The sequence below is a fragment of the Rhea pennata genome, chromosome 8, assembly GCF_028389875.1.
Source record: "Rhea pennata isolate bPtePen1 chromosome 8, bPtePen1.pri, whole genome shotgun sequence".
Taxonomy (NCBI): Eukaryota; Metazoa; Chordata; class Aves; order Rheiformes; family Rheidae; genus Rhea; species Rhea pennata.
Genome location: NC_084670.1, coordinates 18,616,200 through 18,688,288, shown reverse-complemented (window position 1 = coordinate 18,688,288; position 72,089 = coordinate 18,616,200). Strand labels below are relative to the sequence as shown.

The window sequence follows — 72,089 nt, the reverse complement described above, 5'->3', positions numbered from 1 at the left end:
CTTACTCCTACAAGGTGCTGGGTGCACCCTCCTTTCTCTCTATCTTTAATTAAAAAGTCTAGATCGAGATCCTTACTAAGTGTAAAAGAAGCACGCAGCATCTGGCAGTAATGGGCTCCCTAACTGGGTGGGGCTTTTCTAGCATTTTGAAGGGAAATACTTGATTGTTCTAATCTACTAAAGCAGTGGCCAGTGAGGTGCTGAGCAATCTTGCTGCTCTGTGCTCCCGCCCTCCTTGGAAGGCATCAGTGTGGTGGCTCCGAGGCTTTACTAGCCCTATGTATTTTTTTGTAGAAGTATTCTAGTTCCTATTTCACTTACACCCTGTGTTTTTTGAGATAGAAGATTGTACATATGTTGCTGCACTGAATCTGTTCACCTGCAGCTTTCCCCACCCCCAGCTTTTGAGCATGATTTCCTTTTATGCACTGCTCTTTCACAACTTGGCAAGTTTCCCAAGACAATCCATACTAGAAAGGAGAACATGGCTGCTGAGCAGCATAGACAGGAGAAATGCTTTATGTAACAAATTCATTTAAATACTACGAAATGTTGAGACATGTGAGACAACTGAAAGCAAAATGCAGCCCTAAATCTCTGGCATCAGTTCTTCTGTTTGTCCTGTCCATCATCAGCATCTAATAGCCACTGACTATCTCCATGCACATCATCATCTTTTTCAAGAAACTGCCTGCGGCAGAATATACAAACAGCTTGGCAAGCGGTTTTAGGAGAAGGCTTTTATTTATTTATTTATTTATTTTTCTAATGTCTCCTGATCCTCATGAGCATTTCCCTACTAATATGCCTGTGGCATCATTAGGTGTTTAATGAGAGTGAAGTTGCCTGAATATTGCTGTTTTTATAGCTCATTTTGTTTTGACAAGTCTTTGGTTTTGTGGCTGTTTACAGCATGTAGACTTTTTCTTCCTGTATATGATTTTGAGAATTTGTAGAAATATTTATCACAGAGATACTATTGTAAAACCTGAAATAATGAATTGAAAACATTCATTATCTGTTACAATAGAATATGTTTAGCACGACAGTGGTTTAATGATGTCAATTCATTATTTTAATTTATTTCCTCTCTACAACTGGAACACTAGAAGTAGTCCTATAGTGGCCACACCTCAGATGGCAGTTCTGTGCTATTCTGCAGAAGAATAATCCTGTTCTTCTGGCTTCCTTTAGAAGCTCACGGAAAGGCCAGCGTGGCCTCCAGTGAGCCTTGGATCACAGTCTTGCTCCTTCTCTTCCTTACTTCCAGAGTCTTGATCATTACATGTCATGTTTAGATGATAGTAACACCAATATTGTACCTGCAAAAACCAAGGCTGCTAAATTTGTAAGTCCTGAATAGATACATACAATCCAATCCATTTTCTCTACATTTTGGCTTGCGCTACATCCAATTCTTTACTGATTTAGTTAAATGGATGCAGGTTTTGTGTACAGATAAGCCCATAATTCTTACTTAAGAATATGCCATTTCATTTACTATGTCGTATGGATGATCAGTGTTGAGTAATGCATTTATTTAACAGCTGTGTCTATGCAAGGAAAATGGTGATATTTTTAACACACTAGATGCCCATTAAGATTTCATTTTTATAGTATTTTCCAAGTGGTTTTATTTAGTTTAGGACGCCAGTGTATATCGTCTTATTGCCACTGCAGCAGAATAGATTCAGTCTGTTCTTTTCCCACCTAAGAGCCTTCAAAACAACTCACTGCTATCCATACTTAGTTTGCTTGGCTTGACTGTGATGAGGGGAGTTTACTGGGGTGAAGGACAGAGACATCAGAGGTCCTTGCTCCTTCCGTGTGAGGTGTACTGTGCATCACAGTAACGGGCAACAAGCTGCACCTCTTTGCTGTCCCTTTACTCGTCTCACTAGATCTCAGCTCTACTGAGAACCTTTTTCCTTGGAATTCCCTGTTGTTGGTTAAATGCTATCAGCTGCAGAAGCCTACGCTTCGGTTCCCAGTACTGTCACAGTCAGGGATCTGCACGCCCTGGTAGTGGGAGACGTTAACAAAACCGTAATTGTATACATAGCTACTGTTTCAAATGTTCCTATCCTGGCTTCCAACATCTCTATTTTTATGTCCTTGTTTATATTTAATAGCAGTTACAGTGGTTAACTGGCTCTACTTTGGAAACCTTGACGTTTCTCTTGCCAGTACTGAAGCTGTGAAGATCTGAAACAAAGACATGCGTTTTTACTCTGTTTCTTCTGATAGGTTTTGTCATTTGGCAACTGTTGTTCTATTAGACTTTACAGAATTTGGACAGGATTCTAATCTCCTACAAAGTGACACACATACTTATTAGAATGCAGGAGCAGGTTTGGGGCCTTTTTAGTGATACACCATGCTGGGTGCCATGCATGAGAAATTAGAGTGTGTCTGTTATTATGTGACCAAACAACTGCAGTAACTTCTAGAGCTTTTAAATACTAGTAAAATTAAAATCAAAATAATATTCCCATAAAGCAGAATAAAAAGGAATGCTGATAGTCCAGGCTCTCTTTCTACCAGTCTGCCTGGCTTCAGAAGAGAATAATCAAATCTGGACCAAGCCAGCCCTCTTACACAGATAGTTGCACAGAAGTAAAATAAAAAATAATGAGAAAATTTAGATTCTTTCTACAGGCTCTTCTGTGATAGTTTGCACTTACATTAGTCTCTCTTCACACCCTACTCAGTGTAAATTTTGATCAAAAAAGCCAAGTTATCATTTACAACTTAAAGGAAACATAGGACTTGTGAGATTTTTTTTCATTCACTGCCTCAAAGGCATATTTTTGAAAATTGTATAACCTTTCAGAGAAAGGGTCCCATGTCTAGGATGGCACTGCAATTGGGTGTCAGCTGACACTGGTACATACTGCATTTTATAGTAGGTTAGTTTTCCTCTTTGCTGCACAGATCATCGCTCACATGACTTATTTCCAAATAAGCAATAGGAAACTCTCCACGCCATTTCATTTGCCTGCTCCTACTGGAAAATGGGATTTGTTTAGCAAGGGAGCTGGAAATATAATATCCTCATTTCGCTTAGAAGATAAAAACTACCAAATCTGAAGAGGCCAGCTAGCTAGCTATGTCTTTCTGTTCAATAAAGGTGTTCGTGTGCTACTATTAGGGCTATGCTGTCTGGCCATCATACACCCTCTGGGGCCCCCTGGGAGTGCCCCAGCTAGGATGCTGGGGGGAAATTCCTCGGAAATATTCTCTATCCCCCCACCCCCAACACACACACACTGGAGTCTGGACCATCTCCGTTCTTCAGTGCCTTTGCCTCATACCTATCCCACAAAGCCATATGGCTTGGCCCTTTTGCTACACTCAGGACCTGTACATGTGCTGTATCTGCCCAGACCTGTTCGGCACCATCTGGTCATGCAGCTCTCCTTGTTACAGGGACACATCCTTGGTGCCTGAGAGGCATACTGTGGAGGCTATCCATTGCTATCCAAGGGAGGGTGAAGGAGAGACAAGAGATATGGCCTTGACCCAAACTTCATGCTGCCATTCTTATCCCTCCTTTACTCAGTGTGCTCGTACACGTCCTCAGACATGTCAGATGCTGCCTGTATGCAAACATAGGCATATCCTATATGCCCTGTGAGTATCCGAGTGGGAGCCCAGCTAGCAAGCTGGGCTGGCTTCACTGTTTTCCTCTCTCCAGAGCCACGTGGAACTTTCTGCTCCTGCTCTTGCCCTTCCTATGCTTGGGACTGCCCTCCAGGTCAGTGCTGGACTGAGAAGAGTCTTTGGAAACACCTGGTGTTCCTGCAGCCCCTCAGTTGGAAATTATGCTTGTGCTGTCCTGCCAGGTACTTGTGATGTGGGTGTAGAGTCAAATATAATTTCAGTGAGGGCAGCCCATAGCAAAGCAGGCATGTGTGGCAGAGCAGTACTGAGACATGCCTGGTCCTGTTCTTGGGCATGGGATTTATCTCACTTTGCACAGTATCATGATGCTGGCTCCCTTCCCTTGGGGCAGCTGCCTTACCTTGCTCCTTGTCTGTGACTTTGCAGAGCTTGCTGCTGTCTTCCCTGGCCTTCCCCAGCCTCATGAGTAGCAGCTTGTCGCAACATGTTTCTCCAGCAAGATCAGAAGGGTGGGGATTGATGAGGCTTTGTAGGTAAAGGTAGGGGTGTGTAGGTTGTGGGCTATATGTGGTGCAAATGAGTTGTCACTTGAGTACTACAAAGGTCTTGCTTGGTATTCTGTTAGTGCTATGGGATAGATGTGCCTCCTTTGCTGTGCTGTGCAGAGCACAGCCTCGTTTGCACCTCATTAGCTGTGCCTGAGACACACAGAGACACGCTAGGAACTTGCTGGGACTCAGACAAGTGCTCACGACCAACCCAGCACAGCAATATGGGGATACCTTTGTGCAGCTACCATGATTCCTGTCTTGACTGCATTATAGGGTTCTCTCTGTTTCCCTCCAGCTCTACTTTAGAGTGATCCTACAGAACCTAGGAGGAACGTAGAAGGGCCAATATGAACTTTTAGCAGAGGGCTAAAAACAGTGGCTCCATGTCCTGCAGGGTCACCACCATTTCCAGCTCTACCCTCTTGCTAGCATCATATATTGCCCCCATGGTGCTATTGGATATCATGGTCTTCTATTGATGGGTCCAACGCAGCAAAAGCAGCATGTTCTCTCAGATAGTGTTTTCAGTTGCTCTGCTCTCAGTGTGCTGGAGAGTTGATCAATCAACACAAACTTCAGCAGTTGGACATATTGCTATTTTTCCATGGCCTATTACTTTTGAAGCTCCTGATAGAAAGAGCTATCACTGTTCCTCACAAACTTTTTGCTAGCCAGAGCTGCCCCCCTGCACTGTCTGCCAGCAGAGCAGGAGTGCTGTAGGCCTTGTGCAACCCCTCTGCTTCCTGGTCCCGTAATTCAAATTCTGTCAGCTCCTGTTGGCCACTATCAAAGAATAAAATGAACTTTCAATATGTGCTTGTTTCTCTATAAGGCACTAGATAAATGATAAGACATTGATGATGGAAGTGATTGTATAGCGCTCATGTTTAGTGAGCACTGTCTTAAATTAATCCCGGCACTGTTTTCCCCAGTATATTCCATTGTAACAGTCCTTGTGAAAAGCTGTGTGTACTTCTACAAATGCAATGACACCCTCCTCCTCCTGAAAGCATAACTGATAAAATATACTCACGTGATAAAGATGTTGTCATTGCTTATTCATAAATGGGATACTTTTAAGAGTACACTCAGTCTTACATTGATTGGGTTAAATGACTTGCTGATTAAGATGTCTACATGAAATATTAAACCACCATTACCTCATTCACTCCTGTTGTATTTCAAAATTAGGATTCTTTTTTTTGAGTAAAGTAAAAACAGTTTCACTGTTTTATTTTAAAGCAGAATATAAACATTGTAACTCAAAGCCCAAGGTATGGCAATTCACGCATAATTTCTTACAAATAAATTTTTGATATGCTCAGGACTGAATTAGGGAAACAAATCTGACATATTACTAGATGGATTTGAAGACTGTCTGTAAGTATTCAGACATTGGTTCTTTTGATGAAATTTCCAAATGGAACTACTCTTCTATTTCTGCTTTTACAGATACTCCATTTTTACTCAATGAATTGTCTGCATGGCCTAACTAAAAATACATTTCTAAAGCCTTACTTGAGTTCATTTCCACACTGACCTATGAACACTGTTGGAAACCAAGGTCTTCTGGAGCAATGTGAAACTGGGACAAAATTTAAAAGGAAACATGACAATTCCTTTAAGTTTCTTCATTCTTTCTTTTGTCTAAGAAACCTCCACACAGCATGCATTCCAGTATACTGAAATAACTATTTTACAACTATTTTAAATGTGCAGATTTGTATTACTAGGAAAATAAGTGCTAGAATTTTCTTTCTTTGAGGCTGATTAAAAGCTCATTAAAATCGATGGCAGTCTTTGCAGCTATTTCACTGAACTTGTAGTGAGACATTTAATGTTGCTATAAGTTTCACACTAAAAGTAGAAGTAATATAATAAAAGATTTCCCTGTAAATCCCAAAGACAATATTTTTGAATGGGATAATGGCAAGTGAACTGCAGCACAAAGAATTCACCTGACTGTATAGACAGGATTTGATCTAGAAATACTGGATGAACAAGAGAGAAGCAAAAGTTTTAATATAGCTTTGATCATTGTACTAAAGATACACTTTTGGCAGATGAGCGGTAAAGGATGTGGACAAGCTGAGGAGCTACAGATATTTCCCCTTTATTTGCACAGAGAGGGACTGGCAGGAAGGTTGGAAAGAAAACATTACTGGGTGATAAAACTCCCTTTGTGATAACCCTAAGTTTAATCCACTCTATTCATTTTTGACATTATTTTTATTCTGCAGGAGAAAACTTCACATTCCAGTAACAAAACTGAAATATGAAATACATTTACCTACCATGCCATATACTGATTCTGTGCAATCACAAATTCTGATAATTTTTCAGAATTGCACATTAACAGTGTCTTAAACAATCTCAGCTTTATATATCTTTCTTTCTCCTTTCCAGGATTCAATTACAAAGGTGTCTGTTTTCATGCCCTGAAGATATATATGCTTATGTATACAGTAGAATATATTCTTAAAAAGCTTTTGTAGTTTTTCTAAGCTTTATCTCTTATGTTAGAAAACTCAGCTATATTTATAATTAATTGTCTTGATCAAAACCAAACTCCTTACAATTAAAAAACAAACAGAAGGTATGGCATATCAAACAGACTTTCTGCCGTTGTGATCTTAACTAAATACAAAAAAAGCTCTTTAGTTCTTCCATATTAATAGTAATAAAGTACTTTTTTGCTTTCTTTACTTGTCTTTACTTGTCTTTAAGTATCATTTTTGTGTCTTCTCATACACAAACCTCTGGAGCTTTATAAGTAGACAATAATAAAGATCTACTTAACTGTTTGTGTCTAGGGTATGGATAAAAGGGTGTATGTCCATCTAACTTAGGGAAAGAAATCACAAGTGCTGATACAGGAACTACAAGGCAGAACAGTAAGAAATTGTGGGGAAAAGAAAGTGGTTTGAATTCCTGTCTGGTATGTAGCTATACTACTACTCTGGAATTGATGATGACGACTAAGAGATACTGTTCATTTTTCAAATGATGCTAAAACACATGGCACTTGCCTCTAAAGGCAAAACTTTCTGGAGAAAACAGCTTCATTTGGACCTTGGTCCTGACTTCAGTCTGGCCAGATGACTTTGAAGTACAGAAAAGGTGGGAGTTGGCTGCCAAAATCTTTTTGCTTTTAGTGAGGTGTTTGAATAGTGTTTAGCAGAGAGAGGGGGCTTTGCCCATATTGTGCTAGCTGTGTCTCTCACTGGTACATATAGGGCGCACTGCGTACATGTGGAAGTCACAAGTACAAATTTGGAGGTAGAGTGTGCCTAAAAGGATTATTGTCACTAATTCCCCACATTAAAATTGCTAATACATGTTTCTAGCCACAGGTGTGACCCTAATGCTAGTCACAGAGGTGGGTGCCAGAAAAAGTGGTGTATAACACAACTAGGGGGGAGACCAAAACCCTGCAGGCCTTGTGCAGTCTCCTTCTATCAGTTAGCATCTTGCTAGCCCACTGCCCTTCAGGCACCGGACTGTCTTGGCGAAGGTCAGGCTTGAGACCAACAGTGGTAGGAGCTGGACTCTTTTACAGCCTGTTCTTTGCAGGGATCCATTAAGGTTACCAGTGTGACATCTGAAACAAGGAACTTGAAAATAGTATCTCTGTCTTCTCTCTGTGTCTGATTTCAGCACTGTAGTGTGAACTGAAAATCATCAGACTGGTTTCAGTGGACCTATGACAATTTATAGCTATTACATCTAGGTCCTTTCTATCACCTAGAATCATAGAATCAGTAAGGTTGGAAGGGACCTCTGGAGATCATCTAGTCCAACCTCCCTGCTCAGCAGGGTCACCTAGAGCATGTCAGACAGGGTTGCATCCAGGTGGGCCTTGAATATCTCCAGAGAAGGAGACTCCACAACCTCTCTGGGCAACCTGGTCCAGTGCTCCGTCACTCCCACAGGGAAGAAATTCCCCCTCACGGTCAGGTGGAACTTCCTGTGCTTCAGTTTCTGCCCATTGCCTCTTGTCCTGTCACATGGGACAACTGAAAAGAGTTTGGCCCCGTCCCCTTGACACCCTCCCTTCAGGTAATTGTACACATTGATCAGATCCCCCCTCAGTCTTCTCTTCCCCAGGCTAAAGAGGCCCAGCTCTCGCAGCCTTTCCTCACAGTGCAGGTGCTCCAGCCCTCTGATCATCCTTGTAGCCCTACACTGGACTCTCTCCAGTAGCTCCAGGTCTCTCTTGTACTGGGGAGCCCAGAACTGGACGCAGTACTCGAGATGAGGCCTCACCAGGGCTGCGTAGAGGGGCCGGATCACCTCCCTTGACCTGCTGGCAACAGTCTTCCTAATGCACCCCAGGAGACCATTGGCCTTCTTGGCCACAAGGGCACTTTGCTGGCTTGTGGTCACCAGCCCTCCCAGGTCCTTCTCTGCAGAGCTGCTCTCCAGAAAGTCAGCCGCCCCAGCTTGTACTGGTGCCTAGGGTTATTTTTCCCTAAGTGCCAGCTTATTGCTGCAGCTTTTTTCCTCTCCCGCTAAGTTACAATTTGCAAACAGACTTGGGAAAAAAATTGTTATGGTTTTGTTGCTCTTAGCATGTTTTCATATATTAATACTTCCTGTGCATGATGCAAATGGCAACCCTCTGAGGTAATACATTGTTGTTTTTAAGAAGGTCAGTGCGACAATGTATAGTGCTATTTTCCTACACTAATCTGCTTTCTTGTGATCTTTGAATTCTGCAAGACTTGAGCTCAGTAACTCAGACATGAGAAGAGAGAAATGACTGAACCTTCTGAAGGGAACAAAGAGAGAGAGGATTAGCTATCACCTTTTTAATGTAGGATGGATTAGAATGAGGCAAAATAGAAGAAAATAAGCATAAAGACCAAGGTTAATTAATTATTATTGACAATTTATCTGGGATTTGTTAATAATGTTTATTATGGTGGTACCTAAGGAGCAACTACAAATAGAGCCTCCTGTGCCAGGCAGACCATGCTGCCCCAGCAGCTGCTCCTCTTTGATCAACGGCCTATGACAATAACACTCCTTAGTGGTGAGACTGAAAACGCGACACAGCAGTGGGAGGCTGGATACATATTTAGTGTGCTTGTGACAAAAGCTGTTTTGTAATGGCTAGAGTAGGTTTAGCCAATGGAGCAGATTTAAGCAACAGATACTATGTTTTCATACTAGCACTTATGGACAAAATCCTAGAAACAGGAAAATAAAGTAGCAGTTGTCTTTATTACTTAATATGGGAAATCTTTTATTTCTAGATTGAAGAGTAAAAAAACTTGTAACAGCAGAACAGTCCTAAAAGCAATTCACAGTAGCAAGCAGTGGTATTTCCCTAATCAGAATTTCTAAATATCCTCTAAATATCCTCCCATTTTGTAATATTTTAGGGCTAACCTTACAATGGTATTACTTTTAAGACAGTCATAGGTTTTAATGGCATGTAATTTTTACCTGTACATTCTTACTGCCCTTTTAGTGTTTTACCAGCTATTCTAAAAGATGTAAGTTTAATTGGTATGGGCAAAGATGACTAAAAATATGTTGATTTAAAGCAGAGACTAAAATTATATTATGAAAATACACTTCTTGTTTTGTCTGAAAAATAGAAAAGACTAGACAAGCCTCTTTAATTAACGTTGACAAGTGTATTTCAAAAGAGCTTGTGAAACAAGCAAGCTAGCAAAACAGGAATCAACAGCTCAAATCAAAAAGTGTTAACAAAAGTCACTTTCTCCTCTTTTGATTTTTATAACATTGAAATAAACTGATCTAACTCATTCTGATGTTAGTCCTTCTAAAATTTCAGTAGAAGTACTTTAATTACTGTTAGTGGAACCAGCCAGTATATAACATTCCTGAGTTTGTTGATACTAGTGAAGTAAGTACTATATCCTTGTAAGAAGAATAAGAAACTGGAGACACCACTGTAGGATAAAAAGAAAATCTTTGTGGCAAACTGAGCAATAACACACAGATAATCTTTCAGACCATGTTTGTGGGGCCTTGTTTTTGTAGTTGTGAGGGTTTAAGGACAAAGATAAGCCAAACTTTGCAGGTAGGCACTTTATTAAAGGCACTTTATTGAGGTAAGGCACTTTATTAAAACAGCCATTATAGCTGAAAAAAAGCATTAGATCTTGCATGCACAAAAGCTTATCTACTTTTTCTAGTTATACTAGTGGATTCAATAAAAGTGCTACTTTTCCCTGTTTCCCACTTTTGTCTAAAGAAATTCAGACATCAAGTATCATTTCATAACATTTTGGAAATGTTACGGAAGACAAAATTTTCTACTGTCACCAAAGGCTAGCGTATAAAGTTGAGATCAAAGTAGTAAATGGAGAGGGAAAAATGGATGGGGTTAATGCAATGTATCCATTGTATGAGTGCATCACCATTTTGAAAATCATACAGGTTTAAATTATTCTTCATCTTCAAAGTATATAATATAATCTTTTCTCTCTTTTTTTTTGTTTTGGTTACTGTATTTGAGATGAACAGAATATTTTGTTATTGAAAGGAATACATTAACTGAAAATGAAATTTTCAAAGAATGATGCATATAGTGACTATATTTCCATGGTGAAGCTTTTACATAGAGTTAATGAAGTGCTTGAGGTCCCAGGGAATAAAAGGTGCTATATAAATGTAAGAAATTATCATTAAAAAGTTTCTCCCTCTAGGCATTAGGGATTTTGCTGTGTCTGTTACAAGGAGGCATCTGCAATCTTCTTTCATGCAAAATGCTTCAGCTTAGACCTGCCCCATCTCTCCCCCTGCAGATTCATCTATATGAAGAAACAAGTTTCTAAATTGGTTTCAGTTGATCATGTTTTGCTGCTAACATTAATGACCTTGCTTTAGTTCAAGCTTTTTATAAGCATTTGGAAGACCAAGAGGAACACGGTAGCAACCTTCTCTGAAGAGGTTTTCAAATGCTATTTTAACTGTTATTAGGCCTTCTCTGTACTGTGGAGGATACAGGATCACAGCTACAATTCATGGAGACACAAACCAGCAGTGTAATACTCAATTTAATCTTCAAGTATCAGACTGTATGGTCCTTTACAAGCACATATTCTTTCACTAAGCCAGATCACTACATTGGAGGTTGGTTCTGAAATTCTGTATGTATACATGCAATCTCACTTTTGTGTCATTGAAAGCTGTACTCAGATTTTCTGTTCTTAATATTTGTGTGCATTTCTGAACTCTTCTTAATCCATCAGGCAACCTTTAAGATAAGCTACCGCCTTTTACATAGTCGACACATAAATGGCAGAGTCACTGTTGACAGAAATCAGAGCTAAAGTTCTGATGTGACTGGCCATCACCTTAATCATGTGGATTTTGCTTTCTCCACTATGGGTGGATCATAGGCATTTTGATCCACCACTGTTGCTTATGGAATTGGGCCTTATAGCTCAAGTAGTAAGTTAGGGTGTTAAATAAAATGCTAGCTTAACCCTATTGATAAAATCTTGAGATTTGGCAGCATTAGAACTAAAATTCAGATACCCTTACGCTAATGACTTTACTTGTTCACAAATGAATGTGAAATATAATAAAACGTATTATCTTTTCTTCTGTAGGCTAATACTTTTATAGAATTTTGTATTTTTCTACAACTATTAATTACAGAATTGAAGCAGGAGCTGGTGTTAGTTAAAAATTATCTGCTAGGGGACAAGCATAATGAAGTTAATATGATGACCTTAAAATAATTGAGTACAATAAAATATATTATATTTAGCAATAAGGATAGAGGTAGTATTAATATTTGCTTTTTCATGTTTTTATTGTTTGTATTTCAGTTAGCATGGAGCACATAGTACCAAGTCTTAGAAATCTGAGGGCTGCATGAGATAATAATGTTTCTTGTGTTTAAGAACAGTGGAAAACTGTCCATACATGTTCTGAAAACAAGCTTAATTCTCAGAAGAATAACATTAGCACTCATTAGGGGACTGAATCCTTCAGGGTACTCTTGATGAAATTCATAGCCTTTTGCCTGTGGGCTAACAGTTTGAATTCAGTCTAACTCAGCAGAGATTAAAAATTGTCATATTTAATGGCCTTTTAATAATCTCTAATGAGATGAGTTTGGTGAATCTGAGTCCCATATAATAAACTATTCACTGCTTTCTCCTAAACTGGCAAGCTCAAGAGATACCGAAAAATTTAACGTATTCCAGGGAAAGATTCTGCAGTTACCATTAAAAAATAAAAAAATAATAAATAAAAGAAGCTAAGCAAAAGCCTCTATTCACACTAGTTACATGAGAACTAACCAAAAGCATTACTTTTAAACACAGAATTTTATATAAAGTCTGTAAATTAGCAAAGTAGCTGAGCATGCAACATATGTTGCCACACATGGACCTATACAAATTTAACGTAACAAAGACCCCCAAAGGAGTAGCTACACCTGTTTGTAAGATTACACCAACACATTAAATGTTTAAATATGTCTGGGATTGATTTTTATCAGAAAAAAATAGCATCAGAAGGGATATCTGGATAGTAACTGCATTTATAGAAAAAAATGCTGGAAAAATTTTGATCACCTAGTCTGCTTTCATTAGTTCACAGCAGAATGAAATGCTTTTAATCATTTCTTACAATACTTATTTAGCTTAATCTTAAAAAACTACATTAATGCAATTTTCAGAACACTTTAGACAATGTATGTCAGTTTTATTTATCCGTACCACAGTAAAACTTGTCCCGATGTCTAAAACCAAAATTCATTCAGTGCAATTTGAAATCATTACTTTTTGTCCTTTCCTCAGTGAATTTACTGAACAATGTATTTTTTCCCCAGTCTTCTCTTCTCTAGACTAAGATACCTCAATCATTCATATTTTCAATTTTTGGTCATGTTTTTCAAAATTCTGAATATTTGTTACCCTTCTCTGAACTCCCTTCTATTGGACCTTTTGAAAGACATTTTGAAATGCAGAGGCAGAACTGGACACAATATTATAGCTCAGGCTTTACCAATGTTGAATATGAGCAGAACTTCTTTCTATGTCCTAGATACGACAGTTATGTTTACACATCTCTCTATACTGCAGCTTTTTTCACAGCAGTGTGACATTGTTGACTCAGTTCAGTTTGTGATCTACTCTGATCCCCAACCAGTTTTCTGGAGACATACTGTTTATTCATTTGTTCCCAGTCTTGTATTTGTGCAACTCTTATTTTCCTACTTAAATGCAGAAGTTGGCACTTTAAGTTATTAAATTGCATCCTCTTTCTGCAACCAATTTGTCAAGAGCATTTTGAATTCTATTATTGACTTGCAGTATGCTTACATCTCTGCCAATTTAGTATTGTCTGCAAATCCAGTAAGTGTAAACTGTACTTCATCATTCACATAATTAGAGACTTGGTATCAGACAGAACATATCCACGTCCAAGGAACCATATTTTCTATACTCTGCTGGTTTTCACAGTGAAGCATTGCTGATTACTTTTTTGGTAGTTTTGCACCAGTGCAGTGTAATTTAATTACTATCATTCTTGCTCAATTGGTAAAGTTCTCTGACACAGTGTCAAGAGTCTTACTTTAGTCAAGCTGTAAGAGATCTGCTCTTCCCATTCCAGGTCTTGTTATACTGTCATAGAATAGAAATAGTTTGGTTTGATACGATTTTCTTTGCAAATACATGTTGACTGTAACTTAACACTTCATTAGCTACCGTGTACTTAAAGATGTGTAATTACTTGCTTCAGTACTTTTCTAGGACTAGAGGTTGGTGTGACAGGAACTCTACCTTCTCAGGACCTCTACCTGTTCAGGAACTCTACCTATTCCACCCTTTTGAATTTTATGTTCTGTGTTCTTTCTTTTCTTCTCTTCTGAAATGTCATTCTTCATGAGCTCTCAGTGATGATGGTTTATGCCTCTAAAGTTGCCTTAGACTTCTCGCTGTAACATGAACTCATTTGGGCCTAGTCAGCTTGAAGAAAAAATCTAACTTAGCAGAGTAGTCTCTAATTTATCCTTTTTTTCCCCCCTGTCATCTCCCAAATTCCTGCCCTTTTGTGTCAGTTAGCCATCAGAAACATTAATCTGAAGCAAAACTGGCATTATATGCTTCTATTTGCTTGATGGTATCTCATACCTCTCCCTCCCTGTTGAAAAGCAGACCAGCATTCCCTTGATTTTTTTCTCTTCCCTCGTGTTGTTTGCTCTCATGTGTCTTGTTGCTCTCTAACATTGCCCTGTCCTGTCTTTTGCCAATCTTAGCTTGTTATAGGAGTCAGCCTTTTGCACTGGCACTGCAAATTCTTTTGTGTAGCTCCTTCAGCATTTGACCTAGTTTTCTGCTTTCTGTGGGAAAGGTACTGATAAGCAACTGACACTCTGACTTCCCATTTCCGAGCCTGATGTGGAGCTTGGCGCAGGTGAGAGGAGGCCTAGCTGGGGCGGGAGCTGGCCGCATGTGGTAATTTGCCTTTTGAAGAAGGGTCTTTCTGCAAAATTGCTTCCTCAAAGCCCTGCCGGGAGTGACGGTCTCGGGCCAGGCTCCGGGGCCGCGTCTCCTCGCCCGCCCTGCGAGCGCCGCGGGCGCCGTTAACGGTCGCGCACCTGGCCGGGCGGGCAGCACGCGCCTCTCCCCCAAAGGGCGCGAGTCCCCGTGGGAGGGGGCTGCGGAGCGCCGGCGCGGGAAGCCGCGCGCATGCGCGCTCCCCCCGCCCCGGCGGGACGCGTGTGCGGTTGTGCATGTGTATATGGGCGAGTGTGTGTACCGCGCGCGGAGCGGGAAGCTTGCGGGATGACGTCACGACGCCGCGTGCAGGACGTAACCCCGGAGTGACGCAGACCTTGGCGAGCCCGTGAGTTTCCCGTTATGTTTTTTTTTTTTTAATCACCCCCCCCCCCCCGCCCGCGCTGTCACGGGGGAGGGGGCGCGCCGCGGCGCGCGGGGCGGGCGCGCGGGGCGGGCGCGCGGGGAGGGCTGGGGCGGGCGCGCGGGGGCGAGCCGGCCGCCCTGGCGGCGGTTGGCGGGCGGGCCGCCGTCCCCGCCATCCTGCCGCATCGGGGAACATGGCGGCCGCCCCCGGCCTGGTGCGGCACTGCGACTCGGCCGCGGCCGCCCGCCTCGCCCGCGGTGAGTGGCCGGCGCGGCGGGCGGGCGGGCGAGCAGGCGGGCGGGCGCGGGAGCCGCTGCCCTCGGCCTCCTCTCGGTCCGCGCCCGTCGGCGGCGCGGCCCCGCGCCCTCCCCGCGAGCCGGCGAGCGGCCTGCCCGTGCCCCGGCCGGGCCGGACACAAAGGGCTGCGCCGAGGAGGTCCGTGCGGTCACATGAAGCGGCGCAGCCAGTGAGCGCGGAGCTGGGGGGGAGCGGGCCGCCGCCATTGCCAGGCGCCGAGGAGCTGGGCAGCCCGGCGTCGCCTCGGCGGGCCCAGCGGCGCGGGAGAGCCGCCCGGGCCGCGGCCGGGGCCGGGCCGCCCGCAGCGCGGCGCCGCGGGAGCCAGGTAATGCCCCGCGCGTCCCCCCGGGCCGGCCGCGCCGCCGCTCGCAGCGGCCGCCGCGGGCCGGGGCCGGAGGATGCCGTCGCTCGGGGGTAGCCGGGTCACCCTGGGGGGTCCCGCAGGCGCCACTGCCCTCCCGTCGCCCGCGTCGGCGTGCCGGGGCGGCGTACCGGGTGCTGCCGGGCGGGCTTGCCTCCTGCTTCTCTCTCTTCCCTGCCGCCCGTTCCCGCTGTGGTGCGGGTCGCCACACATGCTGCCGCCGCCTGGGAAGGGGGGGTGACGCCCGACGCCCTCCCTCCCTCCCTTCCTTTCATTTCCTTGCTTCTCGGCCTGAGGCAGGGTGGTCTCTAAAATGTGCGTCGTTGTTACAGAGGGCTGGCAAGTACCCGGCCCACTGTGCGACTGACTGACCCGTGTGCTCTGCGCAGGGGACGCTGCCACTGCGTGCGCTGTGCGGGACTCCCGAGCCCAGGCGATTAACAGCAGTGAAGGAAAAGTTAACAGTTCAGGTATCAGAGCTGTGTCTTTGGGCCCCCATTGGCTTCAGGGTCTGGTGATTTCTCTGACAAAGTTTGTGTTTCAGCACATTGCAGTGGTGAGCATCCTCTTGACCAATGTAATTTCTTGTTTGAAATCCAGAAAGTTTTCTTTCTTCAGATGGCTTATATGTAACCTTTGGTCTATTGAGAAAACTTGTGGTAATAGAGACGATAAACTGACAAGTCATGATGGTGATGAAAAACAAATAAGATGTACCAAAACAGGTTTCCATTGGTGTTGTACAAGTCTGGCATTTTAGCCAAAGTCTCATTTGCAGGAACATTCTAATGTTTTCCCCCCCCCCTAGCATGTAACTTAATTATGAAAGTTGTGTCATGGAACTTAGCTTTTAGGTGCGTATGGGAATGAATGTGCACCAGATTTAGAGGAAGAAACCATTTCATGTTGTATAGATTAATGAATTAACACGTGAGAGAAATATTCTAAGAGGTGGATAAGCATCTCTGGAATTCCACCATGGAATTTTATAGTTGACTAAGAAGGCAGTGCAATGCATTATATCTCCATAAAAGTTGCAAAATAACTTTTAATTGAAATCACAAAACAAAAAGATTCTTCTATGTAAGCTTCTTCATTACTTGACTTGTGCAGAGCAGGTAGTTTGATGGCAAAATAAACGGACTGGTTTCACAATGCAAAATAAATTTTTGAGAAGCATCTAATGGGTCACTTAAATGCGGAGAGAATGCAGCAATTGCCTTATTGGAGAGGAGTTTAAATAGAGCGCATGGAGGAGCGGTGCAGTGTGACAATCCTATTACACTGACTTATTATCAAAGCTGATGTTGCAAACCTGTCTAATAAGACTGCAGGGGGATGTGCTGCAGAGTTATACATGAATTATAACCAGATTTGAAGGAAACAATCTTCAAAATACTGTCCTAAGATGGGGTTTTTTCAACATCTAGCATTCAATCAAATTGACTGTTTGCTAGTTAACTTTTTAGTTTTGATCGGAGGAACAGAATTCATATGAAGGGTGATGGGGGAAAGATTACTAATTTTTCCAAATAAACTTTTCCTCATTTTCCTTCTGTTTTTCCTAATCTATATGGTGTTCTATTATGTTAAAAAAGGTTGCATCATTATTGTACCAATATCAGAGAAAAGGTATATTCCTTTTTGTAGTTCTTTTTTGAAATCTCATTAAATCCAACAACTGTTTTACACTGCATAGCACTGGAAGGTGATGCCTAAAAAGTTCTTGAGTGAATGCTGAAAGAGAATACTACTGTCTTGAAATATCAATAGGCAACCTGGCTAGTCAGAAGAAAGGCACTGATGACTTGGAGCATCCTTGGAAGCTTATTTAGTAGAGCAACAATTGATTGAAATGGGAGCATCAGCAATTGAATAAACAGGATGTTAAACAATAGTGGTAGTGTCTTCCAATTTAAAATAACAGTGTAGGCCGAATTTCAATATGGATACTGAACTAAAGGGTTATCAGTGGAATTTCTTACGGAATAGTTTGTGCTTATGCTTGTACATATTTACGGAATCTGTCAGTGTGTATGCTGTTTCTCCACCCTTCTTCAAGCCATTTAAAGTCATTTCTGGGGAAAACAGAACTGAAGAGAGAATGTTCACTGTCAGGCTTTTTAACAGCTTGCAATAGATTGCAGAATTTGAAATTGGCGAAAAATGTAGTGTAGTTGTGACACTTTCTTTTGCAGTTCCATGTGAGGTTGATCTGTATGAAAGTTCTTTGAACAGATACTGATTGGCCATTTTTGTTCGGCTAGTCTGGAACTCACTTTCATTGTGTTTTTGTATTTTAAAACAAATTGTTTTCTTCAACAGTATTCAAGTGATGTTGCTGTTAGAGGATTGTTAGTTAAGATTTTTTATTTTTAATTCTCATCTTTTGATACCTAAGGGCTACTCTAATATTACGGTTATTTTAAGCTAGATTGAATTGGTTTCCTCTGTGTTAGTAAGTTTAGTATACTGTGCTATGCATTCAGAGATCATAGAAAAAATAATTTAGTAAAAACAGGTTGTATCTGAACAAAGCTGTACCCATTTAAATTGACTTTTAAACTTATTTTAGTTGGCATAGCCTTCAAAGCATGATTCCTTCTATTGAAACTAGTGTCCGTACAACTTCAGAGTGTAAAGAAATTCCTGCTAGAATAAGTTAAAACAAGTCTTTCCGCTTTGAAAATGTATTTATTAATCTTTCTGAACACTCTTAATATAAGCTGATTTTTTTTTGATAGTAAACATTTTTTCCGTGCTACTTCTTTTTTAATGTTGATACAAGCTTTGTGTAGATGCTGAAGGAAGAATTTGACTTGCCCAAGGAAGTTGTGGATATTGGTCGTTTTGGATGATGATGAATATCATTAATGGTGCTACTAGACTACTAAAGGATTCCATGTGGTATCAAGAAAGAATATCCTTTTCATGCTTAGCTCAAAAACAACAACAAAAACCCAAGCAAATAAAATGCCACCCTTCTATGCTCAAATACCTTGTGTCCTTAAATCATAACTTGTGTCGATTATAGCAGCCATTCACACAAGTAGTGATAGAAGAAGTCATGCCTACATTGCTTACTGAACTGTAGGAAGGCTCCTCTTTCTTCAGTATATGAGGATGTGAAATAATTACTGTAATTTCCTTGATTATTTAAAAATTGTCTGAAACAGACCTGAAACTATAATAATAATGTTTGCACAAGATTTAATATGATGCTCGGATAACAGCTGTCTGTTAAGAAAGACCATCTAATTAATGACTCTATGTAGACTTCTAATATGTGTGTTTTTTTCAAAAAATTTGAAAAGAATATTATAATCTTAGGATTAATCATGTTACCTGGTATGCAATGCAATGTAGTATTTCATCTTGATAAGAATTCTATCCATAAGTCAATACTATTTACCTTTAAATGATACTGGCTCATTGAAGGGGAGGGAGGTGGGTTTTTTTTGTTTTTTTTTTGTTTTTTTTGTTTTTTTTTTTAATAAGTCTAAAGTAATCCAAATAAAAATGAAGATCTCATTGTTGTGTTACACTTTTTTCACTGTTCAACTGTATACAGCAGCTGTTATGGTGATAAAACATTGCAGCAACGCCCTTAGGTTGCCAGTGAGGTTAAAGGGGGAAGATAGTAGCTTAACAGTGAGCATGCATTTTTGTTTTTGTTACACTGAATATTAACTGACTGAATTAATATTTCTTTGCAAAACTGGTAATATAGAGAACTTGAACTCAAATTGATGCAACTGTAATATGGTTGATATGGGAATTGCTGTTTTCAGGAGTGACTAAATCCAACTACTGGATAGAGCTCTTGTTGACGTTTATTGATTGATACCAAGATACCAATCTTACATATAATTGACTAGTTGAAGGATACTGAATACTGATTTAGCAATTCAGTATTTCTTGAGACTCAATCCAGAAGATGTGAAGTTTATACTTAAGTCAGAATAAAGGTCAGAATGCTGAACTTCAGAATATTTTAGGCCTAGTGTGAGTGTGTGGTAACAGTTTTCAATATTCCTAACACTGCAAGTTAGATACTTACTGTACCAAGAAAAAAAAAGGTTACAGTCTTACTCTTTTTTTGAATGATTTTTAAAAAGCAGAAATTTAAGTCTGATGTTTGGAACCATCTTTTTTTATAAAAGGTGATTATTTTATGAAGCATTTGAATGGGGTGTGTGTGTGTGTGTATATATATATGTATTCCTTTTTGCCTTATATTTTTACTTTATAATATTATAGTTTTCAAAATGCAACTGCAGGGAAAAAGAACGCTTACTGGAAAACAGGTTGGAAGAACAGGTGCTTTTATAGATTTCTCCAGTTGTAGCTGAAGATGGGAATTGAGATCATCATTCTCCCTATTTTCTAGGCCAACTGCTAGCTGTCCCCCCCCCCCCCTTTTTTTTAAAAAAGGCACAACTAAGGTGATTGAACAGAAGCCAAATTGAACAGAAGCCAAACAATATGCAAGTTATTTTATAAATCTTGTGTAATTTATCTTTACAAATGCAATTTACAAGCTTTTAACAGAATTGTGTGGCTTTAGTTTTTCATGTTAATATCTTCAAGAGTAGAAGAAACAATTCCTTAACAAAAGTGATCATTGTAATACCATTGTAATGTTGAAAAGTGCTGGTGGATCCCTCTTCTGCCTATTCATGGACGATTCTTTTGGTGCCTTGATAGTGTGAATTGTGCTTTACCCAGCTACATTCCTAATCCGGCCCCTTCATAGGGACAGTGATAGGATTTCTACTAAGGGTTTCTTAACGGAGTCCTGGGGCTACTTTTGGAAAACTGTTGCTTCCGTCTGCTTCTGAAACTGCTCCTTGCTGCTGCTGGTAGGAAGTGAGCGGTAGCTGACTTGTCTGGATGCAGTCAGTGGGGGTGATGGGTGGGAGGCCTCCCCCCGCCCCTCCTTCCGCGCTTCCTAGAGTATGCTGGGTGATAGGTTGCGTGTTTGGCTTTTTTTTTGTTGTTGTTGTTGGCTTTTTTTTGTTGTTGTTGTTGGCTTTTTTTTTTTGTTTTTCTTCAGGATTTGTCTGCTAGAGTAGCTGTCTTCTGAATATTTCTACTATTTTTCTTCTGATTCCACTCAGCTTTTCTAGTAGCAGTATCAATCTGAAATAACTCTTAAGTACTTCTTTTTGAAAATACCCACAGTATTTATTTGTGATAGCTTTTCTTAATCTTCACATGTAGGAGTGAACAGAAGCTTTGTGGCTGTGTAAAGTTTCAGAAGCTGTCTCTAATATTAACTTTATTTTCCAAATTTATGTTTTTCAGTTATAAGAGGTAGAAACTTCATAATAGTTATGTCCTAAAAGTTGGCCTCCACTGGTAAAATCGTGGTTGTTGGTTATTTGTTTGACTACTTTGTTCACAAAAAAGTATGTATTGTTATGCATGCTCTTAGGAACCTTCACAAGACTCTGGCTTCTGTGTTACACCTGTGATAACTGGCTGGGGGGACAGGAGAATGGCTCTGTTATTTCAAAAGCTTTTTATATTGTTACAGTAAGTTGACTTCGCATTAGAAAAATATGTGCCTTTTTTTTTTTAACAGAGGGCAGCCTTTGCCAGAGAAGTTCCAGTATAAATAACCTTGTTTCTTCACACGAGTGCTGCTTTTTATTGTTTTAATACCAGAGCTGTTATGAGTGCATCCTCTGTGAGAAAGTCTGGATTGTACCCTGTTTGTATGTGCTATTGCTGTGAGTGGGAAGTGATAGTTTTGCAGCTGGCTTCTCCCAGTTCTCTCCCACAGTGAAGTGGGTACTTTGTACTCTTCTGCTTAGTTCCTGGTTCCTTCTCTTCCTTCTTGCCTCTACCCCCTTAATCAGTGAAATAATTCGGTCTTTTCTGTTTGTGAGCTGCCCTTTGCAAACAGAGAACCTGTTGCCTTATTAAAAACTGCATTATATAAAAATTATAGTAGTAAAGGTACTAGAACTCTGAAGTTATTTTTTAGTGTTTAATCTTTTGTGAAATTGAAAACAAAATACGAATTAGATAGTGCCCTCTGCTTAGGTACCCATTAACAGAGAAAAAATATTATGCTATGACAGTTTTCTTTTGAGGATGCGGGAGATAAGCTTGGGGGCATATAATGGTGAATTACCCCAGATTAGTTGTGAAGAAAAAAGATGTGGGTTTGGAGCAGTTACCAAGTGTGAGAGGATAGATTTTGCATGTTTAAAAATACAAACTGAACTGAAATGCTGACAGAACTGAGGTGGAAAAGTTGTTTGTGTGGTTACGTAAAACAAAAATGACTGTAGATACAACTTTGACAACTTGGAGTGCACATTGTGTATTCTTTCTCCGTCTTCACTTTGGAGAGCTCACCAAAAGTTTGTTTTGTCTGACTTATTAGCTTGCAGGTGCTTTGGGATAGTGATTGTCTTTTCTTCTGTGTCCTTATAAAGCCTTGAATGTTTTCAACAATAGAGCAACAGATGTTATGATGAGAAGTGTTAGGCTTGTTGACGAACTACTTTAGCAGAAATTCTCAGACCTTTTCTTAGTTCTTTGGAATAAGGTATGTTAAGTGCTTTGCTTCTATGAACCATAAGCTCCTGCTGTGCTTAAAGTTTCTAGATGGTGAGACTTACGGCTACGTTCACTATGATTCTCTCTACTGTACTTACGGCAGAAAGCTGTATCAGAAACTTGTTGGATTAGAGATCTATTTTCTTTGCCGGCATGTACAGAGGGTTGAAGTGGAAGAGAAACAGCTTGTCAAGAAAAATTCTTGGACTTTCTGGAACTGTCACTCTGATTGAAAGTTGCTGTTGCTTTTCACTATTATACCAACAATAATGGACATTAACAGACATAACATGTTTCTGTACAAAGCAAATAACCAGAAATAGAAATGGTGCTTGGGAGAAACCATTTGAGTTCCTAAAATATCATACTATTCAAAAATACCACGCAGGTGCTTCAATAAATCCTTTTTAGAATTGTCTGAAAGAAGACCTCGTCCATTTTGATCCTCCAAGAGAAAAGTGACTGAGATCTCCTAGAAAGAGGTGGTCTTTGAACACAGATGAGTGTTTCCACATCTAGCTGGGGTAGTAGGGATTGCGAAGTTTGCCTTCTGTGTTCTGCACCTCTGCTCTTCGTGTAGAATTCTGCAGTTTGTTTGGCTTGAGATAGATGGATTTGGAAGTTGAGTTATTAAAAATGAAAGAATATTTGAGGTTGGAAGGGATCTGGAGATGAGCTGATCCAACCCTTAAAACAACAACTTGAGGGTTTGGCTTGCATTTTTCAGTCCAGAGAAGTATAGGCACCCTTGAACAGAGAAGATATGGAAGAAGTAGTCTAGCAAGACTTTGACACACACCAAGAAATCTGATATGTTATAGTTTATCATTGAGGGAGTTGTGTGTGGTGTATGTGTGTCTCCTTTTGCTTACCTGTTTGGGTAGATCTTTGAAAACATCTGTGTAGAGAGAAAGAACTTAAATTTATTTTCCAATTAGAAGGTATGCAGTTCTGAAATAAGGCTGTATCAAGAGTAATGTATTAACTTTTAGTAAAGTCAAGACAACCAGGTTCTATAGTCTGTTCAGAAATCCAGCAGTATCATGGAATTGGAGGGATGGGTTTACAGTTCTACACAGAAAGTACCACAATGTCTCAGCTGAAATTTTCTTTTAACGCAGTTTGAGTGTTAATTATGGTGAGTTGTTTTCTGTCTGTTAAGCTGCTTAGAGAAAATACTTTTTGTTTGACTTCTACCAGGTCATTATTTTGATATTTAGGATGCTGAGCATTGTTTTAAATGAAATTCTATCTTATATATTTCAAATTAAGTTGACTTTAGGTCCATTTTTTTTGGGGAGCTGCTCCTGAAGCACGGTGAGGCATATTTTCAAGGGATGCAAATATCCAGGAGGGAAAATTGTAGAAGTGATCCTTAGTGATGTGTTTTTTGTGATCTTGGTAAAGCAAAGTCTTCTCCCAACTTTTGGTAATGTTAGTACTAGGGCCCTAGGTGACTTTGTTCAAAATGTGAAAGATGATGTACCTTTTAAGGCAGCTCCTAGAACACTACTTTCAGATGTCTGTATTAAGGAAAAAGCTTGTTACCTGCTTAGAGGTGGTCTTTGTCTTTTTTTTCTGTTGCTATTGATTCATTAGCTTTCCTTTCTGGTCTTAAAGGAAATTTTAACATCATGCAGCTTTTGTTTCAGTTTTTGGATGCTTAAATCTACAACTTATTTGAAAGAATACATAGTATTTGAAGTGCTACCATGAAACATGAACTTTTTTTTAGATTTTTTTTTCAGATTTCGTACTTGTTTTAATAGAGTATCCCCCGTAGTAAAAAAAGTCCACCATTTTTTCTTTTTGGTTTCATCTTCAGTACAAATTTGAATGTTTTATGATAGCCTGTGCCTCATAAAGAATTAAAAAGACAAGAGTATCAAAGTATTTTCCTCTAAATATTGTAAATTCCCAGTAAGTTTTTGGTGGTTTTAAATACATTCAAATACAGTGTATATTAGAGTAATCTTAAGTCAAATTTTGGTGACATTGGCCTGTTTTTTTGCTTTCGCACCCTTCATTTTCTATTTAGTTTGTGCTTTGACTTTTCCTTATTCCTATTAATCTACTAGTAAAGATGGATTCTTTTTTAAATTGAATTTGTAGTGATGCCTTGTGTGTTTCATACTTTTAGCAGGGTTCAGGAGATTAATTCTTGGTTAGTGTTTCATATTCCATTTTAAAACCTGAATAAATACAACATTCATCAATTCTGAATATTTTTTTGCAAGAATTGTTTTGATACATAAGCTCCTATATGTTGTCCATGAACTTTGGCAAAAGCTTCTCTTTCCTTTAATCCCTTTAAACCAGAAGAATTAATTTTCTGAGATAGTCTGCAAATATTCAGCATTGGTTATCATTTCTTCAGCGTTCTGGTTGAAAGAGGAGATGACATACTTGAGCTAACCTTGAAGATCTCGGCCTGTGCGATTACAGAATTCCAAACGATGATATAAGTAGTTTCGGGCCAGTCAACAATCAAATAATCAACCCTATTTGCGGGCCTGTAGGTATGCACAGGGCCTGTGTTGACTCTGTGCCCCCCTCTTCCCCCCCACTATGAATAGTGAAGACCTCTGACAAAGTTTGTTTAATCTTGAGGACTCACTTTCATTAGTTTCAAGAACATTCAAAGTTCGAACCACTTAGTGCAAATAAGGTCAACTGTTTACTTACCAGAAGAAAGTATTTCCGTCTTAGTGTCATGTGTAAGGGAGGATGCGAAATATAAATGTTTCTTTGCCTCAGTTGAAAACCTGTCTTTCATGTCTTTATTCTGAAACTGAGTCATTGTAGGAGCAGCTTGTACCAAATAATTTTTGTTTCCTGCTCTTGATTTTATACAATGCTAGCTAATGTAGATTCAGTTCTTTTGTGCCCCTCTCTGTAACCTGATATAGTGCCTATGAAATATGCTTAGAATATGTGTCTATTTCTTAACTTACTCTTGAAATTTTGGTTGGGAAATCTTGTTTTTGGTCAGGAAAACTGAACTTAAAAGATGAGATGCTAAAGCACTGACAAACAAGGATGTATTGCTAAACTCCCCACTAGATTAGGTGCCTAATTTACAGCCTGTGGGCTGGATGTGTACAGATGAGAATAACGAATATGGCTTATCACTGTCATCTTTTCTGAAAGTCTTCCAGCTCCTCTGTGGGGGTGCCAGAGGGTGTTCTCTGTAACCAAAACTGGTGTCATTCAGTGCCATAATTCATCATGTGATGGAGATGCCAGTGTTTTTATCATAAGATCGACCTTCTGTAAGAGTAGCAGTGTATGTCACATGACCAACATGGACTATGTGGGAGGGTGGAGATCAGGTGGTCAGACGCTCACTACATAACAGAAAAGATATCCTGCTACATGGCATGGCAGGTATGTTATGGTCCTTGAATATATTTGTTAGATCGTGTATGTCCTGCTCTGTTTTATTGCTTATGTATCTTTATATATAGCTAGTGGAAACTACAGCGGAAGATGCATATTTGCGTATGTGACAAGGCAGCAGAAAAGCAATAGTTTACAATAGGTGTGCAAATGAAGGGAGGTAAGTCTCAATGGTACACTGCATGCTTACACCTGAAATAGTACGTTCAGTTCTGAATGTTTTAATACCCCAACATACCTGCACGTGGGAAGGAGTGAATTTGTCCATTGCCTCTTATGTGTTGGGAAGAATTAACTTAAATAGTAAGCAAAAGAACCAAAGATATAAGGCTTTTGCTGAAGTGACAATTAAGCAAAAGGAAATGAATAGTAGGACAGAGTCCGCAAATAATTAGAAGATGCAAATGCTGAGAGAGGAGGATTACTGAAGCCCTAATCTTGTGGTGAAGCCTGCCTAGGACTGCTGTACTTTCTTGTAATCCCATATAGAGAAGTTTATTAAACATGGTGTAAGAAATAGATCTTAAGGTACTGCAAAACTTAGCTAGAGAGACTTAGCGATAGATGTTGGGAATATCTACTCTATAGCAAAATGTTTTTCATAGAGTATTTTTTTAGTAAAAGCTTAGTAGTTACAAACCACTGGGAAGTTACACTATAGGAAGCAATTTTGAGGATGAATTTAATAAAAGTGTTAATAGCAGTTCTGAACACAAGAACTATGAATAGGAGCTTGCTAATTAAACATGGATGTTTCATCAGTATTGATTTACAGCACTGGTGCTGAACAAGTGTGGCTGGTATGGTGGAGCTTTAAAAACATAAGTAGTGATTTCTAGTTACATTTTTTTGTTTGGAGATACTTGCCCTGGTGTGCTGGCACAGGTGTGATAGTATAACCTGAGTTATGAGATCTGGATGGTTTTATTAAAAAAAAAATGCTGCTCTTTAGTATAAAGTTATAAAAATAAACTCAACAATGTTGCATTTCTACAGCTTAATAAAGTAGGAAATATTTTATACCTATCTGTGTCGGCAATGTTGGAAGGTTAGAGTACCATCAAACCAAAAATGAATGTTCGGGAGCTCAATGAGGAGTGGATTTTTACTCATTTTAAAAAAGCCTTTTCAATGTGTATTAAGGTGACAGAGCTGACAGCACACTGTAACTTCCCCCATCACCAGAAAGCAATCTTCTATCACCGAGAAGTGGGCTCCTGCAAAATGAAAAAAAAGATTTTACATTACTAGTGTATACTTTTGAGTTCCCAAACATGATCCTTCGTACATTTTAAGGAATAATGTGTGCAAAACCAATTGGGTTTGGGAGAAAGCAAAGAATTTTGTAGCTCCTCTTCAAATGTGATAAGCAGTAGTTAAGTCCTGTTGTGTACAAAAAAATAATAATTTGAACAAAACTGTTGCAGCAGTGGTGTTAAAGTAATACCGCATTTATTAGATCATATTTTTAGATTGTTGTTTCATAGTGGAACATTCATTATAGTGACAGTTTACTCTTCTGATACGCAGACTCTTTTGCAGTTAGCTGCGGTGTTCAAAAATGCTACTGCCCCAGAATGTCTACCGTGTCTTTTGCCAGAAGTTACCTTCTTAGGCATAAAACATCTCTCAGCCATACCAATTCACAGTTCAGCATAAACCTACCTTCATTTTAAGCCTAAATAACTGCCTTTACATGTGGAATCTTTGCTAGCTGTGATAGTTTATAAGCTTGGTTTTTGAAAATATTTCTACAAAACTTCTAAGTGTGTGAGAAGTTTCCAGAAAATTTTTATTAGATTTTGTATTTTCACATGCGTAGGAAATACACTTCCTTTGAGGCTATGAACATGAGATTCCCTTTCCTGTCATGGTCTAAGGGAAGTGTCAGAAATGCTGTCTAGACGGATGACAGCAGGCATTAGAGCTCGTGATCCTAGCATAGCTAGCTGTTCAACCAGAACAAACTTGTGAGGAGCTGAATTTGGACTTAGTGTGCTATTTTGTAGGGGTTCTTAAACATTAAATGCTTGTTGATGACTTTCAGAAATACCAGTTTAATCTTTTCTTGCATTACTTTTATGAATGAATATATATTTCACTTGGTTGTTGTTCTTACTCCTCCCCCCCCCCATTGTTTTCTTTCAAATTGTCTTAATTCAAGAAAGGATTTTTTTTAAAGGGTGGGAAAAAAGTGAAAACAATGCCACTTATCGCTAATTTTGAGATGTAGTATTTTAAGCTCCCTCCTTTTTAAAAACTGCAGTGTAGTCTTAAGAAAGCCCAGGAAAGTGTTTAAATTGGTGCCGTTTTTAAGATTACAAAAAAAAGGCAGAAGAGTTAAACTACGTATGTTTTTTTTTTTTTCTTAAATTGGATTTCTAAATATAGAAAATGTGGAGATGTGAATCTAGTAAGAAATTGCTTTTGGCTACAGCACTGCTTTGACTTTGTAATCTCTGGTCTGAGATGGAGTATTCTGTGCCTACTTTCTTAATGTAATGACCAAGGATATAAGCTTGCTATGTAGATGATCTTGTATTGGACTGTGCTCTTACAGGATGCAAGTTAAAATAATTCCCACACTGCTGTAGTTCTCTTCCAGCAAACTGCAAACAGTTTAGTCTCCTAAATGTACGGTAACATAAAGTGAATTAGTTTGTGTAAACTGAAAGCTGAGAGTACAGCATTAGAGAATAATATTTGGTAAATATATTCAACTAAAGAAAATGGTATAGAAGGAGATATGTTAGAGTATGCAGTTAGAGAGAGAACTGTTGAGCAGCTTACCGCCTCTGGGTTTAAACGGAGATTGCAGTAAGAGCTGTTGGCATTGGAACAGTGTTAGAGCTGAAAAGAAAATGGCTACCAGAATTCAGTGTTGCTACAGAAACAACATGGCTTGGTTCTTAATGTGCTGTTTTCATCTACTGTTAGAAATGTTGTGCGAGATTTTACCATTAGGGAAAAGTGTCCATAATGGGAATAGAGATTTAAATCCATTTAGATATTAATAGATCTCATTGGGCTTTTTGGTTTAGAATATTAATCTATTAAAAAAATATTTAAAAACATCTAATTACTGTTTTTCTGCAAAACAGAATAATTCAGATGCAATGTATCAACATAATGACAACCTGCAGAAATGGTGATACTAAGTAATGATATCTCTTCATTTATCTTTAAAATAAATAAATAAAAATGTCTGATACTATTTCCAGAGGTATTTGGTATCTATTAAGAGTATTCTGGCTTTGAAAATCAAACTCCTATTTTTAAAAATTTTTAATGCAACTAAACTTTTATTTTATAGGAGATTTTTATATCCTGAATTGAAATTAAAAAAAAATAAAATAAAAAACCACAACCCTAAATCTTGTTTCGGATTTAAAAATAAGACTCAGATTCTAGGTTGGAATCTGTGTAGTTATCTACATTAATGTGTTTCCTTTCATGATAACATACAAGTATATGCATTGTAGAGTAAACTTTTTTCAGGCTTTTTGTATAAATTTCTTTAGAAAGACTGCAGCTATGGTGAAGAATTTCAGAGGTATTGTAATGAAGTAGTGAGGAAATGGATATATGAAGTGTGATGAATGTGTGAATTTTAATTGATGCATTTGTGTGTATATCAGGATTACACAGGTGGCAGACTTGATTGCAGGTGCAGACTGAGAGTACTGTGTCCACTGTTCGTCTGAGTCCTGGATATGGACCTGATGTGGTGTGCAGATTCCATTCTTCTGCTTTTCTTTTGGTTTCTTGCAAAGTTTGTTGCAGACTTCCTGACTGAAAAAGCACCTGACTCGTTCAGTAGAGGTAGAGCTGGTATGTTGTTCTCTATTCAAGAGACTTTTATGTAAGATAATTTTTACTAATGGCTATTGAATAAAGAACGCTTCAGATTCAGATTTCAGATTCAGAAAAAGATCTAAAATATACAGCTGCCTAAAGCTTGAGATGTAGTTATCCATACTTAAAACAGGTGATGTTTCTTATACTTTATTTTGAATGATCAAGTATACTTACTGCATCGCATTATTTCACATCTTTCAGAATATTTTGTACAAAACAGTCTTGCGACTGATTTCAGTGAAGTCTTGCCTGGTTTACTGTGTCTTATAGATGTGTGCTAAATACTAAATGCAGCTTTTGAGGCTGTGGAAAAATGTACAGTATAAAAAAAATTTGGACTATATAATGATGTTGCTTTGTGATACTCAGAGAGGGATGCATTATTTTGTACAGAACCTTAATATGAACATTTTTTGACTGTTATGCTTAGCTTTGCCTCCTTCGTCGTCTTTTACTAAAATACCATGGGCTTTGTAGAAGGGAGTAGATGACAGGGTACAAATGTCTATTGCTTAGCACCATACGGTTTGGTATTTTAAAAACAAACACTGAAGTGAAATCAGGTATTTTCTGAAAATGAGCAAGTGGAAGCTGCTGACTCAGGTCTTACTGAAATCTGTTTAAAAAAAAATCACAAAATGCGTGTTTTCAAATCAAGGCCATTAGCTCCTTAGAAAAGTGCTTCAGTGAAGAAGCTTTCTGATTTAGATCTCTGACTGCTTAGTTTCAGTTGTAGAGCCTAATACATAAGCTTGAACTAGAAAAGCCTAGGGAACCATAACCGATTTATTTGAAGTGGGCATGATCTCCTTTAACTATGTGCCTGTTTTCTAAAGTAGAGTGTGTTCATGCAGCGCTTGTGGTGAGCAGAGAACATGGCTGTGTTTCGGTGTGCTGCATATAAAGCTTATATGATGCTATAGTAAAGGAATATGCAGTAAATCAGACTGGATGAGAGGGGAATTCCATAGCTGATGTTGAGGCAGTATTGCACAGATAACGTATTGAAGAGATTTTGCTGACAGCATAGTGAAGGGAGAACTGTTCAATGTCAAGGATGATGCCAAGGTTATGTGTAGTGGCATTTATTAGTTTGGATTGAAATGGAAAGATGAGGTCATACGGGAGACTGAAAACTGTACAGGTATGTTTTAGTGCAAATGCTGTGTTGACCTGTAACTTAAACCAATGCAAGAATGATACAGAAAGAGGGCAAATTATTTCTTTGCAGCTCATTGCTTTTTAATGATAATTCTCGTTGTAGTGGATGCCATTTTATTTTGTCAGATATTGATGGATTGTAAATTTACTAAATAAATAACAGCAGTATATAGAATATTACAGCAAATCTTGTTTTGGGGAGAAATGCATTGATAACTAACCTTCAAAAACAATGCATTAATGCATTCTGCTAAGGTTTTGAAGTTCTATTTGTTTTCAAAACTCCATCTTTCAACTGATACTTCAGTTTCAGACTTCTGTGATGCTTTTTTTGGTATGCTTATTATATATTTGTTTATTGGGCAATACGCATTCAAAGCAAATAGCTCTTAAATATTTTTTCTTTGTTTATTCCCCCTTTATTCTCTGCAGGAAGTGCTTACATCTTTACATGCTTAGAGGTGGAGAGGAAAAGTAACCTTTTTAATGAATGCTATGTTCATCCATACCCCAGTCTACCTAGAATATTTTTCATCTGATAGTTCAGTTTTGTTTACATTCAAGTTGATTTCTGAAATAATTAAATCTGTCATTTGACTCTAATTGGTAAAACACAAACTCTTTATTTTCTGCTCAAATTAGTTACCCCGACTGCTTTTTTCCTCCCTGCTGTGGTACTCCTATTAATGTTGCATGCATGGACTTGCAGTCTTGTTTGGACTGAAACAGTTTCAGTCTAGTTATGACCAGTTCTGTTCATTTCCTATACTATCATGTTTTGAAGTGCCTCACCGCCCCATTCAGGGTACTGGCAAAAAGCAAAACTTTCCCTGAGTAGAAAAATGAGATATTGAAACAGTTCCACACAAAAGCCGCGTCACAGCTTTGGGAACTGTAATTTCTTTGAACTATTTCTTTCACATGATGCAAAAATCTTGCAGGATGTAAATTCAGGAGGTAGATTTATTTTCACACTTACATGCTCTTTTGTGTGCGTTTTTTTGTTCTTGCACTCTTTCACTTATTACAGTTTCTTTAAATTCAGAATCATCTCCAAGAAAAACATTTAAACTTTGTCTTTATGTTGCCAAGCATTATGCATTTGCTTAATTTGATTTCTGATTTCAGTAGGATACTTGTGCTTAAATACCACTTTTCAATAACTGTTGCAAGAACATTAACTGTTATTTTTCCTTGGCAAATTTAATTTGATTGTGGCACCTAAATCACTGATTTAAACCAAAGTTGGAATAGCACAGATTAAGAGCTAATTTGTAAAAATTCTTAAACAATTAAATTTGAGATTTAAAGAAAATCTTGTGTTTAAATCTGAGTTACTTAAATTCATCTCTGAATGTTAGCTCTGGATATTTGTGGGTCCCGAATGTAGATTAAGTTACTTTTAGACTTTTTAAGTAGGAATCAGAGCATCAAAGCTTCTCGTGCAAACAGAGCAGGAAACTGTACGTTTTGTACAGAGCTAGTCATTGTTGACTACTTGTTTTGAAAATGGCAATCTGGGTTTGCATTCAAAGAGCTATTCAGCTCTAACTTATTCAGAGAAAACTAGTCTCAGTGAGTTTTCTGTCTCTTCGGTCCTTTTCAAAAATTGTTACTCTTCATAAAGTTGTGGGTACCATTTTGCTGGGACTTGTGGACTTCTTGAAATAGCCCTTCTTTTAGAGTAGTCTGTGCTTTCTGCTAGCTGTTTCTCTGCTTTGATTCTTAGTTATTCAATTTCTTTGAGATTATGGAAGGGTTCCAGAGCTGCATCAGATATTTGGAAGATGAGACACCCTCCAACCCCCACCTCCAAATCTAGCAGAGTGAATTGTTTAGCCATAGCTTATAAAAACAGAACAAGTTCTTTTAGAATAGCTTATTCTAGCCTTTGTTTCTTCCTTTTCCTTCCTTTCCCCTATAAACAAAATTAGCTATAGTGGTAAAAGCTAGTTTTGGATTACATTATACCTGATACCTATGCCAAAACTACTATCTATGCAAAAACTCCCTGAATTATATTCCTGGCTGCAACTTTTGCAGGAAAAGGTGCTGTTTAGAGATAGATAAGTATATTTTCCTAAATAGATGTAGAGGTGTCAATTGTTACAGGAAATAAATTTCTCTATTACAAATAAGGGCTAAGTAGTAGATAGATCCATCAAAATTGTTGTCAGGATTACTGCAAGTTTTATTTAATCAGTGTACACCTTTACATTGTAATATTTTTAAACATCTTCCATAGAGAAGACCATGTTTTGGTAGATATTTATGAAATACTTTGAGAGGATTTTTGATAATAGTGAAGAAGGCCCTAATAACTTAAATGGCAAAAAGTGGAAAAAGTAAATCAATTTTAAGATGCAGCTCCAATGACCACAAGCCTTACCAAAGGAATAGTTAGACAAGTTGTATGGGGTATAACTTACATTGGAACTCAGCTATTTTTATAAACATTGTAGAATGAATGATTATGAATTCGATGCAGGAGTAATGGATAAAATGTTTTCTGTTGTGTTTATAGGTGTCAGTGTAGTTATATCAATAGGTCTTTATGACCCTGAAGTTTGAATGTAGCAACAAACTTGGAAAAAAAGTGTTAAGGAAGTTTTTATAATTTTTACTTAGCTAGTCACATTAAAAAATTTTAACTAATGCAGTTATCTTTAACACTTGTTTTAGGGCCCCTTTATTTTTATATAGGCCTCAAGCAAGTGTTTTTAAAAAATCTCACTGTTTTTTCTTTTGTCTCTTTCTCTAGCTTGGATACATCTTTGAGCAGTGTCCACACATGTGATTGTTATTGCCTAGAGGCTGGAGAACTACTTTTGCCTACTTTGGCCTTTTTCATGTGTTGTATGAAGAACTGGTAACACTTGATGAGCATAGACTTGTTCCACTTGTCCCTGGAAGAAGTATGATTGATACACATTTTTTTGCAGGGCAAGGTGATCATTGCTAGCATTGGACCAGCCTTAGTCCAAGTTTATTGACTAGCGATGTAAGAAATGCTTGTGCTGTTACGGATTTTCTGTCTGTCTGTGTTATTTAGTATCTGTGGAGGTGTGTGTATGTGGTATTACCCATCTCCACCTTTGCTGTTTTCTTCTTACCTCCTGTTCTCTGCCCTTGTGAGAACAGGCTAGTTGCTTATCAATGACTGATAACCTAACATTTTTACAGGAGTCCTCTTACATTCTGTGGGCTGCTCTTGCTCTCTGAATGGTGAGGACTCAAGGTGAGTGTTCTGTAACTACATTTCCTACCTGCTTTGGAGTCCCTTTTGGTGCTTTCTTTATTACCTGGTGAGGGAGAGTCACTTCTCTGTTTACTGTCTTTTTTTGATGATGAGAGTTAAGGCCATTTGTGGCCAAACATTTGTGAACCAAAGCATTTGTGACTTTTTTGAAATCTTTGCCTTTCCCTAAAGAGTCTTGGAGAATTTACGTCTTTTAGATCTGCTTATAAAGAAGTTCAGGTGCTCAGTTATCCCAAAGATCTGCACTGCTGGCATGAAGTGTATGTGTTAAGGCTTGATTGTTCATGCCGGCATGAGAAGAATCCTCCTTGACAGCAGAAAGATGTTTGAGAGGAAAATGCTAGTTGAATATTGTGGGTTTGGTCACTTTAAGCAGTGTGAGCTTCAATACTCTCATAGTCTGTAGCAAAATTTGATGTTTCAATGCAGTTTGCATTGCCTGCATTGAGATGTATGTATACCACTGCAGATTCCATCTCCCCCTGGGTGTACTTTCAAGTTTTCTCCAAAGGGCACATTTGATGACTACAGGAGTACATACCCTCCAGATAGGCAGTGTTGGGGTAAGGGTTTCGATTTTATGTTAATAGGCCAAGCCTTCACAGGTCATCCTTGCAGCTTAGCCTCTCTTGATTGATCCAAAGTTATGTGTGTCCATGAAAGAGCTGCTGCAGTGAGTAGTGGGTTGTGTGAGAGCTTGATGTATTATTATAGTAATCTTCAGTAGTCTCAGTTCAGTCTGTTGATGCAAAGATTCTGTCTCTACTTGAATCAAAAACCTTAAGATCTGATAAGAATGGTTATTCCTAGTAAATAAGTAATAGTTATTCCTAAGGTAGTTGTAACATTCAGAAGATGTGAGAATTGTTAAAGTAGTGTGGTCAGATCATTTTACAAGGAGACAGTGTCGTTGATGCAGTTCTTATTTGCAGGGAGAGAAGTATTAGGTTGGGATTGACTCTGTGTAGCCAAAGTGCACAAGTTTATTAAGGTATCTGTTTTAATGCTGATCTTAGTGTTTGGTAACAGCCTGAGTAGACAGTCTGTTGCATTTTTGAAGGATGTTTTGGCTCCTCATACATGCAGAGTGTTTTTCTGTGGGATTTTTTAAACTGTTCCTTGACATTTACCTTCTGTTATATATGGTAGGGGTCCATTGCTGTTTGTAAGTAACTTTTTGTCCCCAGGCACATAAATATCTCTAAAACCTGACTAAAGCATGTTAATTGTTTTTTTTGAGGAGGTGAAGGGGAGATCTGATTTGAGAAATGAGCATACCTTTTGCATAACATTAAGATACAAAGGCTACAGTTTAATGTGATAATTAGGAAATGATCTGGGAGCTATAGGAAGACAGCTGAAAATTTCTCTTTTGGAGCTTCATATTGTCTGGCAAGATCTTTCAGAAAGGCCTGTCTTTCCTTACCTTCTACTTTTGAAATTCAGGCAGGTAGTTTTGAGACATTTACAAGCTGACTGGGAAGCTCAGGATCAAATGTACCTGCAGTGTGCCCGCAAATGGGTGTGTGTGTGCGGGGGGGATCTTAGGCCATACCTGAGGACAGGTGTCTCTTTCAGAGTTAATTTGGTGATGGATACATGAATTTTGTCTAGATATGAATAGCTTACTCTGTAAAGTTACATTCTAGTTGTTTTGTCTTCACTGGAATTAGATAAATTCTGTAGAGATGATGTATCCAAACTCATTCCTGTTTTCTTGCAGCTTCAGTGACTTTGAGTCTCTTCCAAATATTACATGGTCTGATACCTCCAATTAGGAAGCGAGGAATCTCTGTACAGTTTGAGTCTCTAAAGATCTATGAGCAAAATTACAAATAAATCATTTAAATATGACAGTAATCAGCCTTCATGACAGCAAAGTAAGTTATGATTTTAAATGGGACACCTAGCTTTAGAACTGTTAATCTTTTTTTTTCCCTAGGAAAGGTGAGGAATTAGTGAGGCCCAGGATTAAAACCCTCCAGTATTTAATCTCACACACGTTGATTCTTTTTGCTAGAATAATTCAGAAAAACGCTTTCACAAATGCTTTCGCTTGTTACCATTTCCTTTCTGTGCTTTATTTCACATTCAAGGAACATAGGACTTTGAAGGCATTTGCAGAAAATGCAGCAGAAATTTTCTTGCCACATAACTCTTCTGCCCACTTTTATATGATTTGTGTTGGTACTTTTTTTTTTTTTTTAATTAAAACACCAACATCTGAATTATTTGAAAACTGTATTTGCATTTCAGAGAGACATTATGATTTTGGTATTTCCAACTTGAGATGAAATTGATAGAATACATTTCATAGGTGTGGATTTCTCACCTTCGTGCTTTGCTTTTCTTGTCGAATATTCTAGTGGACAAGCAGAAAACAATGTAACTGTACAGTAAGTTCCTCTTTTATTTTGCAGGTTTGTATTAATATGTAAGTGGATCTCCCAGCTTAATGCAAGTAAAACTAAGGTGAGTAAAAATGGTTTTGCCAATTTCTTTGGATTGATGCTCAGAAAAAAGTGGTCAGTGGGGGGAAAAATAATTTTAATGAAACTTGTATCCTGATTACTGTAATTTGTAGACATAAAGTGTGGCAAAAGAAAGGACCAAACAATACCCTTCAAATATATTTAAATACATTTAAATTTATAATGACAAGTATATTTTTCCTCTTTAAATTGTTACAGTTGAAAAATTATGGCATTCTGTTAGCTGTTGAGAAACAGCTTTCCCTGCATATTATCCGCTTGGTTTGCAAGTACTGAAAATGAAGTTTGTTGCATTGTCAAAGCAATGTGTTAAACTTATACTTCATTCTATTATTAAATAGGTGTGTGGGAAATATGGCTAGCTACCAGAATAGCATTTCGTGTTTTTAATAGTGAAATTCTACTTTTCTTCATTCCTGTCCTCAGGAACTCTTTTGGGAGATATTTGAAAGACTGGATATATGGAGATTTACTGCTAGTACTCAGGGGCTATAGAACCTGGGCAGTATGTGCCTCCCCCCACCTCCCACTTTCAATTGCAGTAACTGCATGAGATAAATAATTTATCTAAGCCCAGATTTTGTTTCTGTTTGTTGATGTTTTACTTCAGGGAGATTTTGAACTATAAAATTGATATCCATTAATTAATATTCCATTAAATCATGTGAAACAAGTTTAACAATTTACTTTAAACTATATTAAAATAGCTGAAGTTTTCGTGATTAGGTAATGCCCCAAAGTTCAATAATTTTCTTTACTATGGAGACAAGTCGTGATGGTATAATGTTTACACAAGTTTCCTTACCAAATAAAAGCAAAGTTCTCTGTTAATTTTCTGCTTAACTGTTTAACTAATATGCCATCTCGGAATAGAGCAGCTTTTGGCAACTTGATATTTTGAAGAGGTGAGCAGGAGATTCGGTACACTCAAACAAGCTTGTTGTTCCTTTCTAATCTCTGATTAATAGGTAAACTTAAAATACTTAATGGAGCTTTTAAAAATAATAGCACATGCATTTTAAAATAGGCCTGACCTGCTTTGTTGTATCTTCTGTTCTCCTAAGACTTTTGAAGAGCTGTTCTCAACTGTAAGCAAAACAATTTGTGGGGAAATGGAAGATAGCTCTTCTTTTCAGTGTGGTTCCTTTGTATAATGTATAACTGATTCAGGGTTTAGATTATGAATTGCCTTCTAATCAATGAACAATTAAAAGGCAAGTTGAACTGCTTGTGTGTGTATGTGCTTATGTGTATATGGAGAAATACTTAATGCCAATGTGCTGCTTTAAAAAAGAGGAATAAGTACAAATCTGCAAAAAGAAATATTTTTTTCCTGATCTGAGCTTGAGTTTAAAACAGAAGAATCATGGCTAAGAAGATGGCTTGAATTTGTGGTAAGGTTTGTTTCCTGTGCCTTCAAATGCTTTCAGTTCTTAGTTTGTTCTGTCTCTTCTGATTTATGTGGTATCTAGTCACTGATTTAAATACACTTCGAAAAGTAATTGAGAAATCTGAGATATATAAGTAACTCTGTTAGGTTTTTTAAGCATGAAATCTGAATGAAACTCAAAAGTCCTTTCATCTTAATGGTTGTTGGCTAAGATTTTTTTAAAAAATAATTAAAAAAAAAAGCTTTGGAGGAGAAAGCCTGTGTTCTTGCATATATAACGAGAACTGAAAATTTTATAAAAAGTGTTTGTAGCAACATTGTAAGAGTGTTTGATCAGTATTATTATTGCTTGGATAAGATCTGGAGTTTGACAGTCATAAGAAAATGATGGCTGAATGGTCAATAGAAAGCAGCCTGCATTATCGGGAAAAAATAGAGAACAGGTATCCGGTTATACACACTTATGATATACCATAGATGCATTGTATTGCAGTGTGCATTGCCTTTGAGTGCTGATCTAGTCCTGTGACTCAAAAACAACATAGCAGAACTGGAGAAGGTTTGGAGAAGGGCAGTAGGGATAACTAGAGGTACGGAAAGACGCACAAGGAACTTGCCAAGTAGAGTGGGATTTCTCAGCATAAAAAGCTACTAACTGGACAAAGATACAAAAGCTTTATAAAAACAGTGCAACGTGGAAGTTAATTAGGACAGATTATTTCTTGTCTCTTTAAATAAAAGTATTAGGAGATGTCAAATGAAACTTGCAGGTTGAGATTCAAGAAAAGACAATGTGTGGTTAAAAAAAACAGATTTTTTTGCCAAAAGAAGTTTTCAGAGTTTTTCCACAAAGTTTTAAGGATCGCTCCACAAGTTCATGGAAGAGAAATCTATTGAGAAATTTAATAGAATCTAACTTTTGCACAGGAATTTCTTAAGCTGCAAGTTGTTGGAAGCTGGGAGAGTATTTTGAGATAATGTCACTGTATTCTTTCTTTGTTGCTACTAGGCATCTGCTTAGCAACTGTTGGAAATAAGATTGTAAGCTAGACAGATCTGTGGTATGACACAATGCGCCTGTTCATATGATCCTTGAGCAAAAACAAGCCTTTCTCTTTTCTTGAGACATTGGCTGAAAAGTTGGTGAAGAATTTAATGGAAATGGTGATAATGTCAAGTGGTCTAGGAGAATGACCTGCAGCAGCCTTCTAAACAGAAATGAACAAGGTGGAACTTCAGAAAGAGCTTTCTACCCTTAGATGGAGCTTCAAAAGGTGGTCTTCGAAGAGCTGAGATTTATAAAATAATATTCAATTGTGAATCTAAGTGATGGGTTTGAGTAGAGTAAAGCTCAACAGTATGCCAAGCATTGAAATAACTGTTATGTAGGTGAAATACGACTGGAAATATATTTTTGTGTTAAATTTAGCAGAATAGTGACTAACTTCTGATTAACTTAATGAGTTTAAAACTGAGTGTAATCCCTGAAATAACTAAAACTCCTACACGTTCCAGAAAAGTAAACTGTAATTAGGCTTGTAATTAGGCTTGTTACAATGCAGTTTCTCCAGTTTATTAAATTGTGTACTTAATGCTTGGTATCATACTCTCATATACTAAAAGTGAATCTATATTGAACAAGCTGCTTCTCTCAACTGCCTCTGGACTTCTGTCTCCTCTCAAGCATAGTGACTGGAGCATCTTGTAAACTTTTGTCATGCCTGTTAACTCAGTGTGGGCTTGCAGACTCCTCCTTTGATGTAAGCTTATGTCACTTAAATACTAGTTGAAATTGCAGTTTCATGATTTGTTCAAACAGGTTATTTATGACAAAACAGTATTTCCTAATGACTTTGAAAGTGTACTTTTATGCAAATATTCTGTGTGATCTTTTTTTGCTTTCTCAATTGTAAATCACTTGCTTTTCTAGTTTTCTAATGAAAAAAGGTGTGATACCTTGATATTAGGGAATCAAATAAAAAATATTGCTAGTTAAAGATACATATATTCAAGATACTACTTACAAGCAGTGAATGGACTTTATTGGGTAGCTGTAGTCTTCATTCTTAAGTTTTTTGCCTTCTGTACTGCATCTTCTGAGCTGTATAAGAGGACCTATCTTTTATGTATGGGGAAAGTTAGGAAAAATAGTCTTCATCTCAATGTGTTAGTGGTATAATAGGTCACACTTCCTTATATGTAACAGGAGAGATTACGGAAATAGTGCTGAATTTTCCTGTAACAGTGTATGGAATGAAGTCAGATTTTTAAGTGTTTGAGAGATCGGGCAAAACCAGCATTGCTTCCAGAGACTGTTGTACATGTATTCAGTACTGATGTACCTAAACATGGAAAATCTAGCAAAGGACCACGGAAGTTGAAGTAGCACAGGATGGTAACTATGGGCATGTCTGATAGTGTTCCTTTTGCTTGGACAGGGATTTCGTATGATTTTCATTTTACTATTCAGATTATCTTGGTAACAACAGTAAAACTCAACTTTAAGTATGTTAAATCATTCATGGATAAATTTTTTTTTTTTTTTTTTTTTTTTACAATTATTAGGGGAGAGACCATCAATCTATTGTATTAGGTTTGTCTGTACATCTAGTCACATATGGAGTTGTAAAGCTACAGGTCTTTTACAAAATACAGTGTTTGTGTTCATCAGTAAAGATTTATACTTGAAAAGATGACTTTCTCCGAGTTGACAGAATTTTTTTGCCCTTAAACTAAAAGGGTACAAGATAGTAAATAACAGTGCTAAGAAATGCTAAAAACTGCCTCACAAGCTTTTTAACCCTTGATCATAGAGAGTGTTTATCTGTAATAAAGGATGGTAAGAAGCAGTCTGCTGATGAGGGAGTGAACATCACTGAATATAATTAACTATAATAAGGCTCTGAAGTAAATGAGTAAAAGCAGAGTGTTCATTTCAGGGAGTCTTTATCCAAAAATATTTGTAATTGGGAAGAATAGCATGCTTTAAGGGTTAAGAAGTCTACAGCAGTAGGTGGTGCAATTGTAAATATTAAAGTGTGTTTAGGAAGTAGATATCAGTCAAAAAAAGCAAAAATCATCAACAGTTATTTGATGTGTTTCAGGTTATGCTGGAGAGAAGAATAACTACTTTTTAAGATCAAAATTTTCCTAAAATTGAAAGATGTGTCTTGTTCCAAGATATATTTCCATAAAATTGAGTTGAACTGTTTTTAATATTTTCAAGAAAGTTGTATTATAAATCCATTATGTTACATCATGTTATTGTCATGCAGGTTCTCTTCCTCTATGATCTTTGATACTGACACTTCAGGGCTAACTCAGGCAGATAATGAACACTATAGTTGGATGCACTTCAGGAAAGACTCATGTCAAAACAGCCAGATGAGTCTGATTTCTGAAAGTCCTTCCCAGTCTGGTTGTGATGTTTGCATACTAACAGAGTATAAATGCAAACAACCTGTGTACTATTCAAATAAAAAACTGCATGGTGGTAACTTTAAACGTTTTTGTTCCAGTTACTGAATTTGGCTTTTTCTGAAGTTTGTGGTTTCTGTGAGAATAAGATGTGAGTGATCCTGTAGTTGCAATAGTAGGTGGAACAGTGTCCAGGGAAGATAACTAATTATTAGAATCAGTTTGCTCCAATATAGGTACTGGGCATGCGTTGAAAGTGTTCTTTACCCACTGCTCACAGTAGATTTTCTTATTATAGGAAAAGTCACTTTAACTGAAAGGCAGTTTCAGCTTTGCATATGAAAGTTCAGCGGTTTTGCTTTGACTAGTTTTAAATACTTGTCTTAGTACACCATGAGTTGACGTGCTCATTTGGAGGAGAGGAGAATGTTTTCAGTTTTGTGGCCTTTACAAATGGGGAAAAATCAGGTTGCACAAAGAACTTGACTGCCACTTGGTGGCAGTACTTGACTTCAGAAGGACTTGTTTCAGAGCAAATGAACTGACTTTAATCCTTTAAAACGAAAGGTTAAGGGAGAGTAGCTTTGTTCTAAAAATTTTTTAAAGTTACTGATATATTTTAGAAATAAATACTTATCTGAACTAGTGAAGAGTTACGTTTATGTATGTCAATGGAATATCTAGCTATCATGTCCAATAAATAGTTTAAGATAATTCCTTGTATTAATATTCTTAGATGTATTTGATGCTCTCCAGTTTGAGTTATCTTAGCATTTGCTTCTAGCATTTTATTTCCATTGAATAGTGTACTTCAGAGGACTATTAGAATGTTGAATTTGCTTCATGATAGTGCTCCTCTTTGTAGTGTTGTCCCTTGCAGGTAAACAGAAGACTGACAGAATTGCTTTTCTTGCCTCTGATTTTTTTTCCTGATTTTTCATTTTTTTATATATATATTAAAGTAACGTTTTTAGGAAAAGATTTCACATTCAATTTTTCTGTCAACAAAGCTACTAAATGTTTGTGCCCTACTCTTAGTTTATTGCCTCTCAGTTGTGCTCATGGAGCAGTGTCTGGGTCCCAGACTTTTAAACAAGATAATGATAAACTGAAGGAAGGAGTGTGAAGGAGCAGAGGAAGGCAGGAGTCATTTAAATCGGCTTTGCTGCAAAGAAAAGTGTAACTCCAGTGTATAGCACAATAATCTGACAGGGTATGGCTCCATATTGAAACTACTGTTCCCTCTTCTGCCAGCCAAAATATTCTGCAAAGACATCAGGACTTTCGTTTTAGCATTCCTATCTTCCTCCTTCCCCTCACCACTCCTTCCCCCTCCCCCCCCCCAAAAAAAAATCAAAACAAAACAAAAACCTTGCAGCGGTGGGACTGGAGCCTGCAAGGGTGCTGGTACTTTCCTAAGCATGCTCCATGCTCTGATGGTGAAATTTCTCACTTGCTGTGATTAGAGTTATAATAGAGCATTAGTGATGGGGGGAGGATGAGTTCTGTGAGGAGGAAGTATTTTCTTATATTGCTTCAAAAGCTGACACTAAGTGTCTAGCATCCTTAGACCTCTTTAAGGTGTGAAATACCAAGAAAGCATCTGGGCAAATTACCCTAACCTAGGAGATGGGCTCATGCTGCTAATAGGTAAATGTATTGATTGTGGAAAGTCCTGAATCTTAGAAACATTAGTAGAATCTGAGGTGAAGCTTGAAGCACATATATATATTTGGGAGTAATAACAGTAATGTTTTGTGAGAGAACCTTGGAAAGCAGGAACACTGAAAGAGAGGTTAGAAGGAAAGAGCAGCAAATCACAGGATTGCTGTCGAATATGTTATATTTAACTCAAATTTGAGAAAATGCCATTTTGCTATATGCCTAGACTTTCATTAAAAGTTTCTTAAACTGTCAAAATTATGAATCAGAAATGGTAGTTGGAAACTTTTTTTGATAAAATCCTCTTGTGCCTATACTGCTGATGTTTTGAAATTGAAAAAAGTGAAGTGAATAAAATCTGAGCATCAGGAGCATTACTATCGGTTAATAAAATAAAATATTCATCATATTGTGTCTAGGTTAAACAATTGGTGGTATCTTACATTAGGCATCAGAATACATTTGACTAAAAAAGGCAGGTAATGATAATGCAAAAAATGAAGAGTGCTCTATCAAAAGTTTATTTTTTAGAGGAAAAATAAGCAAGCATGTAAGATCAGAAGGAAAAGAATTTATCAGTGAATGTAAGAGTTTGAATTTCTGGAGAAATATTATGTATTAGTATCAGAGCATTAAGTCAAGAGAGAGTCTTTAACCTTCTGGCAAATATTCCTTATTAATGAGACTTAAAGACCTCTTTGTACTTAAGCAAATGTTCGAAATTTTGTAATCACTAAGTAATTGAGGAAGATGTCTGATCCTAAAAAAATCTAGCAACAAAGGTATAGCAAGATTTATCAACTTCAGTTTTAAGTTGTTGGGAGGCAGAAAAATAAAATGGAAAGAGATGCATGTTTATTTCCAAGTAGTTGCTATCCAATGAGTTAAGGAATACAATACTTAGAATACTTACAAGACAAGAGAAAGTATATTTAACATTGTAGAAAGTATGTTTCCATTCAGTTATAAGTTACTTGCTTCCATTGTAATCCAGGATAACTCCTTTATATTTTAGTCCAGTCCTCAATATCTTCCTGCATGTAAAGTCTATGAATGTAAGAAGTAGGCAGTCAATGAAGAAATTCACAATTTGAGAAAGAGGTCACCGTAAGGAGGCAATAATACTTGGAATGCAAGTGTATTTTTGTTTTTAGCCTTAAATATATTCATTTAACAGTAGAGCAGAGGTGAGAGTAAATTTGTAATACAGTGATGGGAAAGGGAGAGAAGCTGACCATCTCAGGCCCACCAGAGTATGGGAGTTGGCATGCAGTTTCCACTCAAGCTGTAATTGTTCTGAGGTTGCTAGATTCAAAATCTGGTTTTTGTATTGCCTAGGCATCTTTTAGAAATATTTAATTCACTTAAAAATAATCTTGAGCACTGTAACCATCTTAAAATGCTGCATTAACACTTAGAACTAGGTAAAGTCATATATTTAATTCTTTTGGCACTTAAATTGTCTTGTCATTTATTTTATTGACTTCAGTATTGAATTTTAACATGGTGTACCCTCTTGTAAGTGACAAATTGATTTGTTTCCCCAAGCAAATCAATACTGGAAAATAAGATCAAGAATGGTTGGTGGTAGTAATGGTATTCTGTGATTTTTTTTTTTCTTTCAATTGTAAGACATTCATGCTTCAGTTTTGCAGTCTCTTCTTTAAGATGTGAGGTGTTAAAATACTGCTCTTAAACATTCCAGACAAGAAATCAAGTTACTAAAATTTTGACTTTAAAAGCTATATTTTTCTGTTACTAACTGATACATGACCTTGAAGAAGCCGTTTCATTAAAACAAAGTTTCAGGTAAATAAACTTTCCAAGTATAATCTTAATGAAAAGGTCAATGACTTTTGTATGTTGATGGATTAGTAGAAAACCATCCTACTTCTGAAAGACCTAAACTTGAGATATTAAATTTCATCATGGAGAACCTTCTTGCAACTTGGCTTGCACTGTAATTTTTAAAACATTTACTGACTTAATATCTTTTTGTTGTTTAGAGAATTCGGAATCCTAGGAACTGTCAAATTTCTTGTAGAACAATAGTTTTATTTTTTCCTCTATTCTACCTTACAAATGTTTTTATACATATATATATATATATATATATATATATATATGTATATGTATGTATGTATATGTATATATATGGAAAATCTTGCATTTCAGTTTTTCAGATGATATCTTAAAAGTTTTTGTTTGAAATTTCTGTCAGACTTTGCACTGTGGTTGGATGTGTGTTGTAGAGTTGGTTAGAAATAGCTTGGAAATCTGAAGCATCATATGATCAGATAAGGAATAGTTAGCTGGCTTGGTTCTTTTTAGTCATATTTACTCTAAATTGACTCTATTACTCTATTCTTAAAGCACTGATCCAGAGAAGTGTGTTTGAGATGAGCATTAAGTGACCTATATGCTCTGACAGACAATAGGAGACACACATGGTATTTACACTATCAAGGCTAGCAATGTTTTAGCAGGAATTCGAACTGATATTCTGTCTCTGATCAGGGAGGTTTGCACAGATAGCAGTTTGAGCTGTAGCCGTGGTCTGTGCAGGGCACCTTCCTTTTGTGATAACGCTGTCCGGCTGGTAGAAGCTGAACCGGAGAGTTTCCCAGTTCTGAGCACTGACAGTTCTTTTCCGATTGTGTTGATCTTCTGCAAGCTCCTGGAGAAAAGGCGGTGTGATTACTGTGGTACTTGGCCTTGGTGAACTTCTCCCACAGAAATCTGACAGCTGGGAAAAATCTTTCCTATTTTGATTTAATTAGTTTCTTGTTACACTCTTTAAAGATTTAGTAAGAATTCATGCTGGGGGAAAAATATCATTTGCACAGAAGGTGACTGATTGTTCTGTGGTTATTATGGGCAGCGGTAACTTTGTGTTTCCCAATAATGCAACTTCTTTATGTTGTGTCAGTGTTTTTTCTCACTGCTTTAAAAAGCAATTCTGATGTGGGAGTATAATTGACTAAGAGTTCTCAAGTGTTGGGGTTTTCATGTTAGCATCTATATACCAGAATTTCAGGTATATTTTCTTTTCAAATGAATTCCTCAGCCTATAGCTGTATTACGTTACATACAAGCATGTGGTTATTAAGTGTGGGAGGGCAGTATTCTTAGTACTGTGGTATACATATTAAACAAGCTCTGTTCACTACAGAAGTTTGTGGGTTTTAAACATAAGTACTACAGATAGTTTGCATGTATGTTATGTAGAAGGGAATGTATTTTAAAGTGCTTAACTTGGAAACAGAAAACTGGAGGGCAGAGTGAGTCAATGACTTGTCGTTTGGTTGTAAAGCTTTGCAGTTCTGTTTCCAGCTGGAGAGTGGATCAAGATAGCTTTTAGGAAGAAGTGAAGAACAAATCCTGTAACACATTTTTATGGTGATCAAAAAGCATCATCGTTTATTTTTATATTGCTAGATAACACCCAAAACCTAGTAGGTATGAAGTTTATGCTATGCATTACTGTGTGGAAGAGACATGAACGTCATCCAAATATCCTAACACGATCTTTCTGAAAATACGGCTGGTGTATGCTAGTCTACTTGGTACTTTAGGAGACAGTCTGTCTCTCTCCTCCTCTCTTCCTCAGCTGATGCCTATAAAACTTGTACTAGTTCATCTTTCTCCATATAGTCATTAATTTTTCCAAAGGTTCTTAAATTTTCACCAAGTTTGTCGTAGTTAAGTTAATAAAGGAATAGGCTGTATATTGTGGCAGGAATGGAAGTCGCCTCTGCTTTAGTTTTGTTTAGTGACAGATTTAAGCTATCTTTGGTCTACTGTTTTTGCTTAAAAATCTGTAACTCCATCATCTCATGTATCTCAGCTTTATTACAGGAATGCTTGTGGATAAAATGATGGATTTTTTTATTAGTTTTCTATATTTACGTGACAAAGTCTTGAAGAAATAACAAATCTAAATGAAAGTTGGGGGAACCTGAAATACCTTTCATATCCCTTGAATATTTGAATAGTCTTATATGTCCTTATTATTCCTATGCCTGCTTAAAGAACTTGACTTAACGAGGAGTTACTTAGCACAGGATTACTTCGGTTTTTTTGATCTTTTATTTCTTTTGTCTTTGTTACAGCACTGTTGAAATTGTGTCTTCAGTTTCTAGGCTATAAATCAATCTATTTAGAAAATGATTTCTAAGTTTTTGCGCTACTTAATTGTCACTATGTATGTTTTTAGTTCATTGGGTTATATTTATAAATTTAGTAAGAAACTTAGTATTTAACCACAGAAGAGCACTTTGTACTTTTTTTGCAAACTCATCCAAATTGCTCCATCTTAATTCTTCCGTTTCACTGTGCTTTCATATCTTAACCTCCTAGTAGAATAAGGTCCTGTTCTTCCCCCCCCCCCCCCGAAAAAAAAGGGAGGGGGGGGGGCGACAAATTTCTAACTGAAACTTGCAGGAGGCAACAGCAAACTACATTTAGCTCTGGAGTGTGGTTTTAATGAAGTAACATTGTGTGATAGCATTGCACTTAATTTTGTGTGTGACCCTATTACGTAGCAAAGGTGGTCATTTTGAAATGAGAGCTTGAAATTGTTGTAAACCTACTTGTAGTAAATACAGTTAATAATGTACATAGAAGAATGGAATTAAGTGCATTTCCTATCAAAAAGAATTATTAATGAACAGAAAGTGGACAGCGTGGATCTGATGACAGGAAGGTTGTATCTAATCTGAGTTACTTAGTGACCTAGTAAGCTTGCTCAGAGGGATTACCGAATAATTATGTTAATATGCAATTATCACCTCATTTCTTCTGTAGTAACCTCAAGATGTAGTGTAGTATGGGTGTTATAGCAAGTGCTGATAGTTTGCAAAAATACTGATATTAGAGATTTTTGAGACAATAAGATTAGCTTAAGGCATTTAAATGATGATCTGTCAGCTTGAAGACAGATCTGACCTTACACTTTTTTTTTTTTTTTTTTTTTTAATGCTTACAGTATCTGGCTACAGGCAGCCTTATCTACAGAACTCATTATGATTTTTCTAAAATTGATGTTTTATGAAAAAATAAATAGATCAAAAACTGTTTAAGAAATCATGCAAATTTACTAGTATTCCGTAATTAAATTGAGGTGGAGTGGAATGTGATCCAGCTAAATCTTTGGTTTTTGTTTGTATGTGCTTGTATAGGCTTTTTGAAGCATTATCATTTTGTATTTATACAAATCTCCTCAATACATTGCAATAGCACCTGCAAACATTATGTCATAGAAGGTTTTAGTCAGCAGTTGTTCTGTCTTAAATAAAAATTTAGTCCAAATGCATAGTGCTTGCCTTGGTAGGGGATCTGTTAAGCACTATTTGCAATGTTAAACATTGAGAGATTAAGCTTTTAATTTAGCTTTTCTGAAATACAGTAAACATAGGTTAATTACTATATATTCTGACAGAATTAGTACGATGCATACTTTTCGTGCGGTGGAGAAAATGATGCTTTTAAAAATGTGTGGTGGAAATAAGCTAAGAATATTGTATATTCTTGGTTGAATCTTAGTTGTGACAGTGGTTGGAGATTTTTTGTTTTGTTTTGTTTTTCTCCCTTCTACTCAAAGCTCAGGGTTAGGTAGTGTTTCAGTTTGAGTATTGTGCTTCCCGCATGGTACAGGTTAAGTAGTAACAATTTTTCCAAATGATGGTATTGTGTAGGTGTTCTTGCATTTATCTAGTTACACATATCTTTGTGTGTGTACCCACAAATTGGAGGAGCTAATTTAACTGTCAATGAAGTATTGAATTTTGGTTCTGTTATCACAAGACTCTGAATTCCTGTAATTTAAAAGGATATATACTTACCTTAATAGCACTATCTTAAATCTGTTAAGCTGATTTTTGTTGTCTTGTATATAAAATAGGGAATGACACCACCTTGATAGCTGAGAAATGTGATAATTAGCAGAAAATGATTAAAATGTTACAGTAATATTACTGATATAGTAAGCTTTCAGGTGTGATCCAAAGACTGAATTATATAGGGACAGCTCTGCAGCAAAGAGGTCTTCTAATCGGATGCATGTGGAATAGTTCACAATATCTATAAATTCAGAATGTAAGGAGGAGTATTAAAAATTGCATAGTGCATGTTTTAGCTATTATCTATGATTACTTCGAAGGGCATCTTGGGTTATAGCTGGTTGTGTGGTGCCCTTGCCATTTTTTAACTTAAGCTTTAACAGTAATATTTAGAGTCTTTGTGTATAGTTTTGTTTGCAGAGCAACACAGTTTTGTCCTCATTGTGTAAAGTTGTGAGAAGTTTTGGGGAGCCTTTCCGCTAATGAGGGCTGCGGGCTCAAGCAGGCCTGCTCGTCTCGGTTTGCCGCCCTGCTGTTCGGGGGGCGCTGGTGAAGCCTCCTTCAATGGGAAGCGTCTGTTCTTCCTCTGAGCCCCTCACACCAGAACAGATGGGTGGAACTTGGAACAGGGAAGGTTTTACCTCCGAGGTGGTAACAGTGAAGCCACTCATTAACACTGAATTTACCACTTCGTTAGCAATGTTGTTTCCTGTTGAGAAAAGCCAATATAGGCTCTCAGATTGACTGAACATACATTTGTCTACCTCTATGATGGTAATATGAGGAGAATACAAATTTTCTGGCATAACTAACTAACGAAACTTCTTCTAAACTTTTTGTGTGCGTTTTTGAACTCTGCTGCCTAGTTTATATGAAATTTATACTGTTCAATGATAAAATTCTTACAGGTGCAGTGGTGCATGCTTGGAGCTGTCACTTTCTTTAACTGACTTTTGCATTACTGATTTTTAGTGCATGTTTGTGCTGCCCATTTCTAACTTGTCTGTGTGATGTAAATACTCCTGCTGGGTGGTGCATTATCACCATATTAGGGTGATAGCATTGAATATGATCTTACTGGCAGTCTGTTTTTTATTATGGCAGAAACAAAACCAGGTCAAAGCAGCAAAAAACTCAAATTTAAGAAATGGGCCAACAAAAAAGAGATTGTTTTGAGCAATAGCATGCTTGCAAAAGGGCGTATTAATAAGCAATATAATCATGTTTTATGATGTACTTTGATTTTAAGCATTTCTTACTGAACTGATGTGTGTTGCTGAAGTGTTTTTATATTGGGTGGTTCAGTGATTGTGTAGCGGAGGCAATATTTTTTAACTTCTTGCATTGAGAAGTTTTTCATTATATTTTACCTTAAGATATAGCTTATTTCACCTTAAAAGTAATGAATGTCGTATTACATTTAGTCTGTGACGTATAAAGATGAAAGTTGTGCCCGTTAAGCAGGCTGGTTTTTCTTTTTTTCCTCTCCTTAGGAAAAAAAAAGATGTCATATGTGGTCTTCCTTGGTTTCAATGAAGGACCATTGCGAGGAGCCCTGGATGTTTGTTGTGAGTTAAAGCATCTTAATTGAAGGAGTCTAGGTAATGACTCCTTTTAACAGAACTTTTATTCAAAATGTTAGTTAATAACTGAAGCTAAATATGTGATAACAGGAGCCAAAGTGAGTACTCCTTAAGGATATAATATGTGATGGTGTGGTTTGTGTTATTTCCCTAGCGCGCCCCCCACGTCACCACCCTCAAATAATGATAGATGCTTCCAGCTCCTGGGTAGATGTTTTAATGGCTTACTCCTATTGTGTTCTTTGGGTCTGCACAAATGTTAAATACTGAATAGCCTTAAATTCACACTCTGGTTTACTGCACACTGGTGTGTAGGCAAGCCCCTTGTGCTCACTAAGTGTCAGGTAGATTATTTTGCATGCAAATGAAAATCACTTGTAGAAAAACATACTTAGGCACACAGAGTATCCCCGAGGGAATTAATATGTAGTAGCTCTCTATACTAGTAGACTCTACTGTTGTCATGCCCTGGATTCAACATGGTGATTTGCTAAGGAACATAAATCCTAATTAACATTTTTCCAGTTGGTTAATTTTTCCACCTTTGAGGCAATACTGTTTTACTTGCTTAGCATTTAACATGGCCGTATAGCATAAACAGGACCTGATTTTAAAGGATAGTTATTTTTATAAAGTGGGAATTGTAAAAAGTTTATTTTCTTCAATGAGCTTTATGATCCTTTGCAATGTTTCCATCAGTAATCATATATAGTAGAAATTGGATTAGTTTTGTTTTCTGTATTAATAACAAAGAAAACAGTTTTGTAAGCCTCTGTGTAGAATCAGATCGGTGGTATACAAGTACTTTACATGCCTGAAAATATCACTTTGTTTAAAGATTATTTTAGCTTCACAGATTCTAAAGGCAAGTATGGTTAAAAAATTAATTGAAATTACTCCTATAGATGTCTGCAGATTCTTTACTCAAAACTTGTTTTGTGTCCAGAAAAATATTGAAGATAAAAATGTGTTCATGTTTAGGTACACACAACATGTTTGCACAGTTTTCATCATTAGTATTTTCCTCATTTTGCTTGCACATAGGTGTTTGGACATCTTAAACTAGGACACTAGTCAGTCAGTAGTTTGCTCTGCAGTTATTAATGTGGCCCATAAATTTATACAATTTTTGAACTGGTTAAAAAATATCTTTTCAGCTTACAGTATGAAAAAGGGTGCTCCTGGAGAAAACTGTAAATTAAAACTGCCATTATTATTAATTTCTGTGAGTGCCTGATTCATTTCTTTTCTTTTTCTTTTTCTTTTTTTTCTTTTTTTCTTTTTAAGTATAAATATACTTAATGGACAGACCGGCAATATGGATGATTTGGAAATAAATCCTGAAGTCACTGGTGCTAAAGAAGAAATCTTATGTGATGATAATTTCGTATCTGAGGAAGAAGGTGGCATTCCTAAACCACAAGAGTGTGACACATCATTTCAGAAGAACAATACGTTGACTCTGTCTGAGGAGCTATCAAGGGACAGATCTGAAAAAGCCTTAAGTGGAGGCCAGACTTCTTTATTTATTCACACTGGTGCTCCTACTGTTTCTAGTGAAAACTTTATCTTGCCTAGAGGAACTGCTGTTAATGGACCAGTTTCACACTCCACCTCAACCAAGACTTCCATTATGAATAAAGGCAGCGTTTCATTAACCACTGGACAGTCTGCAGGTCATCATACAGATTCCTGCTCAACTTTGACAGTGGTTCATGATCTTCAGTTGCCTGCAAAGAGTACAACACAGACATCAAGTCAGCACCAAGTTTTATTTTTGTTACCTGATGTAGCACATGCTAAGAACCTGACTCATTCCATTAAAAATCTACCTACCTCTGCTTCAGTTGGTTGTGATTCACCGAAATCAGTAGGAAATAGTGTAGATAGCACTTTAGTAGGCGAAGTAGAAGTTTGTGAGGATGATAAAAATTTACTAATAAAAGAAGATTGTGTTGATGCATTAACAGGCATTTCCTCAGGTACAAGTGGTTTCAGATCAGGATGTGATCCCAGCTGGGATCCTCAAAAAGAGTTTATACAGTTTCTTATGACAAATGAAGAAACAATAGAGAAGTCTCCTGTTCACTGTAAAGTAGGTCTAGAAAAAAAGAGAAAAAGAAAAATGGATGTTAGCAAAATAACACGCTATACTGAAGACTGTTTTAGTGATACCAGTTATATTCCCAGTAAATCAAAATTACTAAATGTTGACTTCTTAGAGCAGAATGAGGAGCTACAAATAGTAGAACCACAAAGATATTCGTTGAGTAAAGTAAAGCCTGAATCCACAGATGAAGAGTTGGAAGCTGTTGATGCTATCCAACAGCTGATTTATAGTCCTGCTAGTAACTGTGCAGAAGATACTTCTCCTGTTCACACTAGCACTTTTCTTTCCAGTTCTTTAAAAAATAAATGTGAACAGAATGATTCTGAATCACCATCTACTTTCAGTACTGATGAACCATCATTTTATCCATGTACAAAGTGCAATGTGAATTTTAGGGAGAAGAAACATCTGCATAGGCATATGATGTACCATTTAGATGGGAATAGTCATTTCCGACATCTCAATGTCCCCAGGCCCTATGCATGTAGGGAATGTGGACGGACATTTCGAGATCGTAATTCACTTCTTAAACATATGATAATTCACCAGGAAAGAAGACAGAAACTAATGGAAGAAATCCGTGAATTGAAAGAACTTCAGGATGAGGGTAGGAGTGCACGGTTACAGTGCCCACAGTGTGTATTTGGTACCAATTGTCCCAAAACATTTGTGCAGCATGCAAAGACCCATGAAAAAGATAAAAGATATTATTGCTGTGAGGAGTGCAATTTCATGGCTGTGACAGAAAATGAACTGGAATGCCATCGAGGGATTGCTCATGGAGCAGTAGTCAAATGTTCAATTATCGGTAGTGACATATCCCAGAGGAAAACGCAGAAAAAGGCATCCATGAAAGATCCGTATTTAGGATCCTCAAAAAAGTCATCAGCATACATGTGTAAGATGTGTCCATTTACTACATCAGCTAGAAGCATTTTAAAAAAACACATGGAATATTTGCATCCAACATCATGCATTGATCCCTTTGGTAGCCATCTTAGATTAGAGAAAAGAAAAGGCAGCATAATTGAAGAATCTTTAGATTTTGGTAGCAGAACAAAACAGTTGATCAAACAATCTTCTACTTTTCCAAAGAACTCCGTTTTAAAACAGGATGTAAAAAGATCATTTGGCTCTACTTCACAGTCCAGTAACTTCACAAAACTTCACAAGAGACCCTACAGGATACAGAAGGCTCGGAAAAGCGTTTCACAGTCATCTGTAAGTGTGTGCAATCTAAATTCTACAAACAAGACCTTTTTGATTAGAAATAGCATTGAGCAGAAACCTAAGTATTTTCATCAAGCAGCAAAGCAGAAAGCTAGTGTCAAAACAAGCAGTAATTATTTGTATAGAAACAAGTATGCAAACTACAGGATGATTAAAAAATCTAGTGACTCTTATCCTTTACATTTAAAAAAGGAAGAGTCCAGCTCTGTCAGTTCTTTACATTTATTTTCTTCATCAAGTAGTCCCCATAATAATTGTTTTGTCATGGAATCAAATAATCTTGATTGCAAAAGGGCAGAAGGCTGTAAAGATCGTAGGCATGTAGCTGTAAAAAGAGTGGTTAAAGAATCCAAGAGGGAAAGCTCTGTTACAGGAGATGATTTGGATTGCTATCCAGATTTTCTGCATAAAATGACTGTTGTTGTTTTACAGAAACTTAACTCTGCTGAAAAAAAAGACAGCTATGAAACGGAGGATGAAAGTTCATGGGATAATGTTGAACTATGTGATTACACTACACAGTCTGTGGAGGATGAATCTTACAGTGATATTAATCAGGAGCATGTAAACCTATTCCCCATATTCAAAGGTAAAATGGAAGATCATGAAGCTGGTGATAAATCTTCACTTAGTTATGAGCAGAATGATGGCTTTTATTTTGAGTATTATGAAGATGCTGAGGGTAGTAACTTCCTGCATGATTTGCATGATCCTCAGAATTTAGAAAATGTAGGATCAGCATTGCCAAAGCATAATTCAGTTTTCCATTGGACTGATTTGTCGCTTGAAAAGAAGTCCTGTCCATACTGTCCAGCAACATTTGAAACAGGTGTTGGCTTATCCAATCACGTCCGAGGACATCTTCACAGAGCTGGATTAAGCTACGAAGCCCGTCATGTTGTTTCACCAGAACAGATAGCAACAAGTGACAAAATGCAACATTTTAAAAGAACTGGAACAGGAACTCCTGTTAAACGCGTTAGAAAAGGTAAGTTTTTCTTAAATATGGGTATGCAGTGAAGGGGACAAAGGGATTTACTGAGCATTAAGCAAGACTTGCTTTATCTTGTAAAGCTTCTCATCCTTGTGGTTTGCTTTTCTAATGTTAAACTCTGTGTAATAAAGTGTCAAAATACTTGAAAAAGATTATTTTCTTTGTAGCAATTGAGAAATCTGAAACTTCCTCTGAGCATACATGTCAGCTCTGCGGAGGATGGTTTGATACAAAAATTGGATTGTCTAATCATGTGCGGGGACACCTGAAGAGGCTTGGCAAAACCAAGTGGGACGCACACAAGTCTCCAATCTGTGTTCTGAATGAGATGATGCAAAATGAAGAGAAGTATGAAAAAATCCTAAAGGCTTTGAACAGTCGCCGCATTATTCCCAGACCGTTTGTTGCTCAGAAACTTACATCGAATGATGACTTTTTATCTCAGAATGTTATACCTCTTGAAGCATACCATAATGGCCTAAAGACTGAAGATACATCTGTGTCTGCATCAGAGGAAGAAGGGCTGAGTTTTCTAAATGAATGTGATGAAACAAAAGCAGTACTACATGATGAAAAAAAAAATCAGTCGCTTACACTGATAGAACTCCTGAAAAATAAAAGGTTAGGAGAAGAAAGGAATCCTGATATTTCTCCTCAAAAGATTCATAATCAAACTGCAAGAAAGAGGTTTGTTCAGAAATGTGTTCTTCCATTAAATGAAGACAGTCCATTGATGTATCAGCCGCAAAAAATGGACTTGACTATGCAGTCAGGTAAGATGATGTTTCTAGCTGTTCTAACTACATTTCAAAAGAATCCTTTCATTTTTAGAAAATGTACAAGTGTAGAGTATTTTATTTGGAGTTCTGTTTATTTAATTCGTGTTTTATTTTCAGAGGACATTGACTGCAAGAGGTAGCAGACTTTTCTTATGATTTTTTTTCTTAACTGACTTCAGAAGCACCGATTTCTTTTGCATGGAATGTAGTTCCTATTTCTGCATATGGTTGGGCATGCAAATTAAAAGTGGATACCAAATGAGCCTCAGTAAGGAAGAAAACACATTCTACAATAACAATAAGCTGTAGTGTTCATGTGCATTTGGTAGACTAACAGTTCTCAGATATTTGGGCTTGTGACCCTGTTTCTGGGCTTTAAGACTATTGGTTTTGGAACTGCTTCATTTAAATCTTTGAGGCTTGTGCAAAGCAGCATTTGCTCAAATTGACAGAACTGCTGATACCCTTATAAAAGCATAATATTCTAAAACGATGAATATCTGTGACTAATTTTGACATTTTAGACAAACTTACTACTTCAACATAAATTCGTGTTTGTTGTAAAATTGTGGCTGCTGTAGGAAACTGATGCTTACTTTTTAGGGCCTGTCCATCCTGAATGAAGATCTGTGCTAGTTCAAGCTTTGTTTTAATACAGTTCTTGCCAGCAGCATTCTAATACTCAACCCCTGACTGATGATACAGACAGATATTTTTCCTCCTCTGAGAATTGTGCTAACAAAACAATTCCATAATTAGCCTCCTAGGTGCTCTATTTTAATAGAACAGTTTTTAGAATGACATTTTTAACCTACTTCTCTCTAGTCTTGGGCAATTCTTGGAGCATCCTTTTTAGTGTATATCTAGAGCTTGCATTTACACGTTTCTTGCTTGGACAGTACCTTATAATAATTCTTTAGACTGATGAGCAGGATCTTATTTTTATACCCATGACTTTTTGGTTCTGTTGGTTTTTCTTGTTACTACTCAGTGCAGGTTAGAAAATTGGCAGTGCCTAGTACTTTTTCACCTATACTCTTGTCTTCCTTTAAACAAGTAAAAGCAAACAACAACAAAAAAATCTGCTGTGCTCAGAAGTTCTTTTAGGGGACTGCAGAAAGTGTGGCAATCCATTTCTTAACAAAGGTGGCTTTCTAAAAGGAGATAGTAGAGGTGGAACAGAATTACACTGAATGTCGTCTTGATGTCTGTGGTTGTCGTTTAAGACAGGAGATTGCTTAATAAAGGAAGAGTATTTCTGACAGGATTGATTATTTGAAAAACGATGCTGAAGGAATAGCTTGCCAAACCTGATACTGTATTACTTTCTGTTTAACGTTTACTGATGAATATTAGGTAGCACCTCTTTGGTTGTGTTGAACAACCAGGTGAAAATAATCATGCTTGCATAATACTAACATTAATGAATGGGGCCCTATAATTACTTGTGGCTGAGGTAACGGAATTTGACAACTAACGCACTGTGCCAGTTGAGTTAATAAGAAAATCTTTAACATCAAGTTGCAATAGTTTAATTTTACTTAAAAAAGGTAAATAATACTGTTTTTAGTTTTTTAAAGATTTGGGGTTTTTTTTTGTTTATTTGTTTTGTTTTCTTTTTTACCAGCCAAGTGTTCTTCTATAACTTGCCTGAAAAAACAGCATGTCTTCTGTGGGCTGCTGGAGAGCAGAATTCTTTCTTTCCTGGGAATAGTCTTTCCAGCTGAGTAGTTCTAGGAGTTTTTTGTTTGTTTTTTAATTAATGCTTTTTATAAATAGTGGTGATCTTGAAATATTAGTTGACCAAAACACTGTATCTTTGGTAAGGTGAAAGAGAGTATTATGGTAAAGTTGAGTTGAGGGGGAAATTGTAACGGTTTCTTTGCCAGGTAAATGAGGACTTTAGTATTGTTTCACTATTTTCCTGTGATAAATACCATGTTGCTTTGTTGATCACTTATTTAGCACAGAGATTTTAGTTAAAAAAAAAATCTTTAAATCATTAACTTCCATCATTGATTGTGCATTGAAAGCAATGAACAGAAAATGCACTGAACAAAATGTTTTGTCTAACAGCTGTTCAGTGATGTGTTTTACCACCTTTTTCTCCAAGCCTTCAACAGCAGATTAATTTAGTTTTGAGCTTTTTAGTCTTATGGGTAAAACACTTTAATTACCACTTTGTCAAGTAGACTTTTAAAATTCTCTTTATTGGGAAAGTTGCAACCTTTGAAATTTCTCAACACAATCATGCTATTCAAATTGCAAGATTGTATTTTGGGGTTAGATCTGCATAACATGGACATTTGTAGGAACTTGATAGTAGCTATCAAATCAAGAGTAGCCTAAGGGTCCAGGTTGCCCCCTTTCTCTTCTTTCCAAATAGCATGGTTTGGCTTAAAGCACTATGTGAAAGACTAATGATGGTTAACTTGGATCCTTCTAATATACTAAACAATTGCATCAATGCAGTGAATATATTTTAAACCATCTTTATTACAGAAAACTTTTTACAACGCTTTGAGAATTTCATTTTTTGAAGAGAGAACTGGATTATAGTTTTCTTTTGAATGATAGGTATGCCTGTGAAGCTTAGAACGTGTGTGCATTGCAATACGACGTTTACAAGTGCTGTTAGCCTGTCCAACCACTTACGCGCTTATGCACGAAAGAAGAGTGCTGGACTTTTGACTGGGACAGGTATGTTTTGTTACAGATGTAAAAGCAAGTCTGTCTATGATGCATTTTCCTCATCAGACTGGACAAAAGCATATGTTAATTCAAAATAATTCTGAAGCTTTCGCTGGTAAACAGAATTTGTATTTGCCATAGAACTTCAGCAACTTGTAAACAAAGGTATGTTGCTGTTGTCCACTCTCATGTCTGATTTTCATTCTTACTGATTTGTTTTGGATCCAATACTTAAGGTACGTAAGCAAAACTAAGATGTTCGCTTCAGTTCATTCTCCCACCATATCACAACTTTCAAAATTGCTAGTCGGCCTTCTAACAAACTGTTTTAGAAGTATTTCAAAAATTAAAAAAAACTTAAGTAATTTTTACAACTTATGTTAGTACTAAGAATAGTTAAAATGGCGAGGAGAAGCAACTAATTTTACAGTATGTGCCTCTCTAACAACACATTATATATATACGGTCAGTTTCATTTTTTTTTATTTGGCTCACAAATTAAAAACTACCTGATCTGACAAGGAGAGAGTATAGTACAACACTTGGCGCTGCTATTAATATATATTTTTTTTTTAATTAGAACACATTTCATACTGCAGTTTCTCTGATAGTTTGTATTTTGATCTAGAGTCATTTCTAGAGACCAGCAGTTTGCTTGGCTGTAGGCAAATTCTTGAGTTTACTTTTAGTATTGCTGAGATTAGTGGGACTTCACATGATCAACAGCAGGCTGGGGAGCAGAGCTGGAATATAGTGAGAAAACTGGGAGATAGGAAGTCTGGAATATTAATTACTTAAGGACAGCCATCAGCTTTGTGGGTTGTTCCCCTCCGCTCTCCCCATCAGCCAGTGCAGACATTTACATAATGCTTTGATAAAATGCATGGTCTACTTCTGTCTATAGATATAATTCATGATGCTAAGAACAACATGAAAACTGAGTCTCAGGCTTTCTTTCTTTTTTTTTTTTTTTTTTTTTTTTTTTTTTTTTTTTTTTTTTTTTTTTTTTCCAGAAGGCTGAAAGAAATACTTATTTCACAGATTGGAACTGTGGATGTCAGGTCTTAAGTTGCACTAGGTTAATGCTCTAACAAAGGAGACTTAGAATTAAGTCAGCAGATGCAATGTATGCATTGTGCAGGAGAATGCACTTAGCGTTTCTGCAAGTGGCACATTGAAGTCTAATGATAATTAAATGGAGGAGGGAAAGAGGCACTGTGGCAAAGAGATTGGATGCACAAAGAGATTGGACCCTGGGACAAGCTCTTGGTATCTCAGCTTCCCTTTTGCTAAATGGGAGAAGTGAAGGTAGCTTGTAAGATGCCTTCAGATTTGTTTGTTTATTTTTAGAAATGTATTTTGCTAACGAAGTAGTAGCATAGTCTTTGCAATAGTTGGCATTTTCTTAGAGTCTTTTTAAAGAAACTTAAAAAGAAAACTCCTGAATCTTGTCATTTGGACCTGGAAGCCACATAATAGTTTGTGCCATGCAGATAAAGGCCTTTCATTGAAACCAGTGACTTAAATGAAGACTTAAATTATAGCTATAATACTATGCAACCAGTGTATAGTAACCAGTATTAATTTAGTCATTACCATTAAAACGTATGTAACTTTGCAAAGGTTGTAGACTTTGAACTTTACAGTTTTTGCTGACTTTTCAATTAAGAAAACTCAATGAAAGATTGGTAGACCAGAAAATACACTTTTAAACAGTGTTTTTACTTGATATTCCACCATATATTGTAGTGTGTGTGTATGTGTATATATATATATATATATATATATATATATATATATATATTTTAAAGGGAATGACTTTTTAATGTAAGATTTCACCAGCACATACTGGTTTTAAACTTTGCTATGACTGTTGCTCTTTGAGATCCCAGCTTTTCTTATGAAAAAATGTTGCAGTTGAAAACGATTTTGAAAACGATTTTGAGACGTCTTCAGTTTGGGTTCAGCTTTGAAGCTTTATGAAGATGATGAGAATATGTTTTCATAAAACTTTTCTTAAATCTTCTAAAGCAAATGTAGCTACCGTAAAGAAATTATGTTGCTGGAAACTTGTTCCAGCTTCCTGTTGTAATTAAATAATTATACACAAACACAAGTGCCACAATTCTTAATATGATACGGCAATTGTTAAGGCGTCTAGGCTTTACTGTTTAATAAGAGAAATATAGTAATCTATTCAAGTTACTGAAGCAGAAGTGAAAGCTTTCCCAGGGCTACATTAGCTTACATACTCATCTTCTGCTCAATTTTTTTCTACTTTGTCTGCATATGTTTTCTCTACTGACTATTATTATACTGCTTTCCTAGCAGATGCCATGCTGCTTCAGAATCAGTAATCTTTATCACATTTAGTCAAATCTTATCCTAGTTTCTCCAAATGCAACTTGACATTTGTAGCTATATAGTAGAAAGAGCTAAGTGTAATAGTCAATTTGGGAATGGATCCAAGAAAAAAATTCAGAAGTGGAACATTCTAGGCTGTTGGCTGTGGAAGGTTAGTGTTTGTTAAACATAATTTCTGTGTACAGTTATTCAGTAAAGATCATTGCATAGCAAATGTCTGACTGGATCCCTTGCTTGCATAATTACATAATTTTATATTAGCAATTGCATGACTGTCTTTAACATTGCAGTCAGCTAATTTTTTGTGCTAAGCTGTCCAATTTTGAACAAGATAATGACTTAATCACTCATCTTGAGTAGATGCTAGTTTTCTTTTATGACCTGTTTTGGTAAATAGCTACGCATTTGTGTTTCTTGGAGCATGTGGTAGATTTACTTCTGAGGACCTGTAGAATATCAGACAGTTCTGTTCAAAATCTTCAAAATGCATCTTGCTCTGCTTGATACAGTTGTATCCAAAGCTTCCTTCTCTTTCTACTCTCTAGGCATTTCTTCTGCTGCCCTGAGGTCTCCTGAATCTCTCTTGCACCTCAGCTTTTTACATCTTCTGTTTGTTGACTCTTCTTTTCACGTGCTCAGTCATCTTATGCCCACTGTCATCCTCTGGGAGTCATCACTTTTTTTTTCCTCCCCCTTTTGTCTCTGCTTTTGTAGATGGAGAAGATTTTTTTCAGAAATTTAGGAGAGAACAATGAAATACAGAGCAAGGAGTCTGACCTTGTTGAGCCAACAGCATGAAGGGATAATAGTTCATGTGGCTACTATATTTTTGAATAACTTCTAGTGTTACATTGTCCAAACTGTACCTTCTGGGAGTTTGCTGTTGAAATGTGTAGCCAAAGAGGAAATTTGAGACGCACTGATTTTGCATGTCTTTATTCTGTGCTGTTACGGTCATAACTGATCAACCAGCACAATAAACTAATTAATATCCCGTAAAATTTTTCAGGGAGCAAATTACTGGAATTTAAAAAAATATGAGGAGAGAGAGCAAATGATTTAATTTGACAAATTAGTAAACATGTAAGAAGGAATTCATTAATTTTGACTTTTTAATTAGCAGTATTTTTAAATGGCAAATTAGACACATTTACGTATGCAATTTTTAAACTTGCATTTGTTTACATATACTGTGTATATTGTTCTCTGGTAAAAGTTATGAAATTCTAACAAGGAGACCCAGCTTCAGTCTTTCCAAAGCGAAAAATGTTCCATTTTGGAGGACGTTAAGAAACAGGACACAAAAATTAGCATGGATGAATATTAATTTTGAACCTCAGACCAAATGTCATGAAATGAAGGACCTTTAATCATGATTTTTATCTAATCCGTGTTGTCCTAGGCATATTCATTTTAGTGTCCTATCTCCATTTTCTTGCAGTCTTCCTTGCAAAACTGTCACTGAAGTAGAGGTTTTTTTTTATATGTAGCCTTTTTACTAGTGTCTATTATGTTAAGTAGTATGCAGTCAAATTGAACTGGAGTTTGTCAAAGGGATCGTTCTGTAGGGTGGTTGTCTTCTGTTTCTTAAGTGGGTTGTTTCTCTCTGTTGTGCTGTATCAGAGCTTTTGATGAAGTGATGTAACCAGTTGTTCACAAAAAGTTTTTTGGAAACAGCAGCTAAGAGAGAGCACATGGCCATACATGAAGGAAGGAGGCTCTTTTCAGAGAGAAGTGGGCCTTCGTGGAGAATGGAGGATGGTGTTTTGGAAAGCTGTAATAGCCACAAAATAGGCATAATGGTAGGTAGTAGGTATCAGTCTTCCTGTCTTTTTCTGGCAACGTGCTGCAATTGTGGTCTGAGTTTCATGCAGCTTACTGGTGCTACATCATCTTGGTCTCTTCCTGAAAGTACTAAATACTTTCTGCCAAGGTTATGCGTTTATTTCAGTAACAGCATTGGAAGAGCAGTAGCTGAGTTTGGGATGCTTTGTCTGGAGGTGAGACAGTGGTGTGTTTCATTTGGTGCTTTCAGTTAATCATAAGCATCATATCAGTAGAGTACTTAAGCAAGTGTGTGCACATGACTTCATTTGAACTTGTTTTTCTGGACAGACAAAAATGAAATTAGCGTGACAGTTACTGGTGTGTGTCTTTACCTGGTGTTGAAATTATAATTTTCAGTCAAACTTCACCCAGATTTTTCTTTCTCCACTTTTCTGTTTCAGTGGAATGACTTAAAAATGTATTTGTGCTACTTTGTGCCCCCTAAAATGTAAAGAAATGTTTCCTAGATCAAAAGAGCACAGCTTTAGCATTTTTAGTATTTTCTGTTTCTTGTAACTGCTTCTTGCTAGGCTAAAATGTGACTTTCAGTGTTATCTAAGTTACTGCTAAGAATTAAGTGGGTGATTTGAGTTTTTTTTCTTGATGTCTTTTACTATAATATTTTCTTTTCATTGTTTTATAATTTCTCTATCTAGAGAAAGAGCATTTAAGACCTTCTGTCTTAAATGTCTCTGAGAAGATACCCATTCTTTTGTTTTGTTTTCTCACTTTCTTGGAAAAAGTGCCTTTCAAGGGAGTGGAAACTAACTTTTGTGGTATATTAGGACAGTTTCTGTTTATTTTTGTTGCTGTACACTTGATTACACAACAGTTTAGGGTTTTCTTTTCCTAGAAGTTTGCACAAACATTGAAAACTACTGAGATTCAGGAATTCTATTACAGAAGACCAATTTAGGACTAATAGGAAGGTGGAGGCTGTCTGAAATGCTTGGGATGTGTGTGAGTAGGCTCACGTTTCTTGATGGGAGTGAACGTCTTAAATTTGCCGATGTGATGGAAAATGAGCTATTTTAAGTTTGAAGTACTTGTGGGCTTCTCTCACAGAAGCCTGTACTCTACTGCTTTTTTGATCATTTATCTAGGGACATCAACTAACTGGCATCAGATGCAACTCATGGATGCATTTGCACTCTGATAAGACTGCGACTTCTAAACAGTTCCCTCCTTTCCATGGTGTTCCGCAAAATATGTAATGGCAAAGCTTTTGCTGTAATAACTGCTTAAGATACCTCTCCCCTCATGAAACTAACTCTCTTCAGAGAACTGGTGTCCAGATTTCAGTATTTGATCTCATTTTTCTAAAGGCTGTTCACATTTCTGACAATGCTATTACTGATGTTGCACTAGGTTTAATGTTTCTACTACTTTGGTAGTTCATAAAGTTTGAAAGATTAGGGCTTTTTCTTCCTAAAAGTTATGCTTTTGATAAGAAAGGAATCTTATATCAATTATCTAGATAACTTCTCAGAAAGAGATTTTGGCCATTTCTCTCTTTGGGTTATTCTTTTTTTATATACAAACTGCTTTCATTAATACTATCAGTTAAAAAGAGTCTCATCTTCCTAGTGATAGACATCCTGTAGTGCTTGGGTTTAGCCTGGTATCTGTTTTCTGCTTGCTTGCAGACTGAATTTAGTTCTCTGGTTCCTTCAGGCCTGCAAAAGTCATCACGTTTTCTACCAACTTGTATTTTTTCTGGATACTACAGGAATCTTTGAGGACACAACTGGGAAAGGTCGAAGTGTGTCAGTTTGGCTAGTGGTTAAAAGCCAAAATGACAGAAGAAAAATGAAAGTTGCAATCAAGTCCATTTACTTTGCCTTTTTAATCTGCATGCTTTGCCTCAGCAGATGTTCTATGCTTTGGGGTACTAAGCAGTGTTTGTTCTGTTTTCTCTTACACAAGTCAAAATTTAGACAAGTAGAACATAAATTTTGAATCCTACTGTTAAGATGTTTCAGTAATGTAGCATATGCATTTTTTCCCCCCAAGAATACTACTTGTTACTGTCAAGATTCCGGCATAGTTCCAGTGTCAATGTCTTGGGTTTAGGAACAGCGTGTAGCTAGATACTCTTTCTGGTCTGAATAGTCCTATACTTCTTGTTTTTCTTGAGCTTTATCATCATAACAATATTAACTCAGTCTAATCCCCTTGTCCCTCAACTTTAGTTGTTTCCTAGAATCTTCAGGTTTTCTTACAGATTCCTATTTCATCTATTTATGGCAGATAATAGACTTTTTTAATGCTAATTGAAACTTGCTGTGTATTTCCAATTCACGCACATTGTTTTCATACATAGTTTTACACAGTTACACTGAATTAAACAAGTGGCCTTGCCATGCCTGTTGGTTGTCCTAATATCTGTGCCTACAGCAAAGGGTTGTTATGTATTTTTCAAAACACACTATAGAACTCAGACAGAAGTGAATGGGAAACTTCATCTGAGATTCTTAATATAAAAACAGGGCAAAAATTTGCTTTATGTTGAAAATAAATGACAGAATATTTTTTACATTCAAAATAGAAATTTTGATATGTTAATCTATGATATTAGCTAAGAGCTATACCTCTGTGCTGTTGTAATTGGGTTGAACATGTGTGTGGTATAATGTTGCTTGAATTACAAAACAAGTTTGAAGATTTTGACAACATGTTAAGGATGAAAGGGAATTTCAGGTGGTGCTCTTTTTCTGTATAATTCCACAATAAGTTAGTAGGTGCTTGCTGATACTAAGACAGTAGTTTAATGCTTAATGTCAATTATCTAGTATTTTAAAGAGCAAACATTGCACTAAACTAAGAAATAGCTTAACATACTTTGCCAGTAAATTTCTTAGTGCGCACTATAATTATTTTGAATTTATCTTATAATTAAACATAGAATAAACAGGTAGAAGTCTTTTCACCAATGCCATAAGGGACACTTGCTGAATAGCTCTATTTGGTCTAAGACCGATTTAAGTATCACTTTCACATACAGAAATTTCTGTCTTCTTAGCTTTAGACTGTAAGCAAAAGAAGTCAAGGTCAAGATCTGGAAGCAAGAAAAAAATGCTGCCATTACCTCATAGTGCTGATGAAGTTTACATACTCAGATGCAGGTACATATGATTATTTTAAGTGAAAGAACAGCCATTTAAGAGTTTGCTAATTGTAGTCATAAGACTATTTATATCCTGTAAATGCTTATGTGATAAGCGAATAATGAAAGGGGGAGGGGAACAGTTGCTCATTTTGATAAATTTGAACAAGAGGTCTTGAATCAGTCCTACTTAATTCTTAGGTTGCAACTCCTGCTGCTTTAGCTAAAATCCTATTGGTCATGTTTGAGTAATATCCTGTCCTTCAAAAGAAACACAATGTTGAAGAAGTAAAGATTATTATCTCTAGTATTACAAATATAAGAGGGAAACTTGTAGTATAAACTGCATTTTTTATTTATATGTTCATAGTTACTATAAACAAAATCAGTAACTGTGGGTTTTTGGTTGAAATCTGTAGGAACAGACTTCAAGAAAAGTATTTTAGGGAGGAGCCTATTTAATGTGTTGACTTGATCATTGTTCAGTAGTGCTAAATATATCTTGGTGGAATAATCTTAATATTTGCCCAGGTTTTGTGGTCTGGTCTTTCGAGGACCTTTGTCTGTTCAAGAAGACTGGATAAAGCACTTGCAGCGACACATTGTCAACGCAAATCTTCCACGGACTGGAGCTGGCATGGTTGAAGTCACATCACTACTTAAAAAGCCTGCTTCAATTACTGAAACTTCATTTTCTTTACTGATGGCAGAAGCAGCGTCATAGAGCAAGAAACATTTTAAATTTGAATTGGATGTAAATTTGAAATACTTTGTCTTTTTTAAATAAATTGCTACACTAAATTATGTTTATAAATCATAAAGACAGAAAAAAGTGGATTACAGTAACATCAAAAATTGAATACTTAACAGTTACAGTAAGTAGTCTTTATATTTTATATAGGGTGGAAGATGTGTTTTTAAGGTTTATTATGTTTTTGTCAGTTACCGTGTTCACTATCAATACAAGACCATTACATGTATGGCAGCCATTTTTAAATTGTTGCACATGGGTACTTAAAGACAGATTTTAATAAAATTAAAAAAAAAAAAAAACATTCTCTGCAGTGTTACCCGAATCAAGGCTCTGTTTATTCCAAAAAGAATTACATAGTAAAATAAGATATTATTATATTTTGTTTGTATGTATGTAGTGTTTTGTATAATACCAAGAACTGCTAATACAATTTACTCAACTTAGGGCATTAAATATCATGTATTTCATAGTTCAAGAGACTGTTTCATTCAAATAGGGCAATTAGTACTATTCTATCTAGGTGTGTAAGTGTTTTTTGTTTTTTTAATCACATGAGGCTTTTTGTACTAAAAAGTGGAGGGAAACTTGTTTAAACAAATTTCTAAGAGAAATATGTACATAATACTGGAAATTTGTGGTAAGGAAATATTCTTTACTTCAGTTGCATTTCTCACTGACAATAAAGTGGTGCATCCATGCTACCTCCTACTTGTCAACAAAGATGGTATTTACCCTTATGTTTTTGTATCATAGTAGATTCAAATCCAGCTTTCTTTATTGCAAAGCATCTTTTTGTTAACAAGTTTTGTTTCTTTATGATGATTTACTTAAAGTCTGACTTGCTTACAGAAGTTTGCCTCTACTATTTTATTTAACACTGTAGAAATGTACTAATAAGCATTGCTCACTACACGGTTTAGAGTAGACTTTTCATTTATAATTCTGTTAAAAAATTGATCATTTTAGAAGATTCAAACACAAATTGAAATGTTTCTACATATGAAGAGAATGTTTACAACTTAAATTCTAGAGCTTGTTTTGGATGTGATTATATGTATGAAAACTGTAACACTATGCTCATGCTAAGGACCTACTTACAGAATTACTGAAATAAATGTGCTGTGAGGATGGAAATATGGTGCAGGTGTCTTGGTCAAAATGAATTGTGTTTGTTCACTTAAACTGTCTTCAGAACATGACTTCTGTTTAAATCATAAATCAGATTCCTCTACAAATCAATTTTGTATGCAAGTAACATTTCATTTTGCTCATATAGGGTAACTAATACTGTAGTTAAGCCAAGGATATGCATTGATATTTTCTTTATATGTAAATAAAGTTAAAAGCAGTTAAAACAAGAGGAGTATTTTGGTAGAGTATATACATACCTCACTGCCAGTGAAATTGCTTTCCTATGGTATATCTCCTTACCAGAAAAATCTCTAAATAAAAAGGTTTAAAGAAAATCTAAATGTCTATAATGTGAAGCGTTTATTTGCATTGTGTGAATTAAGTTTGTGAAATTGATTTGTCTTGCTTGAGATTAGAATCGTCTCATGATCTTAAGTAAAAATATTTACTTGCAATAAAATGACTTGTTCACAGATGCATTACATTTCATTGGAAAATATGAATAAATGTCTGTCTGTCTGTATGTATACAGTTAAGAGTTAATGCATAGGAGTTGTTAATGTTCTGAAAAAATAGGTGAGCCAACAATACCCAGTTGTGCATGACAGTCCTGAGACAAGGGCATCCTCTCTAACAGGGTGTTCTGTACTGTGAGGGGTTTTAATCTGCAAGTTGCTACAGATAACTTGAACTTTATTGTCCAATTATATTCCTACTTTTTAAATGGAAAATGCACCTCATTATACTTAAGGGCTGGGAAAAAATAGCTCTAGAAATATTAGGATGGATGACTAGGATGGTGCAGTATATTGCAGACAAATGATATGCAAGCAACTGAAAATTTCTAGATTTTTAGTTTATTGTGAGATTTCTATATGTTGTGATGGTGGAAGATTTGCAGCGACATGTTGAAATGGATAGAAAATAGAGGGAAATGATCAAATCACCTTGAATATTCATAATGCTTTAATAGAGTGCTTGTTTACCCTTCTCACTGATAAAGGTGCTGGTGAGAGCATCGTGTTCTGTGGCTGGTTAAGAAATGAAAAATTAAGTGCAAATGAAAATATATATATATTTATAAATAAGTACATAAGCCATACTATGCAGAGTTTAGCAGCAGCAGCAAACTTAACTAGGTTTATAATAAGTATAGTGAATTTTATTTAATTCACTAAACCTAAGTAGTTACCTTTGTGTAACACTGACATGTAAGGTTGTGTCTGAAGAGCATGATTATAGCTCCCAAAATGAGATTCTTCGATTAGGATCAGCTGTTCTCAGTGGCAGGCTCTGAGGCAGGGCTTCGGAGCTGCAGAGTTTTTTTAGCTTCGTGCTTCTGTTGATGTCCTGCTACGCTTGCAGCAGACCCTTGCCAATATAGGAAGTGTTCAAACAAGTCCTGGAACTATTCTGATCATTAAATTAATTGCATATGTGGCTCATATGGAATGAATGACATTAAAAAAAAAAAAAAAAAAAAAAAAGCTTGCATTAGCTGATAGGCCTCAAGGTGTCCCCCACCACGGGTTTTTGTTGCTTGGAAATGTAGGTCTTCTCTCAGTACCTACAAGTGGATATAAAACTAGAGTTATGGAGATTCTAAACCTGGTAGAACAGAGATAATTAAATCGGTCACTTTTTGTTATGTTGATCTTGTGTGGCATATTTACACCCTGGAACTAGTGACTTGATTTTTCTGATGAGTTTTGTATTTACTGCAGATGCTGGAGAGGCTCAGTGGAAGTCTGTCCTAAAGAGCTGCACAGCTGGAATTGCACATATTAACACCAGTGTTACAAGTCTTTTCATCTTAGCTATATTGTTTTGGGTTAAAAACAGCAGTGGGTGTGGTGGCTTTTTTTTTTTTTTTTTCTTTTTTTTTTTTTCCTTCTTCTTCTTCTCTCTCCTGCTTTTTTCCTTATTCCAATCTTCTGTAGTTCTGGAGTTGCACTTTGGCTATCTATCCTAGTTTCTGGTAAAGCTCTGGTAAGTAGCTGCATCTGGAAAATTATGAAAGGATTTTTGAGATTTTTAGACAAGCCTGCAAAAGTATAGAAGTTCAACCCTTGCATTTTGTAAGAAGAATCTCTATATCCTCTAGTTGTAGTGCTATTTTCAAATAGCCTTTTTTAAAAGAACACTTAAAGTGCTCTGCATCTTTTGAAGAGAAATTTCTGCAGAGCCTTTGAAAAGCAATTTGAAAGTACCTTTGATCACTGCTGCTAAATGACAATATGTTCAGGTTGTATGCATGGTGGAAAGCTAGAGACTGAGGCAGTAGATCATGAATGTCCCTGGGCATTTGTTCCTTTTGCCATGTACTGCTTCATTTGGATGGTGTGGATGCATTAGGTGGACTGTACCCACAAGTTTGTCCTGCCCTGTGTGCAGATCCAACTTGCATTTGCTTCCTTAGGGCCTACTTTAGCCTGGTAGGTGCTAGGAAACATTAGATGACTCTTGATGGGAGTAGATGCAAGGGTGACCTTGTGTTAGCCTGACTTCCACATTAGTTGCTATCGCAGTAAAAGCTATCAGGAAGTGAGAGCAAGCACCTTATCTTCCCAAAGACAGGGGTTTTAACAGATGGGTTTTATGTCCTGGACCAGACCTTTTGCGGTTGAGGTATGTGCCTAAGCAAAGTTCTGTCTTCTCAGCTGTGCTCAGGAAAATCACCAAGATCTTTCAGGTAAGTGCGTTGCAGGAAGAATGTGAATTGGGGCTTAGAGAGATGAATACATTCAAAGTTTGAAAATACAGGTTCACAAGGCTGAAACAGGGTGGTGGGTTCATATGAACCCAATTGACATTAAACCTATTCCTGAGCCATTTATGATTGTAGATTATTTTGTATTTCAATAATATTTTAAAAGGTTTATTAATTAAATTTTATGATTCTGAAACCCTACAGAAGCCAGAGACCACATTGGCTGAATAAGTGTGGAAAATTAAGAGTGAATAACAAGTACTTACTTTTGACTAAATTGTAAGGGCCATGGAAGAAGCCTGTTAAGGGCTATACTTAACAGAATTTTCACTTTTATCACAGTAGTTAATGGATTGAATACTTAAGCATTAGTTTCATATTCCCAAAATCAATATATCAAGTTTTAACTTTGTTTTAGAAAACCCTTATCTTAGGGTAGTATTTATTCAAAGAGGCAGACTGCATTGTGATTTCAGATACTCTGATTCACCACGCTTTCTTTGTAGGTGGTTGCCTGATACACAGGTAGCAATTTCAATGTATTGGAAGCATTTTGGCCATCGTGCCTGGTCTGTAATGTCTTGCAATAAAGTGTTTCTTTTTAACCCTGCAGGCTTCTTGGCATTTTTCCCTTTATTCCAAGGTCAGTGGCGGAACAAATGAAGCACTTCTGTCCTAACTAGGAACTGCTTCCCAATATGGTTAAAAGGCAGAGAGAACACCTTGCCAGTGTTCCCATGGCCTTCTGAAGGGCCGTGTTGGGCAAATGAGGCAGGGAGACGTTATCTGCATTCCAGTGCTGAAGACCAAGAAGGAGGGTGAGTGGCAAACAAAAGATTGCAGAGCCAAATGCCCAGACTCTGAAGCTGTATCTCTCGTTTGACAAATAACAGTGGGTATCATCTGCAAATATTTTCCTTAATTCTCACTCTCCAAAATCTAGTGTTGCTGATAGTTTTGGTTAGACACTTTCAGTCCTGAAGAGTTGCTGATTTCTCAGCATCAATTCCTTACAGCAGTGGCTTGCCCCGTGGCTTGCAGATGTGTTTGGTTCCTGAGTCCACTCTGAAACACCCTGTCAGTGTCTCTGTGGCTCTGAGAGTCCTCTTCAATTTTCCACTGTTCCCAGCTGTAGCACAAAGATTCCCTGTCCATACCACAGCTTTTTCATCCCATAAGAGCAAAAATAATAGGAGTTGATCAAACTTAGCATAAAATAATCATTATCTACCAGGGCCAGAGTGTGGTTCCCTCCACACACTTAGTCTTGCTAGGTTTGATACTCTGGCCTTGCTTGTTCTTACCTCCAGTTACACTATAGTTTGATGATTTTATATTTAGAAAAGCAAAACAAAATTTTCCTCTGGTTTGGTGTCCTGTACCTGTATTATGGCTTGAAAATGGCAGAATTTTTTAGCCAGCATGCAGCTTTTTTATAAAACTTAGTGGTACACAAATCCATCAAGTAGAAGAATCTTGTGGTTGGAGAAGATGGTGTCCGTGACTCATGTAAGTGGCTTTTGCATGTCTTGTTTGAAGTGCAGATTGACCTGCCATGCCGTGGAAGGGTCTGTGCAGGGTGTCACTAGTTGCAAGTATGATTTGCACATACTTGCTGGAGTCTTGCATGCTCTTAATTTGGCTAGAAAGGAAACAGAACAAATGCATCCCTTGGGGAACACCCCTCTCTAGATGGAGGTAAAGTTTGTTATAAAAGCCCTGAAGGAACTGCCTCGTGCAGGCTCCGCAAACTCTATTACAATGAAAACCAAACCAAGCAGCATCTTGTTAACCGTGAGACCCACAGGCCTCAGAGGTGTTAACTCCCACCGCCACTCTTATTGAATGCTCTGTTTTCATGGCAAAGACCTACAACATGATTTTTGAATGATTTTTATGGTGAGTCCTCCTACATATCAATAATCTACTATTTAAGAAATCTTGTTGGAAACTCCAGAAACTTAACACACAAAGATTCATATCAAATGTCTAAAAGGCAGCAGCAGACGTGTTTCATATTTCTGTGAAACTCATCCAAATGCAACTGAAGTCATGGCTCTAAC

At 37.1% G+C, this 72,089-nt stretch overlaps 1 protein-coding gene across 5 annotated transcripts; it reads left to right on the top strand.

Annotated features, from left to right (window-relative positions):
* The first annotated feature begins 15,611 nt into the window (after positions 1 to 15,611).
* On the top strand, positions 15,612 to 67,651 carry ZNF644 (zinc finger protein 644). Of its 5 annotated transcripts, XM_062581905.1 has the most exons (9): positions 15,612 to 15,660; positions 36,367 to 36,418; positions 50,241 to 50,348; positions 51,618 to 53,661; positions 54,103 to 54,658; positions 54,832 to 55,437; positions 58,021 to 58,143; positions 65,348 to 65,450; positions 65,963 to 67,651. In XM_062581905.1, the coding sequence occupies exons 4-9, from the start codon at positions 51,649 to 51,651 to the stop codon at positions 66,153 to 66,155; spliced, it is 3,594 nt and encodes a 1,197-aa protein (XP_062437889.1). In that variant the 5' UTR covers positions 15,612 to 15,660; positions 36,367 to 36,418; positions 50,241 to 50,348; positions 51,618 to 51,648; the 3' UTR covers positions 66,156 to 67,651. The 5 variants fall into 5 exon arrangements, with proteins under 5 accessions (XP_062437889.1, XP_062437890.1, XP_062437891.1 ...); XM_062581906.1 differs by lacking the exon at positions 65,348 to 65,450 and having other exon boundaries at positions 65,963 to 66,111; XM_062581907.1 differs by lacking the exons at positions 65,348 to 65,450; positions 65,963 to 67,651 and adding an exon at positions 59,148 to 59,176.
* The last annotated feature ends 4,438 nt before the right edge of the window (positions 67,652 to 72,089 follow it).

Bases quoted from the DNA above. Each gene is read 5' to 3' on its own strand.
- ZNF644 (XM_062581904.1), top strand. From the start codon at position 51,649: ATGGATGATTTGGAAATAAATCCTGAAGTCACTGGTGCTAAAGAAGAA. The intron at 55,438-65,347 runs GTAAGATGATGT...CTGTCTTCTTAG, and splicing joins GGACTTGACTATGCAGTCAG to CTTTAGACTGTAAGCAAAAG. The intron at 65,451-65,962 runs GTACATATGATT...ATATTTGCCCAG, and splicing joins GTTTACATACTCAGATGCAG to GTTTTGTGGTCTGGTCTTTC.